At 48.0% G+C, this 64,680-nt stretch overlaps 3 protein-coding genes across 4 annotated transcripts; 1 reads left to right on the top strand and 2 right to left on the bottom strand.

Annotated features, from left to right (window-relative positions):
• Positions 1-4,015: 4,015 nt before the first annotated feature.
• On the top strand, positions 4,016-5,316 carry LOC131211013 (uncharacterized). Its single transcript, XM_058204348.1, has 4 exons — positions 4,016-4,159; positions 4,222-4,895; positions 4,958-5,068; positions 5,127-5,316. Exons 1-4 carry the CDS (start codon positions 4,016-4,018, stop codon positions 5,263-5,265), a joined length of 1,068 nt encoding a protein of 355 aa, XP_058060331.1. The 3' UTR covers positions 5,266-5,316.
• A 44-nt stretch (positions 5,317-5,360) lies between these two features.
• On the bottom strand, positions 5,361-6,182 carry LOC131207244 (uncharacterized). Its single transcript, XM_058199854.1, has 3 exons — positions 5,973-6,182; positions 5,716-5,912; positions 5,361-5,643 (listed from the first exon to the last, which is right to left on the bottom strand). Exons 1-3 carry the CDS (start codon positions 6,180-6,182, stop codon positions 5,361-5,363), a joined length of 690 nt encoding a protein of 229 aa, XP_058055837.1.
• Positions 6,183-20,673: 14,491 nt separating this feature from the next.
• Positions 20,674-31,790, bottom strand: LOC131212691 (acetylcholine receptor subunit alpha-like 1). 2 transcript variants are annotated; one of them, XM_058206654.1, is made up of 8 exons: positions 31,602-31,790; positions 26,625-26,669; positions 22,745-22,854; positions 22,299-22,479; positions 21,748-22,208; positions 21,442-21,665; positions 21,102-21,365; positions 20,674-20,971 (listed from the first exon to the last, which is right to left on the bottom strand). In XM_058206654.1, the coding sequence occupies exons 1-8, from the start codon at positions 31,788-31,790 to the stop codon at positions 20,772-20,774; spliced, it is 1,674 nt and encodes a 557-aa protein (XP_058062637.1). In that variant the 3' UTR covers positions 20,674-20,771. The 2 variants fall into 2 exon arrangements, with proteins under 2 accessions (XP_058062637.1, XP_058062636.1); XM_058206653.1 differs by having other exon boundaries at positions 20,674-20,975; positions 21,106-21,365.
• Positions 31,791-64,680: the final 32,890 nt, after the last annotated feature.

The raw sequence follows: 64,680 nt of genomic DNA, 5'->3' as shown, positions 1-64,680 counted from the left end.
TACCGGCGTGGTCCACAAATCTCAAATGGAAACATCCTGTGAAGCGATAAAATCGATTCAGTCGCCACAACCGAGAACCGAGGGACCTTCGTAGTCTTTCTCAAACGGGCTTCGACAAGTGTTTCTTATAAACAAATATTCGGTTTTCTTATGCTTATGCGATCGGTAGGAGAGCGTGAGGAATCGAAGGGTACAGTAGCGCCAGAACACACTCCTGTCAACTAGGAGCAGTGTGGAAAAAAGGGACACCAGCGCCGGATAAAGAGTCTGCGAAGCGAAGCGAGGCACGTTCGATGGCGGCCGATACGCCGGCTATACTCACCAGGACCCGGTCAAGTCGTGTATGGTAATGGCAGTGAAAAGTTTAAACTCCACCATTATCAACGTACAGGGAGCAGCAGCAGCAACATATGTGGACCACGTGGTATCGAACCGAACTTTTGTACACGTAAAATGGCGTAACGGCGGCATCGATCGCACATCATCACCATAGCTTTTTCTATCTAACTCAGCGCTCACTCACTTCAACCCGAATCGTTGGATCGCCAATGGATCGTTAGATCATCATCTGTTGGATGTATTGGAGCGGATGAAACCTACAATCCAACCCGCTTTGTTTGAGGATATCACGCGATCTCCCGGAGAACCACACGAACCACGTTTAACGAACCGCCAGGACTATAGCGGCGAGCTGCCACTAATACCAATAAAATTTTGTTGCGAAATCCGGTTGCGTCGGTCATCTACCTTAGCTGGCCTGGACCCGAATGTATCCACCGAAGCAATTATGGGGATACTGATGAGGTTTCCTCGGGACAGAACGAAGCACTCTTTCTCTTTCGGTTCTTACACGTTCGGAGCATCACCGTCGCTCGCCTCCGCAACACGGGGTCCGGTCTAGATTGTGTGCGAGCAGATGTGGATTCGGGTGCTATTAGGTCCCTGTTTACTTTTTACTTTAAATTGTGTTTAACTGTTATTTTTACTGTACGAGCACACGGCAGTTCTCACTGTATGAGTCGCTGAGTTGAACTCAGTTTCTTTTCAAAAATAAGGTGTCATCCCATCGTGACCGTCGTTCGCCCATTATTTTATACTCGCAAAATGGCGATGCACTAGCAGCAGCAACTGGTGTACTTTATGGCTAGAGCAGGCCCCAACAGCACAGCGGGTCAAACTAAATTGACCGCAGTACCGACCGCTAGTCAAACTTTGGCTTCCGCTTCACACAGAAGGGTTAACGACCGCAGAGAGGGACTGAAGAACGATGAGAACGTTTTCGAAAGAATTTGCAGCAACCCGGACACTATCTACCGGGTTGATGAACAGGTTGAGCGACACTCGACATCAACATGATCGTGATCAAACGGACCTGAACTCTCTGCTTTGAAGCGAGGATACGACTAACCGGTACTTGCTGCGATCCTACATTTGGTACACTTTGAGACCATGCACACCGGCCGAAGTGAAACCGTCTATCGTGCCAAGTAGTATGATGGCCATCGTGTTTGTCGCTGTGGGCACATTGCTGCCTGCCATTTTTGGAAGCAATTTCTTTAAATTTTTCCTTTATCACGACCCCAATAAAAAAGGACTTCGATGAAACGTCGAATGTGACATTCGAGCTAGTCTCATGATCATGCTCGCGAGGCCTCTTCGAGTCATGCATCAATTTTCGGCAGAGATTTAATAAACCGGAAAAAAGAGACAAAAGACACACGTGCTTTTCGCTATCGATGCTGATGCCTGGCCGTACGTAGAGGCTTTGAAAACCGCCGCGGCCAGGATCATCAGCCACGGCCTCATGTCCATGGCCGATCTCTTTATAAAGGAGATCGATAAGTGCACCGACCAGGTCGCGCAAGGATTGTGCACGGTCGCGGGCGAGGTAGTGCAAAAAAGTCATCATCCTCCGACGAATGATGGATGTACTGCAGATGGCTCCCATTAAGGATACGTTACGTTAAGAATACATTACATTAGATTCAGGATACATAAAATTATTTGTAAAATAAAGTGCTATGAACGATCACTATCTTGCCGCCGCGGCCAGACCACACACATCAGCTGAAGTGAGTGAGTGCGTTGCGCGAGACCGTCTTTAATCTTTGCACCCAGAAGTTAATAATAAACTTAGGCCTTTAATTTACAAAATTAAACAAGGTTTATTGTACATACCTTTGACGAGCTGTTCCGAAACGAGGTTTATGTCCTCCTTGGGGATCTTGCCCATATGTCGTGAAGTATCGAGCGTGACATCCGATCAGCCACACACAGCATCCGGACGCACCTCGAACGAGTAGAACTTTTAACAATAACATTAAACATTTAATAAAAAAGAAAAGAAAGTAAAACAAAGGTTTATTGTACATACCGTTGCATTAGTTGGCATCCAGCGAGCCCTGAAGTGCCTTACTTTTCCAACAGGCGAACCGGTTCCTTCGTAGCTTCACTGCGCGTGTTCACTTGGGTATGTGGTTATAAAATGGCCCCACTTCATACGACACGCTAAAATTTGCGTTAAGCGTTACGCAACGTTATGTCCGTTTGACGGTTTGTGAGTGTTACCCGCGCCACGACTGAGCTACGCTGTTATAAATGGTATAATTAATCAATTGATTAATACTAATATTTGTTAAATTTATTCACTCTTGTGTTAATTACAAGTTCTTTTTTCCTCCACTGTCTGTCGCCACCGGCTTTTTTTTCGACTTCTCTATTCGTTTCTACATCTACTCTGGGGGCTACTAAATGTGCGTGCGATATATCGCTCTAGCAACAGTTCCTGGTAAGTCCACCAGGTGCGCTGGTTCCGGCGGCTAGGACGTACCAATATTAACAAAAATATTAATTATAACAATATTAATTATAATTATTATAATATTGGGCGGTCGAAAAAATCTTATCGTATTTTGTTTGATAAATGTAAATAGAAAATTTTTGTTTATTTTGTTGTATCATCGTATTGTATCGTTGTATTGTAAGCGCAACGTAACGTTTTTGGCATTTCAGATTAATGCCAAACTGCTGCGCTGCTGTGAAAACGTTTATGTGTCGGCCGACCGCAAAACCCGTTAGGAAACGCTTTGTTTACAAACAAAGGATAATGTAAGTTCTTATTTGCTCTTACAAACTAAAACAACTGAAAAAAATAGTCAGAAATCAATTTATTTCTCTTCTATTTCTGTTTTTTTCAGACCAAAAACACTAACGTAAACACGTTTGACATTTCGGTTTTATATTTTTGGTGCCACACGAAGCGTAAACAATTTGACATTATAAATTAATTTTACGCTAGTGTTCACGCCTCATGTAGCCCCCCAGTAACAGTTTGGCGCAAACGTTTATTTGCGCATTGTGGAGCGTTGGCATTTACTGCGAATGCATTTAAGCTTAGTACAGAGTTTACATTAATTACATTCTGCTCCGAGGTTCTCTTAGAAAACCCGTTTCCACCACAATCTGCAAGTTTGTGTTTATATTACAAAGTTCTATTCATGAATCATAGAATATTTCTTTGAAAACATATTAAGCTTAAGCTTTCCAAGGACAAATATAGTATGTTTGAAAAAAAATTGAAAATGATGTTGGATTTGGCGCAACTACTTCACATTTCATCAAACATCTTTCCTGCCACATTTACTCTTGAAGTTTGAAAACAATGTGAAATCATGAAAACCAACCAACCAAATCTAATCTCAATAAAGAGTTTCTTCGAACTAAAATAATTGCTGTCTCAACGATCGGTTGTTTTGGTCAACAATTTGGCGTTAAATGGAACACGTTTTTAAACGATTTGTTTCATGCTCTGAATCCCAAATGACTTCCACGCTTCATCGGCAGGCTTTAAATGCTTAGCATGAGGGTGCTACTTGGTAGCCGTATCAGACCGGTTCCGATCGATCAGATAGTGACGAACCACAGTAAATCGAAGATCACTGATATCCAGCTGTGGCAGCAGTTGATCTTCAAATTTCGGTTGTCTGCGGTGCATTTCTGTCCAATCCACAGTGCAATGGAGTTTTGTAGGCTTTTCATTCTTCTAGTGCTCATCAGTGAATTGTTTTGTGATGCGCACAATGATACGAAAGTCTCCGAATCGACGGTGCTTCGAAGAAAGAAACGTTTCCTTCTATTCACGCCCGGCTCAATGATTTTGGCAAGTGAAACGCAATTACAATTTGAAGCCAGACAACTCTGACCCGCCCAATCGCTTCACAGCTGACTTCGTCCTTCGGCAAAGCATTGGTGTTTCAGGGCCCAACCGGTCTGAATCTGATCGGTGAGATGGATCTGTACCTGCCACTTCCGGACTTTAAGTATCAGGCATCGAAGCTGAAGCTGGGCAAGATAGCGATGTATCCTCCGGAGCCACCAAAAAAACCTCCACCGCCGCCACCACCACCGCCTCCAGCTCCGGCTTCGGGTCCACCCCATGATCACCATCACGATGGTGGCGAACTAACGTCGGACGAGGTGGCACAATATCTGAAGGATCATCCTGAAACGTGGGTACCGCCCGGATGGGGTAAAGAACGAGCCGATTGGAATGTGGACCACCTCCAGTACTCTTCGCCGTACTGGGCACCACCCCCGACGGTAAGTCGACCAATGTCTCCCGTTCTCGATCGGTACCTGGGTAGCTATGAAGGTGGGACGGGCTCGAGATATTACGGATGGAGTGGCGCACAACCGGGGGCCATGTATCGTCGTTCGATACCAGAGTCCACGGTGCTCCACGGTGTGGAGGATCGCGAGGAGGAGGATCGTGAACGGATCCGGTGGCTGAGTGGAGAAGCGTTCAACATCAGTCAGCACAGCGACTGGGAGCACTTCCATCACTACCGCGATCGACGGGCCCTTTTCAGCCAGCTTGAGGACACCATCGGACCGTTGTACGTAAGCAGCTTTTAATGGTACGGATTCGTTGCTCAGCTGTGTGCTTCTTGCTCCACAGAACTGGGTTCCACATGAAAGAGTGCATTCTGCGGAGCATCTGCGAGGCGAAGCACATGCTCCCACCTCCGGGACGCTCGATGACGCTGGACATCTTCAGGGTGCTCTTTAGGTTAGACATTGAACTACTTCCAAAGCGACGAGACTTTCGAATGGTTTCTGCATTTCAGTTACCCTCTGAAGGAGGTCCTCGACGATGACTACAGCAATGCGATGCGCGACGAGAACGCCAATTGCCGCGACAAGTACGGTACGGGATGTCCGATGAGTTTACTCGATTTGATCATGTTTGGTCGGTTCGAACCATAACGCTTGAAACAACATCGGTTAGCGGAGGAGTGGTAATTTATTTGTATTTTAATTTAAAAACACTTAATTGACAATAAATGCACTTGAAGTGCGAATCACATAAACCCGTACGGTGTCGAATACTTTCCGAGGGCGAGCTCAAGCAACGAGAACCGACAGTTGGCGTACAGAGACTGACAGGCGCCCATGTTTTTACCCTTCCGGTGCGCCTCGTCGTACAGCTTATGGTCACTGTGCTCGTGCGAAAGCACCTTCGACTTTGGATAGCTGAACAGCGTGCGCAGCATTTCGGCAATCATATTATTGCCCTTTCGCCCAAAGTACTGCGAGCTCTCGCACAGTGCCCTCAAAATGCAATCCCGGCCATCGTAGCCCATACTGAAAGCGAGAGCGATTAGGAACGCTAGGAAAACTCCTGGCAGTCAAGGCACTGGAACCGAAGACACTCACTTGTTCATGATCACCTCCAGCTTCTGGTAGAGATCGCGACGATTTCGTCGCTGGACCATCGGCTTCGGCTCGGCCATTTCCTGCACGAAGCTAATTGTCTGGTTGGGCAAGTTGTACGCGATGCCCCAGTTCAGGGCCCAACTCACCATCTGATAGTTCGGGTTACCGTATATACCGATCGTCATGCAGACCGCAACCTGTGGTGGTCCGGAGTAGCGTAAGTATCTGGCTCTAGGGTGGGCCACGCTGGGACTTACCGAAAAGCTTGACCCTTCCGGAAACACGACGAAGCGTTTCCTTCTCGACAACACCTTCTCCCGTTCCGTGCCCTTCCACACGTCGTTCAGTGGCGCTGCTGCGCTGGCCGTTCCGTTCACCTCCAAATCCAGTGAATCCAATCCCGCCAAGATTGTCGCTTCGGCCGAGAAGACCGTCACGACCACGGCTACTAACGGCGAGTACCTCATCTGGTTCGGAGAATTGGCTTTAAGAATTCACGCACCACGGGACGCTGAACCGTTTACGATGCAAATATGATTACCCTCGTGCCGGGTTGATGGGCTGCTAATGCCTTGCGGGCACAACTGTGTCTTCGTAGCTGCCACCAACTGCTGACCACTGGCGTAGCGCCGCAAAAAGACTGATGAAATATTCAAGCAACCACCCTGAGATGGTACGTTCTTTCACTGCCTCGAACGGGACAGTGCTACCGACTGTGAGCCACTGAGTGGTCTGCGATCTTGGCCCGGCGAGAGACGTCTTGTGGTTCAATGGTTTTACTTTTCCACGCGTCTTGCGTTCACAGCACCTCGCCGTGAACGATACGAAGCAATTGCACAGACCTCCGGTCCGAGCCCTGGTTCTGCTGTGTGCGGTACGAACCGACCACGAAAGCTACAGCCAGAACAGGTGCTAATTGCAGTTCTAGCATCTTTAGCTGGGCCAGGTTCACAGAAAAAATGGTTCTCCGCACGTGAAATAGGTTCTCGCACCATTTTACCACTTTTATGACAAGCAATTAGCATGTCGCGAGCGATTGGAAGCTACGGCTTTCTTCGGCACCGGTAGAAACGGGTGAAAGAATTACTTCTAACGACTTCTTCCACACCGAAGCCCCCTTCGCACAGCCAGGAGGGGGGCAGCTTTCACAAGCTCATGACTACCCGACTGGCCGCGACCGGAATCGGCGGGACGCCACCGTGCATCAAAAATTCAAACACCAATCAACGCGCTGGCGGGTTGCGGAAATTACCGGAAACTGTTCCACATTCATCACGTCGACACCTTCGCCCGTCCTGCCGTCAGCGAGTCGCGGTTCGTGTTTCGTGTTGAAAGTGATGGCGTTAATTATTATGCGCGTTGGCCGACGGCAGTCTCATTCAATTTAGTGCGCGATAGAATGAAGTGCATCCCCATTAAGCTGTCAGTGGTTTTTTTTCTCGACGGACCAATCGAAAATAGAAGTTGTACGGCAAAAGGATGGAAAAATTCAATTATACTCACTGTTAAAAGGGCGATCATTTTAGTTTAAATGGACAACGTTAGGCAATTGAAACGAAGCATAAGAGATTTTGCAACGAAATGTATTGTTAGGAGGGTAAGGAAAGCGGACATGCTCGAGTGTTTTCTCTGTTAGGAAGCGTAAGAAGTGAAGGAACAAATATGAAGACAGTTTTAGACAGTTTGTTATACAGAAACAATAAATCATTGCACTTTAGTGGAATCAACAACATAGAGAAAGAAACCAAATTCTAAATTCTTATAATATTGTAGCATCAAAGTTCTGTCGATGATGCCAGTGCCCAACTATAGGCAGCTATAGGTCAGATATTTAAAAGGAGATTACAGTGCATTTTCCGAACTTACCCCTAACAAACCCGTGATGCTCCGCAATTACATTGCACACCCCGCAGCGATCGGCCGCAGATCCAAACACCGTGTTCATATTTTTTTATAATTTATTAATAACGCGTAACATTTATTTATATATGTATATATTAATAAATTTCTATAATATACAATCTAATACCTTCTTATCATGGTTTATCTTTATCCTCCGTTTGACTTCATTTCGTAAGACTTCTCGTGCTCAATTCGTTCGTGTTTACCAAAATCGGAAATGTTACATTTCCCTTCTCCGTTCACCCCTTGTATCCGGTTCCGTCGGATCCGTTCCCCTTCCGCAATCCGTGGCATAATTTGGCATATCCTGTTTGGCGTGCTACCCACAGTATCGGTATCTTTAGTAGTATCTCTCGCAGCAACAGCACCACCGGTCTTCGTGATGAATATTACCGCCGCTCGCTGTGCCACGTCCACACGAGGGACCCCACCATCGGAACGAGTTCCTTCAATTCTTTTGCGGTAGCTGTTTTTGTGTGTTTCGGACTCTCCTAGGACGCCCGGTGCCCGGTGGACCGGTGTTTCGTTTTGTTTCAGAGTTTCTGCCCCTGGCATTGATGCAGATTTGTCACCATTTGTTTTGCCTGAACCCACTTTAATGATACTCTCACTCGTTCGCGCCTATTATTTCTGTGAATGTGTCTGTGTGGGGGGAGGTGGTTTTAATGAGATTATAATGACATACGCTGTGCGCTGCAGTGTAACGACCGTCGGCAGGTCCACTGTCCGCTCTATCATGTGTGTATTTGCGCGTGCACGCGAGGCGCACGTTGCATTTGCATCGAAATTATGATCCTGCCGCCAAACCGCCCAAGAGGCTGCTGTTGCCAAGTTGTCACCGTGTGCACCGTGTGTTTCTCGCTCCTTCCAGCGTCGAGCACGGCCTTCGTATGGCAGTTTGTTCGAATCCCCATCGCAAAGATTCTGGCCAGCGCCAGGCCCGGGGTGTGCGGGCGCGACAGTAAGAGCGGTTAATGCTGTCGGGTGATGGGTGACCCCGTTTTGCCCCGGTGCAGGTGAGTTAGGGCTTAGTTATGCGGCCACCGCGCCGAACGGTAGCCGCTTCATTATTTTCATGTTTAGCGATACTACTTACTCACTTTCACTACCTTACGGTTATGGTGTTTGTCTCCAGTGACTTCAGTTGTTTTTCTTTGTTTGGGTTTTGCTTGCCCTTTGGGTTGAATCATTTTGCATCATACAGTGACGGTAACATTAAGATTGAGTGTTTGATCACAACGTGTTTTGGTTTGCCACACGTATCACCAACAGAAAAACCGCTCGCTTCGTTGGCTGTTCTGGTGTAACGCTGTTCAGATTGTTCGACGGTGCACTAAACTAGTGGCCATTGCAGTGTGGAAAGTTTGCCACTTTCGTTCTCCTTTACTAGTCTTTCCCGGTTGTGGTTTCCCGTGTTTCGCTCGTGCGCTTTCGCCCACGACCACCCTTTAATGTTTTCATGATTGTTTTTCGACTTCTTTCGCGACGCGACTCGTTCGTTTTCAATTCCCTCAACATGCTTTGTTTGGTTTTTGGTTTTTTACTAAACTAGTCGTTCACTCGCTCACAGTATTTGATTCGTTCCATGTTCCATTCGCCGCTCGACCCGGACACGGCGACGGCCGGGTGTCAGTGTGTTAGTGTGGCTCTTACAATACTACAATCAATTCTCCCAATACTTTGTAGCGTAATTTCGATTACGGTTGAGTACGGCAATAAGTACTGCGCATAGTAATAAATGTTGGCTTTTGTTTATTATTATTTGTGTTTTTTTTAATGGTTTTCATTTCCACCTTGCTTGCTGGCCTTATCTGGCTTTCGCCCCGCCCGACCCGCGACCCCGCTACACGTTCCGATGGATTTTAGTAAAAACGGTTTGGCTTACAGTAATATTTATATACTTGCTTTATTCATTCCTCTCGCGTTCCCCGTTCGCCCACTGTGCGATTTACTTGTCTATAAATAATTAACTGTTTGTTTGGCTCATTAGCACTTAGTCTGTACACGCGCGTGCGCCGGGCCGGGACGAAGGACCAACTACCCTCCCCCGGTTCCGGCCACTTGCAAACGCAGCTAATCGGGTGTACGCGTCCCGCTTTACGCATGGTTTAGTTTTAAAGTATGGGTGTGTGTAAACCTGTTTTATTTATTATTCTTATTTGACGTCGTGTAACTCCCGGTGCCGGTCCACGGATTTTTGTGCTCCCTTCCTTTGCTATCGTTCTCATGTGTTAGTTTATCTTATATCATAAATCAGTTACACGTTCAGGGGAAACAATTACAAAAATTTACTTACGCCTGTTTCGTTAAAAAATATATTTACATTACTCTCTATGTTCAAGAATCCAATGCGATGCTATGTTGGCCCTCGGGCTTGGTGCCGCTCTCGCGGCCAGCCGCCCTCGGGTGGCGTTCCGCCAGCAACACCGTCGATTAAGATTCACAGCTCTGGTTTATGTTTTGTTTCCACTTTCAATTAATTTCATTTGATCAATTTAATTGAAAAGTACGAAATATTTTCACAAAACAAAATCATCACAATCGAACGAAAACTTGCTTACACGCTAGGATGATCTGTGGGTGACACACGGGCGTCGGATGGCGGATGATGGTCGATCGATTCGGTGATTGTGCGTGAGTATGGTGTCCTGGCCGATGGTACAGTGCTATGTTCACTTATGAGGGCGCGCCAACACGGGCGCGTATGTACAGTGTATTATTTAGTTTATGCTGTTTCATCTGTGACGCTTGCCTTCATTCATTTATAGCTACACTTTAACTATCGCTACGCTATGAAGTTGCTGTTGTTTCAAAGAGAAAAGTGTTTTCCGCCCAATTATTAGCTGTATTTGGTTTCGTTTTTAGTGTGGTGGTTTTGGATCGCTGTCTCCTCTTCCAATTTTCCCACCCGCGTCCATTTGTCCGCGTGTTTCGGTAGTCGGTAGTGATTTTTTGGTAGTTCATTTCATTAACTTTTCTTACAAAATATTACCCACGCGTATAAAAAAGGGTTCCGGTCGCCCGTTCCGTGTTCTGTAGTGTGGCTGTTAGCGCCCACCAATGTTTCAGCCTTGCAAAGTGTGGGAGTTGTGTGTGTGGGTGTGTGTATGTGTGATGTTGTTGCTGGTAACCACATACTGGGTGTTGACGGAGACAGTGAACGAGAGACAGCATTGAGTGCGGTGTGTCCAGGGTACAAACGTTAACACTCGCCATTTGCTAGTATTTGCTAGTGGTGTGGCCAATGCACCGCGACGCGGCTTTGCCTATTTTGCCTATTTTCATACAAAAGTAGTAGAAGGACCATTACATAGAATGCGTTTGAAATCGTGGCACACGGACGCTTGCGTGATAACCGATTTTAGCACTAACGAATGACTAACATTTCATGATCTCTGATCCTGCTGGCTGCTCGATGGGGCTGCTAACTTTTGCTGTGTGAAGAAGTGAGCTCTGTCTTGCGGTGTATGTTATCGTATTATCGGTTGATGAATCAGTTTCTGGTGATAGTTTCTTACGCACCGCAGTTGCTGTGTGAAGTTTTCTCACGTTTTTGCTTCGCTTCACATTCACACACCGGTTTTGCTCAGGATTAAAGACTCGTTTTCGTTTGTCAGTTTTTTTTCTCAATTTGTACAACATTTTTCCTCGCGCGAATGCTACGTATGTTTTGTTACGGTAACGGTACGGTTCAATTCAAAGGCGGGCAAATCAAAACTGAACCACCCGGAACGGCCGAGCTGGGAGCAAATGAAGAATGTGTGCGCCGTGTAAATCTGCCCTCCTTGCGTGAGCGCCAAATTGTAGCGGTTGGCTGACCTGACGTGCCGATCCTCGGTGCTGATTTATTAGCTATTAGCGATTGTCTATCCAACAGGCTCAACCGAACAAGCAGCAAAATAGATGGACCGAACATGATGGACAACCGAACGTGGAACGGGGCAACTCCTAACACCTATCGTTGTTAGCGAAAATTAGCGAAACACTTGGGCTAAATGGCTTATGATTATTTGTCACGAATTGATTGTTGATGCAGTGAGTGCGTTTCCGCGGTCATCTTTTTCTCCTATCTGCCATCCACGCTAGTGGTGGCGCAGATACTGCCGCGTAGGAAGTGGTGTCCTTCAAAACACTCCACTCCGGGATTTTTACAGCTAACGGGTAAGTAGTATGTACAGTTTCCTCCAATGATGTACGGGCGTCACCCTTGGTATCGATTTACAAATACTGCACTGGATTGGCTAGGGTTTTTTTTATAACAGTAATTCGTATTTCATAATCTAACCGAATGCTCGAATATTGCTGCGTATTTTGGTTTTGCCAAACAACCTTCCGTTTTGGGTGCAACGTGTTGCTGCGTATAGTCGTGGGGCTCCTTTTCCTTCCGGGACGAGGAGCGCAACTCGAAGCGAAACTCAATGCTGGGCGTGTGCTATGATTTTGGGGGTTGTTTCTTATTAATTGGCGCCATAGGCCACGTTGCGCCACGCTGTGCCTGTGCATCGTTCCATCGAAAGTGAAGCTCTCCTCGGACTAATGGGGCACGTGCTTCAGGAGCAGCAAAACGAAGAGCAACCCCACAAACTAACAGATCCTTCAACACGAAGGATTCGAGTCCTCAAAAAATCGTGTAATTCCCATTCGCAACGCCGGGCCAAGGGGGGGCACACGGGGACGATTGATGCACTTGTCTCGTTTCAATTCAATTTCCATTTTATGAATGGACAAACCTGCCGTAAGTAATGCTTACTTCCTGCTTAATTAACCTCAATTTTGACACGGTACACCGGTTCGCCTCGAAAAACCGGGCCGGACACCTCATATCCGGTGCCCAGCTCTCGGGCGGGCGGCGACAACGATGAATACGATCCCATTCACTGTGGCCGAGTGGTTCCACTTCCGTCGACTGGAAAATCGACTGGAAAGGAACCCCAAACGACGACGACGATGACCCGACCCGGGACGACGGACGGGAGTTTGAGCATAAAATTGAGCACTCCACTGACCGTTTTCAGTGTACGGGTGCCGGAACCGCGCCAGGAAACGGTCGAATTGAATCGGCAAAGTGGACGGCAAAGGCGGCAGAAGGACGCTTCAGTGCCGTTCCACGCTGTTGAGCGTTTATAAAGGGGGTGTGTGTTTATGAGATTTTAACTCTGGAAGTTGGCAGTTTTGCCCGCGAAGCCAGGTTACATAATCCTTTCACGCACACAGCAATGTGCTGTGCTTTTTCCCATTTCTTTAAGATTCTTAAGGACGTGGCAAAAGTTTCTATAGCCGCTCTCGTGCCATCGTAAGGGAAGTAAGCTCGATCCCGAGTGGCGGCAAGCTCCGGAGCGAAAGCGCAGACCTCCGCCCGGAAGGTGAATTTGAAGCAATTCGTCTCCCGGTTTTGTGGCGACTAAACGGTTCACTGTGACCAGCACCCGGGAACCCGCACCCACAGTCGAAATGGAAGTCGTAAAAGTTAATAAAACATGCCATTTATTTCGTCAACGCAACCCACCACTTGTCGGTGCGCTTCCTTTCGCCGTTCTGCATCCGGCGGCCCAGAGTGGGGACTTCGAAACCACAAGAAACCGTCAACCGTGGCGAAGGATTCTTTTCAACCCGACCTGGGGGCACATCGATTGAACCCACCGCTGGTGCCAGTCAATTTTCGGGCGGGCCGCGAAATCGAAAGATGGATTGGCAACGCTCAACTCCAATCCGTTGGAACTTGGGAAAGGCTCCAAACGAGGGCGTCGAATCAGCGAACATCGTCCTCGGGCGGCCTATCGCCGGATAGGCAGGCTGGGGGAAGGTGCAGCTGACAGAGAAGCCGTTCCATCCTAGACAAATAGGACAGCGCGGCAAGTTTTCGTTGGCACCCAGCAGAGAACGGACCAAGGACACCGCAGTCCGAGTCTGTCCTCCGTCGGAAAGGTTGATGATGCGACAGATTCAGATCCACCATTGCGGTGTGCGGAAGGTGTGTATGTGTGGCTGTCATCGACTACTCAACACCCGTTCTTGGCCTTCCCGGGGTATCCTTGTCGAAGGAACCCAAAAGCGATTCCTTTGAGGGGCCAGACCCAAAGCATGGATGGCCAAGTCAACCATTCCGTTTGGTGGGTCTCCTTCAGCGTCCGTTGTCTGCTTCGAGGGTTGGCTTCGGGTGGAGAGAACATTCAATTGAATTCGTGTCACTAAGTGAAATTATTTGACGTTGTTCTTGCACCGTTGTATAATGCTACAAAACGGAATAGACCGATCCGCAGGCAAAAGTTGGATTGTTGCTAAACAAAATCAAATCGAATCGAATAAAGTTAGCAAGTCACACTTATCACTGAATATTCGTTGAAACTTCAGTCCAGCGTTAAATTACTATTGTTTTCAACGTTTACATAATGCGATTCTGATTTGCCACCTTTTTAATCTGATTCGGACAAAACAAGTGGAAGAATTTTGTGAATCAGCAAAGGGAAGATTGTGGAATCGACTAAGGAAAAGATGAGAAAAATGGAAAAGGGTAGCAACATTGAACACTGCTGTCCCGTAGTTCTTTTTGCTTAAAAATGGCCCCGAATGAGCTTATCGTAAATGTTTTGCGGTAACCGGGCACTGTGATGCTGGAAAAACAGCAACCTTAATCACGACCCGCAATTCAACGTCTGGCTCGTTCATGGGTGAAGACCATAGCAAGAAGAGACGAAAAAAACGCATCGTAATCCACCCAGGAAGTATGCCATCCGGTTGCCGCGCACCGGAAACGGCCCCGGCACTGATCGCGTGTCGGAAATTAAAATTGACGACGATTCGCTTCGTTTTCCAATTTCCTTCCCACGGCCACGGTGACCCTCGGGACGGAGGGCCCTTTGAAAAATCTCGTTCGAAACAAATTTGCCCAAAGCCTCCAATCGGTGTTTCAGCGCTAATCGGCCAGCGCTCTCTGATGCGGGTCCGGTCCGCCGGCAGAAGGTTCCGCGACAATCCGTAGCCACAGACCGCTGGCTGATACGTTCCGGAATGTCGGGATCGTGGGATCTTCGATTGCCCAAAATCCAATCATCGAATCCGAACCCTTCGGAGCAGAGCAGATTGTTTCTCGTAACTATTTTCGAAAGAAAGCGGCGCACCGATTATCCGGGTGGCTCGTAATATTTTAATCGATATGAAGAAGTCGGGCGGCCGGCAAGCCCTGCTGGCGGCTGGTTGTGTTGAGATGCAAACTTTTAGTGCTACCGCCCAGCAAAGCTCCCAAGGCTTCGGGGGGAGCCGCTCGCTGTTTGGATATGATTATGGCATGCTTTCGACTGCGGAGCTCGTTTGTATATTTGTCATTACGCCTGGCCGTCGTACGTCGACCGGTGGAAGGAACCAGTACCGGTGTCTGGCCGGCAGAGGGGTTGTTTTGTTTGCTTTTGGCTGTTTGTTGTTTGCGGCACTCCGCGCAAGAGTCCGGAGAGAGTCAGCTCGAATGGAACGATCGCTACTGGCCCGGCGCGGCATCATTTTACTTTTCCGAATCGCCCCACACAGTCCTACGGAGCCGGTGTTTTTGCTTTTTACATTACTTTCCTTGCCCCAACTTTTTTGGGGCCTCGTTCTCTGCACGTTGCACGTTGCGTCCAGCTGCCCCTTTCGCGCACTCAGTTCCCTCTCAGTACCCTTCGCCCGACCAACCTCTGGATAAAAGCCAAAATGCACGACATGTGACTGGAAGACACTCGATTTGAAATCAGGGTCATGCCATAATGTTCAAAAGTTTTCATCTTTTTTTTTGCTATATGTACTACACACGATGCGCGTTAAGGTTTGCTTTTATCATTGTGGTTGTTTTTGCTTTGTAACGTACGTTTGTAGATTTGCTTGAGAGATGATTCACTAAACATTTTTGTTTTATTTCTATTTCCCCACTTTTTTGAGCTTTTCACTGTTGGCGCTGTATCGGTCTAATTAGTGGTGTATGGAGCCGCCATTACATGGCGCCATACTGGGATTAGTGTAATACCGACAATCATAATCACTCATTACTTTCTGGTGACACCATGTGAAGGATTATAAACATTAATGGTGCGTATATGTAGATGTGTTTTCGATCTCCAAAATGCTCCGGTGTGCGTATGCGGTTGGGCACTACAGTGGTTCAAAATTAACGTTTCCAACAAACTCCTTACGCTAATTTTGCACAAGTCCACAGATTGTTGGTATGAACGGTAATTAATTGAAAATCTGGTTACCAAAAAAGGGGGAACCTATTATGGTGGGGATGCCTATTAAATTTAACTCTGCAGGGCGCGACCGCGGCCGGTGGCGATACTTGTCATGCGGTAGACGACGGACCTTGTCCTGCGACGTGTGACACGAAAATTCATTTCAAACATGACGCCATGCTAAAAATGCCACTATTTGTTTTCACCCAATTTGTGGTTTCGCGTTTTGACAGGGCCCAGCGAAGCAGGAATTGTGTGCACTGCTGCTGTCCATCGATTACATGCATTCCAGGGGCTCCCGCTTTTACCGTGGCACCGGTGCGGTTGCTTTTCATGTAAGCGTCTGCCGGCTTATGTTGTGTGTTAGGTTATGATGTCCCAACATAATCACATTAATTAGGGCTAAAAGAGAGGAGCAAGGATGACTTCATTCGCTACCGGTTAATGTTAATTAGCAAACTAGTGTCCCAACCACATGCGCACACATTCGTCTGTCAAAGTAACAGTTAAGTCCACAATTTTCGCTGGATTCCGGTCAGCAGGGGCTGAGCGGTACCGATTCGCTTTGACGCAATTAAAACCAATCGGTTAAGTTGACCACATCGAAGGTTAAATATACATTGACCTAGGTTTTAGCACTAGCGGAGCAGTGGGCAGTAGTTTGGCTGCCTTAAATCTTCATTACCAAAGGATTTCCTAAAACTTCAGCCCAAGGAGCCGCTTTCTTGTAGATAGTGTCAAAACAATTGCGCTAACTGCCAACAGAGTTGTAAAACTTCGCAGTAAACAAGAAAAAATGTGTGAACAACTGCAGCGGTGCACTGTAACAATGAAGCAGCACCGCCGGTCACTCAATAAACATAGAATAAACACACCAACACACTGTTTCGATTACCCGCCTCCGGGACGGGATGAAGTGCGCATAACTGTAACAATGATGTACTTTTTTTACGGATTCAATTCACGCTCTATGTTAGCTGCTAGGTTAATCTCGTACCACCTTCATTTATTATCCTACTCCGTGGCGCGCGTTCCGATTAGAAAACTAAATAGTACCTCGTCATCCGCGCTAGGTTCACTTTACTCAATTCTATCTATATGGGTTAGGGGTTGGCCTTCCTTTCCAACTCAATCCACGCCGCGCAACGTTAGTGTTTGGTTAGCTTTATGTATCGTTAGTTTTAATACGTTTACTTTTTACGTTTTGTTTAATATACATGTTAACTTTGAGCACATTTTTCGTGTTTCGAGTTTAGCTTTGTCTGAGGCGGCCATGGGCTGCATGTACGTGTATTTGTGTGTTGCTATGTGATGCTGTTCGTGTAACGGGTATGCGGTTGCTGTGAGTTATGTGATGATGGTGTGCAGCGTTGTTCTTGGCTTTGTTTTACTTCAATTCTTTTCGCTCATTTTATAGATAGGGTTAGTGAGTTTCTTTAGAGTAGGTTTTACGATAAATAGTGCCATAGGTAAGCCCTCCTGCAATAAGTTTAGCTTGTTTTGTCTCCTTCCTTCTCCCTCACTTTCAGTTGCCTTACCAGCGTTAAAATTTTCACTTCCTTGCCGCACACTGTTAACAAAGAGCGTAGACTAGAAGCGGCGTGTTGCTCGAATTCATTCTTGCACTCCATTGTGGCTAGCGTGTGAAATGGTGTTTCGACGTGGTGTGTACTGTAAAATACAACGAAACAAAAGTGGTGATAAAATTGACAAAGCAACATAAGAGGTTGATAACGATTCAAACAACAAGCGGTTGAAATACGGGGTTAGTTTAGCGGCTCACAAATTATCGAGTCTTTCTTCAGACCAGCTACAAAGTGTACTGCGATTAAGTCCGCCCCAAAGCGAGTGTTCTGTCCGTGAAGTGAAGCGTGAATGATATCGAACTGAAAACTGCTGGCAAGTAAGTACAGGAACCGTACTCGTACCTTTGGTCTCGTACTGTAAATCGCGGTTCCAAATCATGTGTCGTGTCGTCGTCGGTTGGTTTTGTTAAGTTGCTGTTGTTTATCGTTTATAGTTACTTTTGGGCCGCATTCGGGCCGTTTACATGTTTCTCGCCGCGCTCTCGTTCTATCGTTCGGCGACATAACTTGCTTACATTGGCTATTTAGTTTGGCTGTACACTCCGTGTTTGATTAGTATCCGTTCCAAATGGGCGCTGCCCTCGCTGCTTTCCACCTATGGACTAACTTGCTTGTTTTCTGTTAACTATGAGAAGAGTTGCTGTTTCTTTTTTATACGTTTTGTTTCCTTGTAACTAATAAGCGCACCATGTGCTGGGGTATGTAGAGTTGTCAGAGTTGTAGTGATGAGATAGCATATACGTCGCCCGTCGCCCGGAGCGGGACAGAACACAAGCGAGCCGGCCAGGCCAGCCGCAGGACACCCGTGGGGTCGGTCGGTCGTGAGGTTTGCACTTTGTATGTGTTAGTAAAGTTAGTGTTTGTTTTGCCCGTTTGCTTTCTATCTTACGAACCGTCCACAGGTTGTTTCGTATGCGTCCCTCACTCGCACAAGGGACCTCCTGATAGCCCTAGTGGTTTGGCTCAGTTGCGCTGATACCCGGGCCTACGATTCGTCGTGGGGTTTAAGCTAAACTCCGTTCGGTGAGATTTGCTCTCGAACGCCCGCCGTTCACCAACCTTTTTTTGATGAGTTTTTGTTCAGCGTTTCCGCTGCGCACTCCGCGATGTAGCGCGACTAAGATACAAATTCTAACTACAGATACATATTAATGCTTCGTAGGAAAGTTACCCCTCTCTCGTGCCACACGCTTTGCAGTGTTGTGTCTCTATTATATGTATACGGCTACAATGGTTGCAACAAAACCGTCCGCTGTCCCTCTCTCTCTCTCTCTCTCCCTCTGTCTCTGGCTCGCTTGCTCGCTTCCTATTTGCTCGAGCGAGAGTACACAGCGAGAGTGTGTCAATATAAAATACATGTACACATTTCCTATGGCATACCTATAAGTACACTACGCGCCTCGTCCTTAGCTAGAGTTCTGCAGAGTAAAAAAATTGTTATCTAACCATACATTAGGATGTAATAGTAATCTGTTGGTTTATGTTTTGTGTTGCCGCAGCTTGACAGTTTCACACGCTAGTTAGTTCCCCACCTGAACGTGATTCATTTGTGTTTGCCCACCATTTTGATTTTGATCTTCAGCTTAAAAGGACCAAGCGCATTTGGGACCAAGCGCCGTCGGTCCGGGCTTTTGATTATTATCGGGTTTTCACTCACCTCTCTTGCGGGGCAGGCGGGTCAACGGGTCGCAACATCGTATGCTGGGAGCTGCGCTATGCTACGACTGCCGTCCGTCTGCGCCGCGTTTTAAAATGCTTACCCATGTATACCCCACCGGTGAGCGAGCGATCCACAGTGCCCGGCCCCGACCAGTTGCTTAGCTTACTAGTATTATGTGCAGTATCGTGTTCTAGTGTGTGGATTCCGCGTGTGTGTATGTACGTGTCTTGCACACCTGCCCAGGGTCATGTTTTGCGTGCCGTGCGGCTCCTGCGGGCTTCCGCTTCCCGTCACGCCCGTCCGCAGCGCGGGCGCAGGCGCCTTTTTTACATTATTTCGGGAATTTTGGTAGAATTTCCTGTAGTTAAGACACTTCATTATCAGACCAATGCATGCTGATTGTTTTCTTTTATTCTTATATACCCGATCTCGCGTTGACTCGAAACTCGCTCCGCGGCCATTCTCCTAAGTTACTCTAGATTGCGCGATCGAGCGTCGAGAAGGGCTGTTCGTTTGACGATTCGTTAACTAACACAAAAATAAAGCTTTTCCGTTTGAATCATAATTCCTTCGGCGTGCGTGTAGTTGTACGTAGTAATGTTCGGTGTGTCGATGGTAAATCGCGAACCACCACCAATCGCGTACCCAAAACTCAAAACGTTGCAGCCTGCGGCTTGCCATTGCGAAGCTCCACCTGACTAGATCCCCTTCGAGCGCCAGCGGCACCGGCCGAAGGTCGCCGTTGAAAGGGAATGTGGCCTCCGCAGTAGCCTACCTGGTAACCTCAGCAGAGGGAGCCCAGGAACCAGAACTCGTGTGCCGGTGGGGAACTTGCAAGAGTCTAACGAAGTAAAGTGGCGAAAGAAACTACTACTTAAGGGAGCCGCCCCACTTGGAGGGTTACCCTCTTCATCAATTCAACAACCGAAAAGATGGTGGATTGTGCGCGGTGTTTGTGTGTATGAGTATTTCCCGTCGACAGCAAATCGACCGCACTGCAGGCGCTTATTTTGTAGTAACTTTTACCACCAAGCCGCCGGACCTAGTTGACCGACCGAGGTGCAGAGTCTGGTGGTCCAGTGAGCTAGGATTACCTATCGCTCACCGCCAACAGCTGTCCGTGCGACGTGCGAAGTAAGTGTGTTCCTATTAGTTGAGTTTACTTAGCTGTGAGGGAGTTTGCTGTGCAGCTGTTGATCAACGGTGCTCCGAGAGGCTATTAATTTGACTTCCCACGGACGGTTACTCCGACTCAGCATTACGGCCAACATTGCCGGCACGCCTTCGACGACGACTCCCGTGGCGATACTTTAGAGCGCACGGTTCGCTGCTTGTGGCGCACTTTTTCATTAACCTTAATTTGATTGTTATTGACATATGCTTGCAAGACGGGTGTCCGATGAGCACCGGCCGGCGCTCAGGAGCCGTGTGCCGTTGATGCTGATGAGTAAGACCCCACTCGTCTTCCGATCATTCCGCAGAACCGACGCAAATGACTCACGTGGACACGCGGAACTGACAGATGGTGGGGGTGGTGGTGGACTCCGTGAAAATGTCTGTCTCCAGGTGTGTGTATGTGTGTGTTGAGCAGCGGTTGAGTCCGTTGCCCCGTTGACGCGACTTGATTGGCGTTTAGTGGTCATCCTCGTTGACCAGGGTTCGCATCCAGTTCAGAATGTACTTCCAAACGGCGGATGCGAACCCGGGCGGATGCTATACGTTCTCGCTGCCCATCTTGAGCAGCTCCATCTTCTTCTTGGCGATCTTCGAGTACATTGCGTCGATCGGTTGCGTGTTGTCGTAGAGGCTCGGGGCCTGCAGAATGATGAGCGCCGTGCCGAGGATACACGCTATCGTGAAGATCCACAGAAACAGTCGATCCAGCACGAGCGCCACATACTTCCAGTCTTCTTCTATCTGCAGGTTGGAAGAACAACACGGTCACGAAGCGCACGCGGCGCGTAAGTTGATCGGCCACTCACGTACGGCTTACTAGCCCCGAATGGAGCAGCGAGGATGAGGATCGGTTTGCAACGGTGCTACTTACACTTTCGAACTTGTCCTTATTTCTAACGTGCTGAGCGACGAACCGGGACGCCTCGATGGTTTTCTCCATCTCGCGCAGCAACGGCTTCTCGAAGGTCGGACTCAGGTCCCCGCAGCAGGTCGGGCTCATGTCCCCGTTGCCGGTCGGGCTGAAAAGATCATCGTCCCCGCCCGGCAGTGGCAGTGCTGGCAGTGGGGGCTCACCGAAGCAGGGCCCCACGCCGCCCGAGGCGGCCACGTCGAACCGCGAAGGTGGCAGTGCTGTGGAAGAGAGCGTAACGCATACGTTAACGTCAGCGATGGTAGGTTCCCCAGGCGAGAATTCATCCCGACCTACCGGGTATGTCGAAGTCGGTGCCGTACTCCTTCCCGCAGAAGCCGACGTACTTCTCCACATCGGGCGGCACCTGGAACACGTCCGTCAGCACGTCGGTCGGCGTCTGGTCTTCGGTTTCGGATGGATCGTCGTCCTTCTTCGGTCGCTCTATGCATAAAACCTTAGGCAGTAGTTCTATAAAAACCCGGTGCACCCACGGCGCCATCTTGTGCGTGACGGGCGATCTAAGCGAGGGGAGGGGGGGAGGACAAGTAGAGGGCGGCATTAGAGTAGGGCACGTTGCCTGGGGCGATAAACGAGACGCACCGAAAGTTGACGTTCAGCACCGCGATCGTGACGACGACGGAGAGCGTGACGAGCATCATGGTGAACAGCAGATACTTGCCGAGCAGCGGCACCGTGAGCGACGTCGGCGGAATGATTTCGGCGAGCAGCAGGAAAAACACGGTCAGCGACAGCAGTATACTTATACATAATGATATCTTCTCGCCGGAGTCACTCGGCAAATAAAACACTAGCACGGAGAGAAACGATATCCCAACGCAAGGTATGATCAAGTTCACGGTGTAGAAAAGTGTCTTTCGCCTTAACGTTATGTTAAATATAATATCCGGATATGGTTCTTCACAACAACTATAAAATTTTTCATTCCTAACGGCAGGCACCTTCATAATGTCCCATTCAACTGATATATAGTAATCTTGCAGATCGATGCCGATGTCGATGTTGTCCGAGTCCGGTGTCTGCTGCAGATGCCGAAGATCGACCTGTGCGTGCGGGAAGGGAAGGCAAAACGGGTGCGTTAGCACTGCTGCAGGGTGCAGGCGCACGGGTGTAGGCACCCAACCACCACTTACCATGTAACCATCGTACGTCCAGGATCCGAATTTCATAAAACATGTTTGCTCATCAAATGGAAAATACTCAACATCGATTTCACAAAATGATTTATAAATGGCAGGTGGTTTCCAAACTACTTTACCCGTATGATGTAAAATTGCTTTTGTCATTATTGTCACCTCGTAGTTACCGTCCGCACTGGCAGGGAAAGCGGCAGCAAGAGAGAGAGAGAGAGAGACAAGAGCACGTTAGTCGAACGATTGCCATCAAACCAATCCATTTTCCACTCCACTCCACGCTGTCACGAATCACTTGAGCTTCAGGCCCTGCTTCGTGCAGTGCATGCTGCACCGGGCATGCAGCGATTAGTGACAACCGATGGACCCCTGACGACCACCGTACTCATCAATCATCGCCAGAGGTCCTTGAAGCCTCCACACACCGTTCGGCAGTCAACACTTACTTATTATACAACACTATATCTGGCAGCCAAATGTGTTCGGATGGGACGTGCAGGGTGTCCACTCCGCCGTAGTCATCTGGGTTCCATTTTAGCTTGTAATCGTTCCATTCCTAAGGTCAGAGAGTGAAAAACAGAAATTGATTTAATTTGCCCCAAAATGGTCATGCACTGCAAGCCTTTTGGGCACACACAGATTCATAGAGCACCTTGCGTTCATTGCATTGTATACTGCTGCGTCTTTTATTGCTTGGCAATTAATGGTCCTTAGTTTTCGTTCGCTAGCAACAACTTCCGTTCCATTCGACGTAAATCGTGCGAAAAACATCTGTCTATTGGTCAAGCCCTAAAACCCATCGCTACCGTCACTGGCACTGTTTGAAATCTTTTGACTGTGGTAACCACACCTTAGCGCCCTGAGAGATCCGCCGGGAGCAGCCCGGTAAGCTGGCGTAACTACGGCCACCGTCGGCAAGTCAACCGGCCCGAGGTGCCTTTTATGTGGCGGTTGCTGCTAGTGACAGCTCAATTATGGCCCTGCTCAACCAGATGGCTTACTTCACTCAACGCGACCGTCTAGGCCGCAAAAGTTTCCAAAGTCTTGAAGTACGATTGCCTCAGAGCATCCAAGAAGAACAAGAAGTTGATGGGTTTCAGGAAACGCCAAGACGGTGAGATTGGCAGCCAGTTGAGCCACAGGATGACCACAAAGCCGATCAGGCTGACGCACTGCTCGCTTGGTTGGCCAGCACACCGAAGCAGTTGTGGTTACGTCCGTCCATCGGTCAAAGATCGACAGATAGATTGAGTTGAGGGCACTGCAAAATGGCACAAGAGTCGCAGTTATTCTCTTCTCCCCCGGATTGATTGTCCGTTTGTAAATATCTGTAACTGTGCAACGATCGGAAGGAGAAACGTTTGTTTCTCCGCGTTCCCCCGAAGAGGGTTGACAAACTGCAACGGATCTGAATGGCATGAAAACCACAGCCTGTGAAACGGCCACCAGGACCAGACCGTCGGATCGTCCGGGCCATATTTTGCGCATTTATGACGGCAGCTGCTTTGGCTCCCCATTACGCATCAACAACAAATTCCCGCGCTGCCGTTGGTTGACTCGTAAATTTACGCGCTGTTTACCGTACCAACTGATGGCCAACAGCGAGAAGTCGCCCATTGGCTGACCATTAGCGCGATGGGCGCGCGTCACAACCGGTGCGGAGTGGCCAGCCCACCGACCGGAAGGGCTCCGTTTACTGCATTTTAATGGCCTCGGGTTGCACTGTTTATGCTACGGTTTTATTTGCGCTGCAGTCCCATGTCCCACGGTCGGTGTCCCATGGCGACCATTCGCGGGGGTCGACCAGCTTGTCTTCGCTATCGCAAAGCCTCGTTAGCCACCGATGCCCCACTGTCGGTCAATTCGGACGGTCGCTTCACGCCACACTGAACCCGATTCGCGGAAGCGGCCCGTGAGCCTTTAAATAGCGCAAACATCACAGCGACCAGGCGGGGTCAGTTTTCGGCAAGCTTTTAAGCCCGGGTTTCCCGGCTCGGCGGGGGTTGGTCCGCGTTTTTCGGCATCCCCTTCCCCGTTTTCCGATCGCCGTTACCGTTTGTTTAAGTTTCAATGTTGTCCATTAATTTTAATTGCTTATATTCTTTACAATCCTCGGCCGGCGGGGCCGATATTTGCATCGGAATGGAATGGATGTTTGCTGTGCGCTGTAACTGGGTGGCTTTGTTTGTAACCGAGGTAGTTATTGATATTTGTTATTCTAATTTTTACACATTCGCCGGCTTGTATGTTGGGGCCTTAGTCGGGACATTTATTCATATTTGTGCAATTGTTTTTCTTTTTTGTATACTGAACCACGGAAACGGGATTGGGGCCCATCGCTACTCAGAATGTTTCACGTTTGGGACTTTTGTGGAATATTCGCACAATAACTTACAAAACAATAGAGATGCCTGGCTAACAGAAATCGAATAAATATTTGAACAAATATTTAAATATTTGATGTAGTTAAAACTGTTTAATTTTAAAACCGTCAAAAAGTTACCACAGTTTTACTTTATGATCGATTGAAGTTTATCGGCTTATTCGAAAGACAAATGAATATTAATTCTTACAGCCTTTTATGGTGATTTTATTGCCATCACAATATATACACATTTTTTTGGGTGGATAATTACACAAAACAGTTCACCAAGATCAACTGTAGAAACTCAAGATAGAGATAGAAACTCAACTAACTTTGTTACAACCTTTCACGCAAACAGTTGACGTTTACACAGCGCGCATTGTGTCCGCGTTTACATGCTACGGCACTTGGAAACAAGTTGGTCAACCAAAAGAGAAAGCTCCCATTGACGGGTCGAAAGCGCCCCCGCCATTTGTTTGAAAGTTTTCGTTAATTTCTTCCACAAACAGTCGGTGTTTTGTGGGTTTAAGAACATTGCTCGCCCTGCTACAAGTATTGAGAGCAGTAGCCTCCAAGCAGTCGCTGTAGGTACTCCGTACGGTACTGATTCCGCTTCTGTGGTGGCCATGAGGACGAGTTACGGCTTCACCATTTACTTGCTGGTGGTGTTTCTTGGAGGAGAGTTCGAGTGTCACCACAACGCAACAGATTCACTCACTTCATCCGGCCGGCAGCGGATACTATCGCGAAAGAGGAGATTTCTGCTGTTTCCTCCGGGAGCTGCTTTCATCGTGAGTATCGGGTCAGGGTTCGCAGCCGTGCGCCCAACTAATTACGCCCTCGGTAGGTCACCATATCCGGTGCGAAGGGATCCATGTTCGAGACGCCCAAAGGCTACAACATGGTGATCGAGTACGACATGTACCATCCCTTGCCGGATTACCTATACCACGCGTCAACCTTGCGACTGGGCGAAGTTGCCATGTATCCTGACGAAACAACGTCGAAACCTGCCGTCGTCGAGCAAGATGCGTCCACCGACCGTGTACCTTCGCCTGTAGAAGTCGAACAGTATCTTAGCCAATATCCGGACACCTGGGTGCCATCCGGCTGGAGTAACGATCGCACTGATTGGGCCAATGCCAGACCCTCCAATGGGAGTGCTACTCGCCCACCGACATACCAGTCGTGGAAGAGCAAACTGTGGCAGACAACCGGTAACGATCGGTTGTACTATCCCAATCCATCTATCAAGCGGATGCGAACCCGCGGCACCGCCACCGACGACGAAGGCGGACCTTCGCTCTGGGCGGAAGGTAACCATCTCAACATTAGCCAGCACCTGGGCTGGGAACACTACCATCATTACCGTGACCGGCGAAGTTTGTACGATCATCTGGAGAGCACGATACCGAGTCTGTAAGTGCCGTAGTTGCGTAGCGTTCTCTAAAGCTCAAGGTGTGCTAGAAGCAAGACTCTCCGATTCCAGCTTTGGCTTCCACATGAAGGAGTGTCTCCTGCGCTCGATCTGCGAAGCACGCAATCTGCTACCTCCGAAGGGCCGGTCAATGACCGTCGACATACTGCGGGTCATTTTCACGTGAGTTTGAGGCTCCGAGCGACATCAATTCTAGGTCTGATCGAACCTATGCCTTTGCAGCTATCCGCTACGGGAAGAGCTTTCGGACGAATACAGTCGCATGATGCGAGCGGAGAAGGCAAACTGCCGGACGCTGTTTGCCAACCGCTGTCCACTGAGTATCCTGCAGCTGATACTGTTCGGGAAGTTTGAGCTCTGAAAGAGGATAACCATCAGCCGGGACCTGAATGATCAGAATTTTTATAGCGTAGACACATGTAATACAATCAACGCAAGGTGATTCTGGCTTGGTGTTCTGGTTCCTGTCGCTTGCGGATCGCGCAAGGGACCGGTGCATTGGTGTGATGATCGCTGTACGTACCTGTTCTACCCACACGTTCGTCGTCATAATTTGATTTTTCAGATTCTGAAAAGAGAAGCAAAGAAAGAAACGGTTCAGAATGAATATTTGTGTCGCTCCGAACAAACCCTGGGGGTTTACGATTACGGATCACCATCGAGAGCCTGGGCGCCACCATGTTGTGAAGTTGAATAAAATGCCGAAACGTGAGCGGTGTTCTCGATACTCTTTTGCCGAGGGCACCCGAGTGGAACCAGAAAGGGCAGAACGGTGGGTGTGTTGTGTTGGTGGTATGATAGAAAATTTCTTTACACTTCACTTTCCAATCATTAGCATACAAATTGACGAAGTCCAACCGAAAGCAAAGAATGCTCCGAATGCCCCATACCTGGCCCGGGCCAGTAAATCAATCTGTAAACTGCTACTGGCGCCGGCCAAAAGTGCCACCCTTCGGCCGTTGCGCCCCGCACCGGACGTCCGGAGACGCAGCAGAAGAAGATGGATGCCACAGCAATCGGAATGGAAAGGCTTAATTTATTCGGACATCCGATCGACCCGGGGCGCTGGGTTCGGGTTCTCCGAAATTGAAGAAAAATCGTCTTTCGTTCCGATGGGGTGGACGATGAAGTTGGACATTCGCAAAGTCGACCGAAGAATGAATCGACTGAACTCGTGTTCCGGACCAGAGACTTGCATCGAGCCGAGCGCAATGACGCAGCGGAAAACAATGGTTTGGAAGTAATGCTGAAGAAACTAGTTTGTTAGCATAGTATCGTGTGCTGCAGCGGTTCACCACAGCCCCACACTGTTTGTCCGCTTAGTGTGCAACTTGATTTCCACATTGTTTTCCCGATTAAGTTACTTGGAAGATGGTCGCCACAATCTTGCCGCAACGCCTTTGTCTTCTTTTCGTCAAGTTTTTCGACAAGTTTTCCATAAGCAATTTGCAAGTTTCAGGGGAAAGGCTTTCGAGTATCCCGATGCCCAAACTTCCCGAACTCACACTGAGAGCGCTTCACTTTCGTAGAACAAATTGCACTTTTCTTCAATCGAACACTCCCAATGGCCAATTACAATTCCACTTTCCATCGACCAACGGCAGCTGATGTTGTACTTTCTGGGGAGCATAAAAGAGAAATGTAACGTGGCAGAGTTCGCACAGGGTTCGCGCTTCGTTTGCATCGCATGGAAAGGGGGAAAAAAAACTCAAAAGGATATACATCACCGGGCCGGACAACCCCTTTCGGTTCGGCCCGAAAAAGGCAGCCTTCAGAGCCCGCCCTAAATTCCGACGGCGGCAGTCATCCCCGGGGCAGTGCTCGTAAATTACTTTTATGCAGGCCACAACACGGCGGTGCAAACACATCGTTGCACGGGGCCGGGAAAGTTGTTGCCAGAGGTTGCGACCGGACCATCAAACCGGAGAAGATTCTCGAATTTTATGGAACACTTTGTCCCGTCCCGTCCCGTTTGCGTTCGCGCGGGAAAATGGCAATCTGTTGACCGCCCGTAACAGCAGCAGCTCGTCCGGCGGTTCCGGCTACGAAGTTGTGAATCGATCGAAAATGGTTGATGTTGCCCTACCACCCGGGGGGCGGCCCCTCGAGGGGACACATTATGACCGAAATGAGCTTGTGGTTCCGGGTCCAACCACCACCCAGCAAGATGGCGGCTATCGGGAGGGGTGGCAGTAAAACAGGGTAGGGAAAAAAGAGCATCGGAAAGCGAAACAAATCCTCCTCCGGCTCGGCAAACGGTTCGTGGCCGTCGACGTCGACGGCGGAAATGCTGGCGAATCGATTTGCAAATCAAATCATCCAACGATGGTTTTAAAAATTTACACGATATTGAACTGCCACCAGAGCCGGGTCGGGTCGTTCGATGTCTTGTCGATGCCGCATCCGTTGGCCTCGGAAAGGGCGAACCGAGTCAAGGGACCGTGCCATAATAAACCACGCGATCCGGAGGGCGCGGGCATGACAATGATGGCCAACGTTATGGCGCAACCCGGACCCCGGCCGACCGACCGACCGACGATGCTCCCTTGTGGCTCGCTAACAATTTATTCTCCTGCCAGATGTTGACCGGCTGCCTTCCGGGAGTGAGGCTTCCCGGTCTCGGTCACGTGAAGGCAACATCGCCGTCGCCGTCTTCCAGCCAGCGCCGTCCACCCAGCCCAACGTGAGAACTCGTTAACCGTCGCATAATAAATCGACGCCCGTCCGATAGCGAGACGGCAGCACTTTTATTATCAATCAGCACCCTTCCGTGGTTGGCGTACGATTCCACTTTCATTTCGTCGGCTGAACGAACGGGTGTGAAGTTTTGAGAAAATGCTGCAACATTTCCGAGCCATTGTGTGGTTGCGATGAAGGTTTAGGGATGCCCGGGAACCAGTCGGGTTAATTAATTTTAAATTTTTTTAAAACATTCCACTCCGAATATTGTTTGTGCACGTCTTTTTACAGTGTCCCTGATTTCTGTGTCTGTTACTAACTCGCTTCGGAATACGGATTGGAACTAGGTTTGCATTCTGTCCCAGTCGACCCAGTCTCTGTCGACCTCACCACCATTTCTACTTGGTACGCTGCACACCCGTACCAACTCCTCTGTTATCACTTTCGCTGCTATCACTGATCCGATAACCACGCACTCCGTTCATCTGGAATTCTAATTGCTCACCGGTCTCTGATTCAAGATGGCTTCTGCTGTTCGCAAACCCTATCTTGATGATGAAAAAAAAAACTTTTCGCTTCGCCGGTGATTGCATCAAGGTCACCACGTGGCGAATGGTGTTCTGTTCCGACAGTCTGTCGATTCCCGTGCTTACCATCCCTCCCATCGATGTTGCATCCATGGGCTCCGAAAGATCCAGACCCAGAAGCGCTGAGCAAACTCTAGAGATCGCCACTTTCACCCACGAACCACGTTTTACAGCATCACCACTACAGTCAATACCCCGGAATGCACCAACCTTTGCAACCTGCGGACATCGCGAACGACGTGTTCAATGATCGAGGTCTCACACTCTACTACCAATATGTGAGAGGCCTACGTACCAAAGATCGCTGACCTCAGAATGGTACTGGTCGTTCGACAGATACATGGATCTACGGAGATATTGCGGAATAGGCACGTTGGAATGTCTCCATCGTTGTGGCCGTAATCTGCTGACGAGCACGCACAGTCGAGGCGGTGAAGTGTTTGTTGCCATCAAGCCATCGGTTGAGCCTGCTTTGAACAGCTTTGGATAGGTGTGGGTAAGAGTTAAACTTTTATCCAATATTCTGTGGATCTGAGCCATCTTGCTGAGCCACAGCACCCTGCTCTGTAAATTGTCGAAGCTTCCTTTGGCCACTTTTTGGTGTTAATGATTGTCCACATATTTATTTGCACGCAGTTACAGCGTAAGAATTTTTTCGCATGTTTCATCATCTTTGAGCATCAGTCCAGGAATACGGCGAAATACGGCAGCATTCTTAGCTCGTCCGTACTGCTGTCAGTTTCAAAATTCGTGCTATATGATGATGATACAAAACTGTTCTATGTCAAAGTAAGTTCCATCCCGCATCTGAGCTAGTCTAAGCCCTATCGCACCCCAATACTTTGATGACATTATCATAAGTCATCGATCAATTAGACGCCACAATTTGTTACATCCAAAAATGGTACTCAATGAAGAAGTTGGTGCATTTTAAAAGACAGTTTCCACAAGTCGGATATAGTTTCGTCTTCATTAATCATTGTTTTGTAGTGCAAACAAATTCAAGCACAATTTAACCAATTCAACCACATCACAGCAAAACGTCGTGATGTTATGGCTATTTTAAAGACAAAACCTCTTGAGAAAGAAAACATGTTATGAGATTTAAGATAACGCCAACATTTCAACTAAGGCTGTTCATTCACACCCAAATTATTGTCTCTCTTTAAGCGTTCCACCGTTTAAACTCTTGGCGTTCGCCTGTTAGCTTCAAAGCCGACTTGCTTTATTCAAATTCCATTTTCCTGATTCGTATCAATCCATCTTAAGTGCGGGATTGAGAAGCTTCATTCTTCCAGGGCTCTGGTGCACTCGTCGAGTGGCGCAAAGATAGCTCCTATCTGGGGGACTTTCAGCCACTGACACTAGCGCAAAGTTGCTCCGTTGCCGTATCGGTTTCACCTGTCAAATCGACCGACCGAAGGCTTCCCGAAGGCGTGTCCGATCGTCGTCGCACGGACGCGGACGCTTCCGCAGAGGAGATGCTGGCGCTCGCTCGAGAGTAGCGTAATTATTTTTAATGTCCGTACTTAAAAACGAAACTTTTCAGTCCTTTAATTAATTACTCGTTCCACTTAATGAGCGAAGCGTCCGCATTTCGTGCCGTTTGCGTGAAACCATGACGCACAGGGTACGGCCCTTCGGACATCGGACTGACCAGCGTTGCTAACGGCGGTACCGTTCCGCGGGGGTCTCAGTCTCTTTTGAAGCACTTTAAGCTTCCCGGAACCGGGTAACATTTGGCCGTCGGCAAACCGCACGACACGACCTGTCATCGTCGGTTTGTTACGCATTCCGTTGCTGCTGTGGACGGCGCATTGTGACGCGCACTACTTTTGGGGAAAAATTCTGAAAGTATTCGACTCCTCTTTTATTTTGTCACGGCGTCAAAGCGAAATACTCGGTCTCGGTAAGAATCGTGCCCCGCGGGTTGGTGGAGCATGAACTTCTTCGGCGGATGGAACTTTTCTCTGAGCCCCCGAGGCGCATATCCGGAGATCCGGAGTTCCGGTAGGGTAAGTTACGCTAATGATGATGAATCGCTGGACGCTGTGGCGGACGATAGCGGCCGGTATCTTGAGTAATGAAACGTCCACCCAGCGTAGCCACCACTGCCTTTATCGCCGCATTAGTTCCGAGATGTTTAGCAATGTATTTGTGACCGCACGGAACGAAGTTTCCCAGCAAAACAGAACTTATTGGAAAGCATCAACGGTGGAGGCAGCAAAACTTACCACATCAATCAACTGCGAGAGTCGTAGACCCATTTTGACTGTCAGACGATCGGAGTTGTTGCCCACGGGCCGTATCAGTCGGTTGTAGTTGCTCAGCAGGTCGTCATATAAACGCTTGGAGTCAGGGTTGGCCAGGCCGGTAGCAAATTGTAACGCTATGAACACAGCCGTGAGTAGCACGCTCCCCATCTTAGGCCAGGTCCACCCCTGAAATGGCAAGAGAAGGGATAATTGAATTGGTTGCGAATTCGACAAGCTGTTGCCAGCGCGAAACACGGGCGCCCGCCGCGGCCGGTGAGTGGACTTTAGCGGATTACTGTAAAGCTGGATTAGTAATTCATCGGAAAACTAATATTGATCCGAGTAGATAAGGTTCTTATTGAGATTAAGGCATTCATTGGTTAGCGCCAGCTGACTCAAAGAAGCTGTTCGGAGATGCTCATTCAAATATGTTACCAATAGAAACCGATGGCGGTGCGAGTAGTTAATTAGTGGAACAACAAAAGACAGGCAAAAGCAAATGTTTCGATAAATTGTGAAATACGTGACACGATCGTACAATTTCTCCGTATACCATTACGAGATAGATTTTGGTAGTAGAAGATTGTATATTGTTAAATGTTTTGATTAGGGTGTATCAATTTCTTATTCATTACGAACCATGACACATTTAACAACGTTTTCGAAAAAGAGAATTTATTTTTTTTATGAGAAAAGTTCAATAATGTATGGTAAAAGTAAAACTTTTTATCTCTTCATAAAAGTTTTTTTGTTGCGATCCAACTGGCGATTCCGAACTGGCTAAATTTCATCCAAATAAACTAATCTATGAGTCGTCCAACTAAACCTTTTTATGGTTTAAAAACCTTCTATATTCTCCAAAATCCTTCCATTCGAACGACCACTTTAATTATCATTTTACAGCCTCATTTTCGATAGTTTGATTGACAGAGCAATATTTCCTCGATTTATTTGGAATATAAAACTAAAGTACAGCATTTCACTCCCAAGCGGTTTGCTCCACACAAAAACACGGAAACGAACCGAAATTGGAACGAATAAATTTACCCATCGCGCTGCTGTAACGGCATTTAAAAACACTTCCATTGTGTAACGTGGGTAGAGCACATAAAAATGCGCGCATTAAACTGCAAACCACCAATCATTAGCACCCAATTGAGCATTGGCCCGGCGCTCGGGCGATCGACCGTGGGATGGCCGAAAGAAATAAAACTTAACCACACCATATTGTAATTCATGCGCGATGCATTTATGGGATGACCACAGCGCCCAGGTCAACGATCGCCCGTAAACACACACTCCGGACGGTGCCGGCGAGCCTGGCCACTCTGGGTGAAGGTAATTAAATCAAATTGCTAAAGTGTATTTTGCACACGGTTTGCCGAAAATGCAGCTCTCGCTTTTGCTTACACTACACGCGGCCATGAAACACCACAACATGGCCCGTACCGCAACACGGAGGGACACGGAGGAATTTATTCCTGCACCACTAATTTACCCGCAAACTGTACGATCTCATATTATTTTTGAAGCGCGGTCCTGGCGGCATGGGTGGCCGCACCGCCCGGTGGGCCCTCGTGCAGTGCGAGGGAAAAAGTACCCCTCCAAAAACCCGGGCACGGTACCGCAACAGATAATTATTTATTCCATGCATAATCCACCAATTTATGCATCAACGTTGCGATGCCAGAAAATGCGCCCTGGGAACCGGGGCAACATCATGGAGGGCCGTTAATTTCGCCATTGCCGGATTTGCATGTTCGATGCATGGGTGGAGCGAAGGTAGTAAAGGTCCGCGGCGTTGAGACGCACGCTGTAGATGACACACTGGGCTGGGCTGGGGTGTGGCTTTCCTGGCAGATACCACTTCGTTTCAACGGAGGCGCCTGGTGGCTGGTGCGAAATCTATGCGCCACACACCAGCACGCCAGCCGTTTGCATACGGCCCATCTCTCTCTCTCTCTCTCTCTCTCTCGACACTCCGGAAGACACGACAATTTGGCGCACAAAGAACGAGTAGATTTTTGCAACTGTCGGCTGCGCTCGTGCTGCTACCCTTGGATAGTTATCCTTTCGGCGGTGGTGGTGAATCGAAAGTAGAAGCAGTTCCGCGTACGCCGCCCTGTAATTGCTAGGCAAATTTATTCCCATTAGAAATGGATCCGAAATGCCTGGAAGAGCGGCCGGGCGTCACACGTCTAACGACGCATTTAAGGTTCCGTTTCCAGCGCAGGACCACCGGGCACGTTGCACGCGACGTGTTTCGTATAATGTTACATTCGGCGGGATCCAATTCACTCGGTTTTTATCAATTAGTTGCGCCATCACAGCGGAGCTCGAATGCGGATGCGATTAGAAAACTGGAACGACTTCTGCAGATGTAGAGGCTAAGGTGACATCGAAATATCAGCGCATCCCAAGAAGCCAAGGCCGCAAGAAAACGCCTAGCTCGTACTGAGAACGTTCGAGTGAAAGCTATTAGTGCACATGGCATTTAATTAAGCACGTTCAGGCAATGTTCTCTTTTCTGCATTATTGCGTCAATATAATTTGAGATCCCAAAATCATGAGATCTATTTAATTCGAATGCTTGACGAGTTCACGAGATTTCCGGTTCCTCCAACGTTTGTAGTTCTACAATGTTTCTCGCGCTCGTGTGATATGTCACTGTCACTAGCGACAGTGTTACACGGTTACTGCTTGTGATGAGCCAACAGAGAGAAAGAAGAGCCATGTCGACTGTTGGCCACTAGAAAAACGATCCGAAGATCCCACCCCAGCCAGGACACAGCAGCTCGTGCCGATTGTTTTCAATCGTCGATGGCGATGGCAGGTCATGTTTGGTGATTGAAACCGTCGTCGCCGGTGGAGTGTTCAACAAGTGTTAATCCAAAAAATGCCGCAAATTCACACCCGTCACGTTGACGGGCGTTGGTGATTGAGTGAAAATTCATACCCTGCCCCGGCCACATGTTGTTCCTGGGTTGCGTCACCTAGCTCACCACCGTGCTCAGCACCTAAACCAAAAAACCCACGGTTCCTCCCCGGGAGCCTGTCGCTCCATTCGCTCTATTGTGTGCCATGCCCGGCCGCGGTCCAACATTCCGCCCTATGGGCTACTTGTTGCAGGTTGCCGAGAGGGGCGGCGGAAGGACAGGGGTGACGAGTAGGGGTTTGATGATTTTCAACATCCTACCTAGGGCCGCACCAGCCCATGGTTCCGCCGCCGCCGCTCCAGTGTGGGGCCTCTGTTTGCGGGCAGGAAGTTTTCGGAACCGAGCACCTTAATGGTGTGAAAAATTTATTGGATGATGGATAATATTGATTCCGGCCCGTTTCACCTAATCCTCGACCGTGCGCGAGAGCCGAATAAAACTGGGCTTTGCACCTAGTTAGGGAAACATTTTCACGCCGGGGCGTTACGAACTGTGCAGGGATACTTTATTTCACTTGCCACGGCTTACATCGGTATTTTCCACAAATCTGTTGAAATTAGAATTTATTTGTGACAATTCAACCGGGTCCTGGTCGGAGTCTATGTTTGCAAGATTTATAATTCGCAGTGCGTACAAATAATATGAAACTAAGCAATTTGAAAGACCTTTATCACGTTGCGATGCACATGAAAGCAAAACCTGTTCTCAATGTGCCAAACAACAGCAATCAAACAGTTCAATAATTGATTAACCGGTTTCGTAAAAAACATATTTTATACAAAACAAACCGTCTTTTACGATATGATTAGCTAATTTTTTAGAATATTTGAGTTTTCCCAAGCTTTACTTCCAAATAAACCTTTATCCAGCCTAGTTGCTGTTATCTGCCTCACAAAGGAGTCTCGTTCTACTTTGTTGTCCGTTTTGCTCTCCTCTCCCTCTCCTATTTCCTCTCCTCTCCTTAGTGTCTTAAGCCTCGCCTGTATAGCTTTAAGCAACCGGGTTTATAAATAAATAAATAAATAAATAAATAAATAAATAAATAAATAAATAATGATCTTCGCTTTCTGCCTTAAAACTCCAAACATTAACAGCAACATTGCAGACTTAGTTATCCGCGCACCAAGAAACTTAATCTAGCCAACCACAATAAAAGTCAACCGACACGGCATGTTCCAAGGTTGAAGACGATGTGTCACTTTCGATAGCTTACAGCGAGCCGAAGGTCACGCCATGGTAGTAAGCGTCCGCCACCGAGGACACGCCAGGATTATGTTACATGTCGCCTCAAATTAGGCGGCCGCGCGACTACATAATGCCTGTCAAATATTGTGTACCATTCAACGGGTCCTAATATCATCAGGTAGCGGGTAGCTCGGCCTGCCCCCTCCGTCACCTCGGCGATTGGGTCCGCGAGCATAATCACATATTCATAATTAATAATGGCAGCCAGCCGGGAGGGAGACAGCAAAAATGAGCGCCCAAATGCCCGAAACTAGTGCCCGCTAGAAACGGAACGCTGCACGTCAAACGAAATACACGTCACGGTTGGTTAGGCCCCGTACGCAGCCGCTGGGAATCGAGGCAGACAACCGATGCTTGTCGAAGGGATGTACCCCCGGACACACGATAGACGCCAAACATGGTGGCACCGAGGCGTCGTTCGGCCCTGTCAGTTGGCAACGGTATTACCGGTTCGCATCGTTTCCGACAGCCACCGGGGCGTTGTAACTCCATCCCGGAACGGCCCATCGGTTTGGCCCGGGCCCGGGTGGGGGGTGAAATATGATGAATCATCATTTTTCCTACGATTAATCGCCGTGCAAACATGACGCTAACGCAAATGGAAACACATCCACTACCGCTACGCCCTTCGGCCGTGCCGCGTTCGTGCAATTTGCCGGAACCGACCGGAAACGGTTGGTATGCTGGTGATGTTGAAGAGGGCGGAGGAGTGGAAACATTTGTTGGCCATTTTTGGTGTACGCGTCCCGTGCATCTAAACGGTTTGATTCAATCCAACGACGTATCGATTTCGCGAGATCAGCAAACTTTGTGTGGAATGCTTGGACGAAGCTACTTGGCCTGGATGAAGCTATGGGAGAAGCTTTATGGGAGAAGCTTTAACCAAAACCCAACATAATATAGATGCTCAGAGCTTGTTGACGATCCGATATTAAACACCTGTTCGAACAAAGCTTAAACGGCGACTAATTATTGTTTTGTAATGTACTAACACTCGGTACACGTTTTGCATTACGGTTATTGTTCACTTGTCTTTATTAATACGGTGCGGTATGCGCAGAGAACAACCAATCGATCGTCGCCCGCGTAGCGTGATCGTGTTTATGCTGAGTCCAATGTTTATATCGACCACAAGATGCGTTTCGGTGGTTCCTCTGGGTATTTGATTATTGTTTACCCAAACGCGATTCTTTGCTGAGAGCAGCGTTTGCTCTGTTACATTGTTGCACGGGTCTGCCTTCTCCACATCATATATATTTAATCTATTGTGCACATATTGTTACACATACTGTTACTCTTAACTTAAGCTGGGGCTGCATCCACCACAATTTCTTTGAAAAGACGGCGCTTTGCGTTAAAACAGTAAAATTAGGATGAGCTACGACCCCAACCAGTAAAGAGGTTAGATATAGTTAAAAATATAAATAAATATATAAGCCAGCGCATACATCTTTGAAAATATCATGTAAAAAATTACATAAATAAACATACGATTTGGGTGAAAGTTGAAACGACCGAAATAATTATACTCTTAATTGCAGCACCAACAAAAAAAACTAGCCTTAGATAATAATAAAAAATGAAATAAAAAGAAAAAAAACAAGTTAAAGTGTCGAACTAGTCAAAGCTAAACGAGTGCCCAGAATACCAAACAGGAGCGCCGAAAGTACAAAGCGACCCTCCTGTCTAACGAATAATGACAACAATAAATTCCTGTGAAGCCCTGCTCTCTACCGCTCGGCGCAGTTGGGATCGCTGGGCAACAAGGCACCTGTGTGTTTCTCGACCAACTGTGGTCGAACCGTGCAATCCGTCGAATATGTCGCACAGGCGAAGAAATTCAAGTCCATCGACAGCAGCCAGCAGTTCCGGGGCGAGACCCGGACCAAGCAACTGACCACGAGTTACACGTGTTTGGGGATTAGTTCCTTGTGCTCCAAGGACGTAGGAGCCGCTTCGGACGGAGAACAAATAAAACTTTCCGAATAGATTTTCGAAGCACAGCTTGCTGCCCAAGACAATTTCGGGGATGACCGTCTTGCGCTTGGCCGCAGCACCCACCACCACCAATGGTGATACTCCATAAGGCTCTGAACGTCCGAGAGCAGACAAAGTTCTTCCCGCAAGGCTCCCGGATGGCCGCGAAAAGTCGTAACGGCGAGCCAAACGACCGAACGGGCACGTCTGCTGCTCTGTCCTCGGCCCCGGTTGGCTTGGGGATGGGGTTGCTGAGCGGTGCAAGAAATATTGCACCATCGAGAATAACAACACAACCCCGCCGCGGTGGTCGGGTGCCGTGTTGTTCCCGGAAATGGGAAAATGGTTCTGCCACCAAGTCACGAGCCAATGTCGGTTTATATGAGTTTGGTCCCGACCCCGAAAGGACGACGACGCCTGGCCGCATGGCCACCACGGCCATGGGCTGGGTTCACGTCCGAGAAAGAAACGTCATCCGAAACGTCATCCCCGTGCGATGCGGCACCCGATGACCCGTTCGTGCGTGATACTCGTTAAGCGATCATAAATCATCGACTGTGAGTGACTGGAATTGGGTCGTGCACAGCGCCGCCGGGTGCTGCAGCGTGCCCTCGAAGGTTCAAAAGCTGACGAACCGAGCCCGGATGGCGGAAATGTTTTCGCATCCATCTACCACTTTCTTCGGCGGCATCCGGTGGCCAACGTGGCCATTAGAGGCAAGGTCCGACCCATGGCCCCGGGATTGCCGGGTGAGCCGTGCACGACGTTTGTTTGACAATTTTCACTTTACGACGAACGAACGAACGAACGAACTTTCTGCTCGGTTCGGGGCGAAAAGGGATGAACGAGCACCGGGGAAAATATTCGCCCTCGTCAGAACACGATTTTCCAATCTACGGGAGCGTATGCGGTGCGGTCCCATTCGCTTCGATGGCTTTGCTGACAGTGTTTCGCTCAAATAACTTTTGCACCTTTGCCGCCGAACACCTGAAAGGGGGCTGCACTTAATATTCGATAAACGAACAGAAATTTTGAACCGAACTTCGGGCACCTAACCTCATCGGGGAGCATAAACAAGTTGCATAACTGATATGCCTTTCGGACTTTTCGGTGCCATTTATCAAGGCAATGGCAATTACTAAACTTCCGAACGGCCACAAAATTAGCCATATTCAGATTGCCTAAACACATGTTCAGATTCTTATCCAGGCACAAACTAGAATTTTAATCGACTTCTGTTGATAAAACAATCTACAAATTATCACTCTCTTCGACCAAAGTATAACAAAAAATCATTTCATTCTTTCAAAGATTCCTACACACATGTATGAAAAGGTATCTTAAGTAGTCAGTTTTTAGGTTTAAATAAAAAATCTCATTGAATATGCTTTTAAAAGTTCGTGATGGTTAACGAAATTACAAAACATGGACCGCAGCTAGAGAAACGGATATGGCCATCACTGTACCAATTAGGAAAGCATCACAAACGCTGCCTGTTCCAAGGAAACCTTAAAGAGTGTATACATCACCCGTAAGAGTGGCGCCTGTTTGAGTATAAATTAAAAATTAATTATTAACATGTGATGAGTCGAAAGTTTTCACACGTGCCGTAAGCTGCCAGAACTTTACACGAGACTGAAAGCGAATACCACGGCATCCCATGCAGAAGAAGAAGCTTTAAAGAAAGAATAAAAACGGATAGTTGCGGGCTGCGTAGTTAATGGACAATGCTTCTGTTCTCAAAACTGAGAGGATTACATCCGCTACAAATGCTTTTGCGGTCTATCGCGATGCAAAATCTTTCCATGCCTTTTTCTACTTTCAGACTTTTACTTACTTTTGCAAGAGTTGACGGTTGAAGCACCTAAAGTCATTAAAAATTCAATTTCATCAGCTTGAAGAAAATCATTTTTGCTTGACTGTACCGAGTGTAAACACGCCCAAGATGTCGCCCAACAATATCGCTTTTATTTTCTAGAGAATGATTGTTTTATTTGGAAAAATCACAAGTCAAGCTCATTGAGAGAAGAGCCTATTACAACAAACCCCACAAAAATCTGCAACGGCGGTGTAAAGTTCATCCAAATAGCCCTGAACCTCTGAACTGGTTGGTGGATTAATTATATTTGTCGCGATTGGGGAGTTGGTAAATTGATTTGCTTTTAATGGCTCACCGGAGTTAGCAAATCAGTTCGGGAAATTTGATACAAAATGAACGCCAAATCTTAACGTCGCCTGAGCCGAACACAAATTAATAATTCAAGCCGTCAAGGCGAACACAGCCCTAAAAGCTCGCCCGACGACAGGAAAAAATCAATGAACTGAAACTGAACCCAACAAACTGTTTGTCGTTAGAGAGAAAAAGAAAACATACCTCACTCGCAACTTACGGAAAGTGTTGCTTTTCGCAGCACTTTAGCAAACGAAAGGGATTATTTCATCGTTTGCTGGAGAAACTTTTAATACTCCGCACCATAATTTTGACAGTTACACAATAAAACGGAACCGAGCGGAGTGGGGACGGAGCTTAAAGACGAAGGCATAGTCGTGAGCTGAGCTGAAAAATTGGGAAAACAAAGTGCTATTCAAGTGGAAACCGGAAAATGTTACTTTTCTGGTGGAAGCACCGACAGGAAATTGTAAGGAACTGAGAAAAGTTACCGAGCACAATAGAACAATTTCAGGGCTCAATTTTAAGAATTTCTTTCCAACCGAAGGCAGCACACCATTGTTGCGACGGTTTTGAGAAGGTTTTTAATTTAATTTGTTTGCCGTGTACCAGCACTTACGCTGACGTATGCTTATGGTCCCAATTGCTGTGTGTAGTTCAGCGTTACTGTATGAAATCTGAAATCTAACGAGGAACAAGGAATGTTGAACAACGTGTTCAGTTCAAGGTACCCAAAGTTACATGCTTTCTTGCCCATAGATGGTTGTGCCTCAACAGCACCCTACTGTGTAACAACAGACCGTGCTGTCTAATTATATCATACCGTAGATGGTTAGGCGGTTAGGAGTTAAACAAGTTAAAAACTGTACGACTTTCGGCAAATGGTGCTGCTGAATTCATTTTGCTGTTTGTTATGGGAATAACTAACTCTCTGCATTCTCAGACAGACTTCCATCTCTTTGCCATAGCTTCAACGAGAGTTTTCCTACACAAAAAACCTGCTTTGCATTGCATCGATCTTCCAGAATCCTAATCTTAACGATCCCCGGTGGTCTGTCTACCGTATCGCGCATTGCGAGCGTGACGGAAAAATCAAAACACACCGCACCGGATCGGAAAGCGTTTCCTAGAAGTAGCAATTCAGCCGCAAAGTATGATAAATCGGTTCTGCTTGACTTCACCCAGCGATGGCGTTTCACAGTAACGCGCGGAGATCCTTGCTTTCCCTAGTGAACAGGGTAAAATAAATTTCTTTCTAACTACCATTTTAACTATTCCCTTTCGTGGCCACTTTTCACGGCCCTACTTGTGGACCCCGTAATCGGTAAGCGTAAAACGAATCAATCTTCCTGTAGGTTGCATGTTCCAAAACGAGAAAATATTGAAGTGAGCAAACCACTGAGTTATCTTATGTCACCAAAAATTTACGTATTTATCCTGGGTTCTTGCACCAACTTCATGCATCCAGTGACGGGTACGTGGACAGGTTTTCTGAGAGGCACCAGGTGCCGGCACCGAGTGCGGGATTTATAGCGAACATTAAACCACGCCAAACGCAACAGCTTGGCTATCTCTCTGAGGTTACAGCTCATTTATGGCACGTCAAAGGTCGGAACGTCGCTCACAGTGGCTGTGATGGGTTTGTGAGTGCCAGTTGGTGGCCATAAATCATTGGTTCTACATTCAGATTGCCAAGCCAACTGCGAGGTGTTTCGCGCTGCTAATCGGCAAAGTTGATGTTACGAACCGCATCAATATTCCAAACCATGCCCGGCGCACCACAATGCAGCAGGACATTCGAGTACATTCTCATTCTCTCTTAATTTAAGTCTGTACAAATGTGAGTTAAGTTAAGTGTTGTTTAAAGAATGGTACCTTGTTGGGGGAGTTATGATCTTGGATTTCAATATGTTCAACTCTTTGTCCCCCGTACGGCATGACTAACTCCTCAATGGCCGGGCATATGTGTCTTTTGAAACATGCTTCTGTCTTGACCTGGATTTAAACTCTTGGATTAAAGTGTTCAATTACACTTGTGTGGTGGTTGGGCAGGTGTACGTACTCGAGTCGCTTCTCGCCGGACATTGTTGAGCCCTTTGCCCGATAAACAATCGCCTTCGGTAGCCCAAACACAGCCGATGTTGGGCTAATACAACAAAGATACCGAGAAAAAGAAACGCCTCTCTGTACATAAAGCTCTCGAGCTGCAAGTGAATGCCGTGCCGTGAGCCCCTCACCGTCGTCGGTATGCAACTGGCTGGCTGTAGAGAAATCAACACCGTGTTGCGGTTTCCGGAACGCGCCTGGTTAGTGTTGAGCCCAAACTACTAGTCAAAAAAGTACACCAGCCAGCCCTTGAGGCTCCGCTGGGGGGAAAGGACTCGTCCCGGAGCACAAAACCCGCAGAAACCGTCTCAAGAGACCATTGCCGCGCACCACTTCGTAACGCTCCGCTGCCCGAGTCAGGTCCGCCCAAACCATTTTTCTCCGCTTTCACGGAGAGCCAGCGGCGTGGCCGTAAAAGTGGTTCCACCTTGGGTTCAGCCCTCGGTTAGGCGGAGGACCACAATGCTCCTGACCGTGACACCAGTCGAATAATAAACTGACATAAGAAGATTATGAGATATTGTCACTGACATAATAAAGCGAGCGCAAGCATCAAAAGCATCGCCATGAAACTGCATTCAAAATGGTTGGCCGTTCCGTCCAACCACGCCAAACCCCACCCACTGACCCTGGATCAACGGTCCTTCCTCCTGCCCGGCCCCCAATCGGGGACTCCAATTTTCGGGGACGGTGTTCCACAGTCATCATGGGCTCCTTGCGTCCACGGCCACGGTATTACGTTCGCTTTGTGCTCGCGGGCATTACGTGACGCCAGAGTGCGCCAGAAGTTCGGTTACTTTCCGCTTCCGGCTAATCTCCGAGCCGTAACTTCCGCGCGAATTGCCCCAGAAATCTCTGGCGAATTATTTTCTGTACGGTCGAAATATCTGCCGAATTAATCTTGCTTTCCTCTCGCCGCTTTAGCTCGGCTTTTTGCTTTGAAAAGAAAAATGGTTCCTGGTTCAGTGGCGCGGCCCTTTAATCAGAGGCTGCGCTGCTCCTCAGAGGGACATCGTTCGGAAAAGATCGGAATCGGCACAGAAAAACAAGCCCAAAACGTACGAGTCAAAACGTTCGAAAAGGAATGGCAGGCACGTGGAGTATCGTAATTCAAATTAATTGCGGAGCACAAAACGAGTACCTATTGCTACCGGGCAAACCACTTGCCATCGATTTTGTTCGCGGAACGGAATCGTGATTAGTCGTCCATACACGCCAGCCCCATCCTGTTCGCCGCACATGCTTTTTTTTCTCAAATCCCATCGAAAGCACTACAACTTTGGTGAAACGATGGAAACCATTAAAAACAAAAAAAAACCTCTTTGGTCGATGGGTTTTCGTAGGTTTCTCTTCTTGCCACCTTGCCAAGGGGCGACCATAAAAGTCATACGGATAAAATTGGAACAGACTGTTATCATCACCTGTGCTGTTATGGCCCACACTCAATGCCCAAAGCCTTCCATACCCTCACACAGCCACACAGACACCGGAAATCTCCAAGAGAAGACAATGGAGCTTAAAGTTGCTACTTTATAGTAATTGAAAACCCCAACGCCATTGTGCTAAGTGTACCTTTTTTCGCTTAATGAGCTCGGATGGTTCACTCTTTCCGGAAGCTGCTTCGCAGACGACCAGCGGAGCAAGCGGACGACCGGATACGAAAATGATGCGTTCATTCCGAGGTGCCAGTGGTGCCGGTGTGGCTGACCCAATTCAAGAATGTTCTGCTTTAAATTCTACGAAAAAATGTCATTGTCGTTCTTTAAAGAAGAACGGAGAGTTTTGAAATAAACGAAGCTCGGAATCTATGGCCTGGTGAATGTAACGCGTTGAACAAATTGTTGCAGAATCCAACAGCAACACGGCTTATATTAAGTTTTTGATTTTAAATATTTGTAGCTTATTGTTCCAACATTAACTGTGGAGTACAAATCATGTCGCAACATAGGACACCCTCGAAACCGTAATTTAGCATGACAAATCCTTCGCTGTTTAATTGATCTCGTCCCGTTTGCGTTTAAACTTCGTCCCTAGGGCAAGGCCAAACAAGCGCACCGTCGGTACTAATTAAAATTCGTGCCATGCGGGAGTAATAGTTTCCATACCGGCGGACGTTTGCGCTACCACCAGCACACCAGCGTTTCTGGTGAAATATTTGTTTTCCACCTGACTGAAATCTTTCCCTGCTCCTCAGCCTATCCGGCCGCTCCTTCGGGGATGTGTAACATTGAACTGTTACACTAATAAAGTGCACCTGTGCCTTCCGAAAGGCACTGGTTTAATTAAACGACCATCACTTGTCTGCCCCAAGCTGCCACTGTGCACACCCCGATGCTTCATTGAACGACGATGTCCGACGAATCTCTTGGGGTTCAACTCCTGCGTGCGAGCTGCTGCTGCTGTGCGGTCGATGAATCACTCCCCTGTCAATGGTACGGTCAGCAGTAGGAACCTACTACGACACTACCTAAAGTACGATTTTAAAATATTCAAATTCATCAAACTTGGTGCCCAGCCCCTCGGAGAAGTAGCTTACGTTTTATGGTACCTGCCTATGGTGATGTTTCGGAGTCGACTGCGCGAACCGTGTGTTGGTGCACGGACATAACCCGGAAAGTATCCCCGGGAAAACTCAATTTACTCGGGCGGGTACAAGATTTATGTTATGCCAATTAAAACTTCAACACCACGCAAAACGCACCCCTCAGCCGACGACGACAACGACGGAAAACTAATCTGACAAACCTCCACAGAGCTCGCAATACCCAGCGGAGTAACGGCGGGCTCCGGGATGGAAACTTTCGACAGGCCGCACCATCGCTCAATAAGGATCCGGCGTCCTCCTTCGCCTTGCCGAGCGAACGAATGGATTACGGTTTCGGAGCGAAAGTTTATTATATTTTCCTTTTTTTGGCCAAAATTGGTTTCTGTCGAAGTGTAGAGGTGTCTCTTCCCAGGGCGCACAGAGAACGCGCGCCGGAGTGTTAGCGGTGAAATCATGTTTTTCACTCTCTCTCTCTCTTTCTCTCTCTCTCTCTCTCTCTCTCTCTCTCTCTCTCTTTTCACAATTTCTTTGACGTTGTTTTCAAAGTTCCGGCTACCTTCGCAAGGAGCTGGACGGAATTCATCTGGTTCGGGTGCCAGGATCTTCTTAAAGCTGGGCCGCCGTGGATTGCGTAAAAAACACCTCCATTACCAAGGATATGCTAAGAATAAAAATAGAAAAGCCCACACAGATTACACCTGCAGGAGGCGGTCGGCGTCTTTTATGCCTTTTGAAGGTCTTCAACCGGAGTAATGTTTGGAGCGCAACGTTGGCCGTCTGCTTCTGGTGATGAGTTACGGACATATTTTTTCCTTCCTGCTCAAGACTGACCCAGAGCTGCTTACCATCAGAAGAAGCACAATAGTGCCCTGTAGCCCCCCGACTTGGCTAGCATTCCCTAGCCCCGAGTGCCGACAGCTTTGAACTTTTGTTTGAAGCAATCCCTTGCCACGGTCGTCGAATAGCCTACGAGCGTGGTCCAGCAGTTCGTAAGATGCCAACGGCGAGGCGCCTTGCGCCCACAAATATTGCAACCCAAAGAAGGGTCCGGGCCGCATCCAACGAAATGTTTCCATCTTCGTACCTCCTTTGCACTGGATGTTGCGGGCGTTAAACTTGGGTCAGGCTTCTTCTGACGAGCCCATGCAATTCGCGTCCACAGCATAAGAAAAGCACGAAACTGTGGCCACCAACACCAGATGGATCATTCGCACGCACCCGAAAGCGTGACCGGTCGGGAGGTTAGAGCATCACAGCACCAAAAGAACACCCTTAACATCACTCTCCCGCAGTTTGATCAAGACATTGGGTTTTAATATTACTCTGTCTCTTTCTCTCTCTCTCTCTCTCTCTCTCTCTCCCTCTGTTTCTCTATTTCTTTTTCTTTCGAACGTTAGTCTGGAGCTCACAGTCAAAGAAATCTATGTCCGGAGGAACAAAGCTTTCCACATCGTCACTCCCAATCATGCACAGTAAGAAGGGCCACCATAGACGGTTTTGCTCAGACAAACTATCCACCACCTTGCCGTATTGTTTTCCGAGTCCACTTTGTAGTCCTGGCTACTGGCCTCGTATGATTGTGTGAGCCCAGACCGTCATCGCCATGCCGTGTGTTGCGCCGTGTTGTTGCGGCACGAGGTCCATTCAGTTAAAGTCCGTCGATCCGATATAGGTCAGAAGACGCACGCACTCCGCACTGGTTTGTCCTCTGTCAAGGGCTGGTCACATGCAATCAGGCTCCAAGTGCCTTTCCAGGAAAGGGGCCTTTGAAGGGGAAATTTATATGAATCCCATAACCGAGAACAAACCTCCAAGCAAATATTGTAATGAGATACGTTCAGGGACCAACGCAACGCGCGACTTCAGAGAGCGAGGGCATCTTCTTGGAAAACAGAACTCCAGCCACTCCGAACGGAGTTCCAGTTGGTAATTATTCATCCGTTTCTCGGTTTCGCGCCAATCAAGTGAACGAATCCTGCGTGGCATCGACCCGAACGTGAATCAATAAACGACGGTTGGAAATATTTTGTCAATTTCCGGAACCTTCCCATCTGCCGGCTGCTATCTGTCTCTGTCTCTCTCTCTCTCTCTCCCCAGAATAATCTCTCGTGATCGCGATGATGATGATGATGTTGGTGCTGATAGTGGCGGAATCCCGTCCCGTGCTGGCGACTGTCTGCCAGTGCGTTTCGAACAACGCCGCACAGTAGGTTCCGGTGCCGGAGACGTCATGGGCCGAAAATCCAATCAGAACAATATTGATCCTTATGAAAAAAATATTGCTCATGAATTATTTACGCGCTTTGGTGCCTAAGCGTACTGGCCTGCGTCGGAAATTCTCCCCTACTAGGTATCCTTGTTGGCCATTTCTCTGCAGGGTGCTTTGGTTTTTTTCTGCTCTTTTGCATCGGCTCGCTCCTGTCAAATTATTTCCGCTTTTCTACGTTTGGATGACCAAGCCACAAATCCACTGTCGCACCGAGGTTCCGGAGGTCTCGCAGAGATTTCCATACGCATTTCTGGATGTATTTTTTTGTACGTCTCTCCGCCTGGTCACTGGACAATGTTCGTCCAGAGGGCACAGTCACAGGACTCCAAAACTATTGTGACCCAGCATAAGGGGCCAGTGTGGTGTTTGCAGTGCTACGATAGCGAAACGGTTCACCAAACTCCGACCCCATGAAGTGGAACAAATGGTTCCAATGGTTTGCTGGCCACCGGTTGTCGTCATGCTTTTTGTTGTTGCGCAAGGTTTATGCTTTTGGCTTCTACCAACGTTTGCTAAACTGTCAATCCGACGATGATCGGAACCGCTTGGCGATGCGAAATTTTTACTTTGTTCCTCCTCCAAACTCCGATTCCGGGCTCGGTCGATCTCGGTGCTCGGTTTTACGTAGAAACAAACCGAAAGCAAGCAATAGACAGAATAGACAAAAAAAACGGCAAACACAGAGCCATTTCGTTATTGAATCAACCGCTCATGTGAGCGATGCAATCGACCGGATGAAATGTGTTGTGCTTTCGACGAAATCAAGCACACCGGAAAATAGAGAGACAGAGCGATAGAAAGGGAGAGATGGATCCGCTTTCCGCCCGGAGTGGTGCGCACCGAAAACAAAGTGCGGAAAAGCCCCGTGTTTTGATTGCAGATCAAAGCGAAACAACGGCCCACCGCATTGTTGTCGCTAATTCGGCATGCACCCGAAACTTCAAAACATGCTCATGGTCGCTCTTGTGCCGGGGCGCAAAGAAACAATGAAACTCTGGTGGCCCTTCCTTCCTTCGTCGGTGCTGTGCTGCGTGCTTCGCCAACAATCTTGAGTGTTTTCTTTTTCGCCGGTGCGATGCAGTAAAGAATTTGCTTAGTAACGTTCTTGTGCTGGCTGAACGCCAAAATATTTTGTTTTACGATGGCGAACAGCGCCTTTTCATGCGCTTGCTTGCGTTGCGGGCAGGAGGGCTTTTAGTTCTGGATAGCAAATGGCTGCGGGAAAAAAATGGTAACCTATTTACACAATTTATTTTGTTGTTTACGTTACATCAAGCGAGCGTTACTAGCATTACTTAGTGCTGGAAACCATTGTTCACTACCTAAACATGTTTATTCCGCTCAGATTTATTCATAAACCTCCAGATGAAATATTTCATTGGATAAGTGTTTAAGATAATGTAAGTTAGCAGAGCAAGCAATGATTTTGTATTCGTGAACTGCAACTTGACAATAATCTGCTAAGTATTCACTACAACGTTAGTTTTGTTCAATTTAAAGATATTGGGACGATACAATTCTTGTGCTTAAATTAGTTTCAAAGGACAAGCTAAATAAAATATACAACCCAAAACTTCCGAACAAAAACCTGGAATTCAAAATGCATGAATATTTGAGCTAAATAAAATTACACAATTAGAGTGAGTCTTAAAATAAAAAAAATACTGATAAGCTCAAGCATGTGCTACTCTAACTCAACTGCTTATTGACCCACCGACCTCGGACCTAATTATGAAAGTCAAAGTTTCCCAACCAAGGGCCCTCCTGTAAAATTTATCTAGATTTTATCATGCCGTTCTATTTCAATCGATGCATAAAAAACACTCCTTTGCCAAGTGATGCTTGTGCTAATCTCGCTCACCGAATAAAGGAGTCTGCGTACCCACATGCCAATGATAGATAAGCTTCCCTTCGTCATCGTCATCATCATCACCCATCATCCGGCGACTTTTTGCTGCAACTCAGCACTTTTTCGCTCTACTCGTCTAGCCTTACGGCCAGGCAACCCAGATCAGGATACTCTTGCCACCTCGCAATGAGTGTCGCAAGACGGCAGTAATCAATAACGATAGTAAGCCAACCCCAAGCGGGCCCCAACATCAAACTGTTATGCTAATGTGGAGATCATCAATATCTCCCTTAAGCCGGGCTGCTGCCGGATCGATTCGGCAGCGATTCCAGCCGTTAGCATCGACGGCCTGACGAGCTTCTTCCGCCGACGACAACGACGCCGCAGAAGGTCGAAGAAATCGGTTAGTTTACGTTCTCTCGGTTTTCCCTTGCTTGCCACTCGAGAAGCGTAATTTTCAATTTCATCCAGACACTTTCACATCCTCGATGGCACTCCAGAGAGTGTGCTCGTGAGGGCAATAACCATGGTGTGGAGGTTACGGGAAATAGACAGTGGTCCTCGGCTCAAGGGCTCCATATTTATGCTTCGTTCGCGGCGCAATTAGAACGGCTGAATTAGTCAAGTTAATGCGATGGTCCGCGATCCGTGGAGAATGAAATCGTTAAAGATTAGAAGCATAAGTGACAGGAAATTATGAAGACATAAAGCAAGAAATGATGAGGAGCAATGATAACCCTTCGCGCGGCAAGCGCAGGCCACATTCTCTGGCTGGCCCGGCTGAATCTCATCAGCATGACAGATATATTCTACTTAATTCACCGTTTGCCAGGATGCTGCTTTTAATCATCGCGGCCAATTTAAGCGCCCGACGATGCAGTCCGTGCCACGGCACAGTGAAGGAGGGAAGGCACAAAGAAGAAAAACGCTCAACGTAACGTCACTTGACGGCAGCACGTCAAGTGCCTTGGCTGTGCCGTCACTCGTTAAATTCCGTTATTTGCTACAAGTTACAAAGACAATTTGTCATTTCGTCACCGCCGGGGGCTGGGCTTTGTTTTGGTCGGTTCTCGTGTCTTTTCGGCACTCATTGCCACTACTTAAGACAACCCTTTCCTCCCCGCGACACCCACCGAGCACCATCCGGGACACACCCATCCGAGCGCAGGTTGGTGTTGGCCGGAAGACACCAGGGAACCCGTTGGCGGCTTAACGATCACCATTACGCACTGGAAAAAATCCTTCCCATCCCGCCACCCAGCATATCCTCGGCACAAGGACCTTCGGTCGCCCGTGGCGCGAGGGAACCGGAAATCTCTTCCAACTTTTTTCTCGTTGTGAGATGAAGGTCTAACGGTGAGCGAGATCATCTTTCCGCGCGTGAAGCATCACTCAAACCCTCGGGATGATTTATGAAGCCACAAAAACGAGGCCTTCCGCATCGTGACTAGGGTGGCGTGGTGGAGATGAGCCCTGCACGGAAGGAGATCGGGTAGATTTCCCAGCGTTGGTTTTTTTGTTCGCTCTCCACCAACGTTACAAACCTCTAAACCTTCACATTGTGTGGTTTGGCACCTTCTTTTTTTACCCTCCCAATGCCCGAGACCGGAACAAGCAAAACACTGGGAGGGGGCGCAAGCCAAAGCGACCGACCATCGGGGCCGACGCGAGTATCGTGGCACTTTCAGTTGACGTTCGGTTAGGATATGTCAAGGCAGAACGGCGAAGCGAAAGTTCAAAGGCGGTTTCATTAATTTCGGTCATAAAATTCAATTAAACGTATGATTAATGCCTATCCCTCGTCACCTTTTGCGGCACTCGAACCCAACTCGGCACATAGGCACATACACAGGCACACTTACACGCACGCGCCACGAGAGCATTTCCTTTTTGAATTCGCATCACTAACCTTGCCGTTGTCGTTCTGAACCGGAGCAAGCGGGTTCGCTGGGACCGCTCTAGGCGGTGTCGGTCACTGGTTGACCTTCATTAAAATGAACCTTCCTCCCCGAAGGATGCGCGTTACCGGAAACTCCAATTAAAGTTTATTGAAATGATGATGAAATCGCCGATTATTAGGTTGCGACTTTTTGAGCATCAATCTTTCAACATCGTGAGTCTTAAAGTTGATCCATTCTCAGAAAGAAAGTTGTCCGCGTGAACCATACTTTGGGTAAACACATCAAACATTAATAATGCGATCGATGTGTTTGTGTGTTTACCAAACTTTCACCAACGTGCATTGGCTTAAGACTTTTTGTAAATTTTGTTTTCACAAATCTATATTCATAAGATGCAAATGAATATGTCAAATTACCGAGTCCAACGTCGGGCCCGGGAACGGCGACCGCAGCTTTGTGCTGCGTAAACAACATGCCATATGCAAATATATGCCATCGCTACGCCCTACTTAAACGATAATAAATCACAAAATTCGTTTATGACAACTTTTTGGGCCCATAAAACAAAGCCGACCGGCAAACGGCTCTCTGCACGGTGGCTCCTTAAGCATACATAGGCTTGATCCACGGAAGTCAATCCTTTTTTTATGATCCTGGCCTGGCCTGGACCAGACTGGCTGAAAAACACTTTCACAGCACGCAGCATCGTACACGGCATTTGACGGATGGCAACTGTGACAAGTTAGTCCAGCGCGCCTGTGCCCGGACAAGACACTGCAAACAGAGTCGTAAAGGAAGCGAGCAGTTTCTTCAAGTGGATCCGGCGAGCGGTGTGAACCGTCCCTCAAGGACAAACAAGATGTACCCATCCGCCAGCCCTCAAAAGCTAGGACCACAAGGAATGGGCCCTGCCCTACCCTGCCCAGGAGCAGGCCCTCGGTGTCTTGACCGATTCACTTCCGGAATCCATCCCCTTTCGGGGCGGATGACGGATGGGTTGGTGACTTTGTGCCATCTTCAGCGCTTCCCGCTTCGGGAGTGGCTCGGTTCCCTAGATCCTGGATTGTTCTTTTTGACCATATTCTTGGGCTACAAAAATATTTGATCTCTCCTTCCCGGCCCGGAACCGGTCTCACATGTGTCGGCGGATTTCGTGCACATGATTCGCCCGTCCACGTGAGTGGCCATCCTTTACGCCTCAACGGGACGCAACGAACGGGACGGTGCTTGTGATTCATAAATCTTGACATTTTTTGTTCCACTGCAGCCAGCCGGCTGTAGCTCGCCCGTTCACCGTCGGCAGCACCGGGGCAGCTGTGTTTTGTGTAACTTTTTTTACCTGTCGTTTACCCTTTTTCCATTTTCTTTTTGGTTTTGATTAAATTAAACCCTCGCGACCAGCGAGTTGGCAGAAGACTTACCTGAAACGAAAAAGATAAATGATTGTGTTAGATAAAATTTCGTTTGTTAAACCGAGCGGACATTTCATAATAAAAACGTTTATTTATTTTTTGACTCACAACCTGATTCGTCTAATCTCAAGCAAGGCAACGGTTGAACGTCAATTCCTAGAGTAAACAATTTACTCGTATGTTTGGAAAAAACAGTCTCTTCGTCAAAAGTGCTACGTTTTTATGCTTTCATAATTCCGTACAGGGAATGACAAAGCGAGACTTTGTTTAACAAAAACACTATTAAAACAATTTTACTCATTGTTCCGAAGGTTCAAATACAGCATCAACATTTTGCTTGAAGTGCTGTTCAGTTCAGTGCTGCTTTTCGCCCCGAAAACATAGGCAAAATAAATTCGGACCCTTCCGAGTTGATTCCGAATAAAAACAGAATCAAAAATTATGCTCTCTGGTGCTTCCTGCCTAACAGCAATAGCGCGCCGATGGCAGAGGCTCCGTCAACAAACAACACTCCACAATGGCAAGACAACCGCCTAAACACAAAGGGAGCGTGCTTCGATTTTCTGGCTGACCTCAACCAACGATTGGCCTACGTTTAGCGGCAACTATGTCGTGCACATGAGCGTGCCACAAAGGCGAAACACATTTTATATTCCATCGAACAATGCCACGACAACGGACGGCTATGGAACCGACGAGGCTGAAACTGGAAGCTGAGACCAGCGAAAAGCACAGAAAACCATAACCTAGAGCACTCCCCAATCGCGTCTTCAACTCAGACATATTGGCGTTTCCACTGTCGCCATGTCGGTCGGCTCCAGGGTAGCCCCGGCCCCGGCACCGCTCGTCCTAGTCATTTCGTATTTGCAGTTTGAGAAGAGCTCGCTCGATGCTAGTTTATTGGACCCCGTAACAGATTAGTTGGTTGGCTGGTCCCGGCGGTTTTTGTCGGGACAGAAGATCTTCGTTCACTCCGTTTACTTATGACGCCGTTTTGTATCTGCGAACGCACACACATGCTGCCGATGCGATTTACTTTTTATGCTCGACTTTTCGTAACACTCCCAGCACTGTTTTTTGTCCCCCAGTTTTTCCTCTGGTTGGAGAAGACTTTGGCGACAGTTTTCCTGCCTCACTCGGGCGCGATACAATCTTCGTCTTGCACGGTCCGTTGGGTTAAATTACAATAAAAATCTTACAATCACAACACATCCTTTCGAGGACGCTCAGCGTCCTTGGGCGGGTGACGAAATCAATCAAACCGGATTAATCTAGATGAGCCACGTGTCGTGGGCACTCCGCGGGCAAAGTTTGTCACTCTAATAGACCGCGTTAACAGAATTCTTCAGGAGTTCATCACTGTCGTTATGATTGCGTCATCGCTTGGTAAAGAAATAGAATAAATTATTGGACAACCAAATGAAGGATGACAAAAGTTCAAGCACTCTTCAAGCGCTTCGGTGGCGCTTTTGTTGCGGGCACTGTGCATTTGAACAGCAGTATTTCATTGAAATCGAAACAGACAGATTTTGGTAGAACGGTAGGAGAAATTAGTCTCACCACCATCTTCGCTACGTCAGCCGCTTTCAAGCGAGCATAATGACGGTGATACCATATTTCTGTAATCGTTTTCCCGCGAATCGGTCCCGTTTTTTGTGGTCTGCTTTTGTTCCCTTCGCTCGCAATAACGAAGCACTATTTTCAACTTTCGCTAGCAACGCGCTTCGACCAATGGTGCCAAGTTTAGAGCTACATTTCTGAGACCAGTGTCTCCCGAAAGCGCCCCGTTATTGTCAGAGGTAGTTTGGCAAACTTTTGAACCTACAGTTCTTTCAGTTAACCTTGTTTTTCTAGAAAAAGATAACGAACCAGGCGCTTCCGCCCACCCTAGGGCCTTTTTCGTTGGTGAAAATGTGGTGAAAATTTGCCCGTAATCCTGCATTGATCAACCCAGCGAAACCGAGCGAAGAGAGCATCCGACAGGCACCGTCAGTTTTAACGGTGCCGGGCAGAACTTACCCAACAGGCAAACAGTTTAGTTGCAGCCGGCAAAATATCGCCCACCTAGCGCCAGCGGTGGGTGAGCAATATGAAAGAAAACCCGTGCAAAAGCGTGGCCAATGTAACACGAATGCAATTGCTCGCAAATGGTTATCCATTTGTGCGGTTTGGATGCATGATGCTGAGAGATGGCTGCGATATGCTAATTTGCTGTGCCCTCACCACGGGCAGCCAAGAAAAGTGCGCTCAGGAGTATGGAGCGGAAGGTCACAGCGGTACTGCTTTCCGAGATGCAGCTGCAGCAATTAGAGGCTCGGCATCGTTTCACCGACAGCCGGAAGGCACCCGGCTACTAGTAGCGAGAAGATGGAATAATTGCCCCTGTCGCTGCAATTAATGTTGCCTTGCATTTGATTTCCCAAACGGAATGCGGCAATTAGAGGGCTGCAGCGGCGATGCAAGGGCGATGCCAGGTCTCTACCTCTGGTCCGAGTTCCAGCGAATGTTGTCGTAATGATTCTCTGTTACAATTAACCCACTGCTGCGCGCACGCTCTATGTCAGTTTATCATCAAGAACACAGGGTTTTTACATAAGCTACGTAGTAGCTTCTCATTAGGTTCCCTGCCAAACGTCAGACGGCTGCCGGCTGCACCTTTTGGCTTCCAGCCCGATCGACCCGAGGTCAGCTTTCTTCTTCGAATCACGCTATAATTAAACCGTTCACTGTTCGGCGAGTGAACCGAAGCCGCTCACTTTCAGCCGGCAATTCAGCTCGCTCTCATCTAACGCTGGCTGGCCGCACCGACCGATGCTGTGGCTATCATCATTATCATCATCATTTTTATTAGCATCCTTCGACCAGCCCTAGTTAAGCTCCGGAGACCGTCCCTGGCCCCAAGGGGTGAACCGAGCGAACGAAAGTCGAGCCCGGGAAAGCGTCGAACATAACGCATCGATAACAATAAAGAAGTTATAATAATAATCCTTCTCATAAAAATTCTTTGTTTACAAGTTACGATATTCGGCCGCTCGGCCGTCGGCACCGCCGTGCGTGATGTTGCCGTACGAAAGCCTTTTTGGGTTAAACGGTGGTGGCGAAAGCCAACAGACGGACGCCACTCTCGCCACATTCGGCAACGGCCGGCCACACCTCAACAAACCACAGCTGCTCGGGACGCACGGGAGAACGGGATTGCCTTCGCCATCTTAAGAAAGTGTTGTTGCTACTCCGGTGGGGATGGCGGCTAATCGGGCAACACGAAAGTTTAGCCGTTATCGTTCATCGGGAAATTAATTATTTTATTGAATTACAACCTTCTTTATGTCGGCCCGAATGTTGGTTTACGTTTACGCGGAGTCGCTGCGGAGGCCATTACCATAGCGAGACACCGAGGGCCATTTTCGATATACGGAACCGATAAGCACGCCAGGACGTTTAGTTGGACAGGAAGCTGGGCCGTTTGCTGATAATGGTTCAAACAACAACTTAAGTACTGAGGCAGTGGCATAAGCCAGGGGTGAACGACGAGCGGAGCAATTACTTAATCACGAAATTGAAACCAATATTGTTAACGTTTTCGGGAATGCCAGTCAGCAGACGTCGAGCCCTAATTTGAATAAAAGTTTTGATGGGTAAAATGCAAATCCAACTTTCACTCTATCTGATACGACCTGACAGGGCAATGGTGACAGAAATTTCGAACCCGTTACTGTTTAGCTGGTAAATAAAGTAGCAGCACAAAGTGCCAGTAAACCGAGTGCCCACCGGTGCTGGAGATCGAATCGAAAATCACGGATCAATGATCAACGTCTATCTTTGCACTTATTATTCATATTCTACTGCTGCCCAAAGCATCCATCTCGGTTCGGAAGAAAACTTTACTTCCATTGTCAGCCGTAAGCGAAGTTATTTTTTCTACCTTCTGGAGTAGATAGGTCACTCAAAATACGTCCGTTGTTAAACTTGATCTGACAAGTACGCGAAGGCGACGGAAATCCAAATAAAATGTATCTCAAATATTTGATTTAATTTAAATCTTTAGATTTACTAGGAAATTTACTTTCCTGGAAGCATTCTCATTTGTCAAGCTTACGCGTTCATATTCGGTTTACACTTTTGATCCTTGCGCATCTTTTTCTGTAAACAGAACACTTTAAACAACAAAAAGAACAGTCGGCTCCCCTTTTATGCTCGCTCCGCTGCGCGGTTCCAGTGTGTAAACGAATAACACATCCGCCAAATGTAATGGAGGCAACAAACCGCACTCTTTCGCCTCCGGTTCGTTGAGTGCTCTACTTGACCATCCATTCCGCATGTTTTCCCACTGTTGGTGTCGTCCATTTACCGGCAGGTAAATAAAGCTCACCTTCGTGTTGTCATTTAAATTCTACGTTCACAACAAAATGAGAGAAGCGAATTCATCGAACATCGAACACGGAAACACTTTCTACTGCACTCTCATCGGCAGTGAGATCGGCGGGCATGCCGCCTTTTCCACCGAACACCCAATCCCGCTGGGCGGTCGGTTGCGCAGTGTGCGGAGGGCAGAAAAAAATCGATAAATATAAATATTAAATGAACGGTTTATTATTTTGCATGAGCACACCAGCACTTCCCACCACCACCCACACACGTGCGATTGGCAATACGGGTACCGAGGTCGTTACAGGTGGCGAGCAGCGGCCTCGAAAAGGGGGTCTTTGAAACGAAGCAGCAACAGCCAGCAGTGGATCGTTGATTTACTCTCCCAAAACCCAACGGGCGTTGCAAGAAGGCGGAAGATTTTGATGTCGGTGCGCAGCGATGCTCTTTTACATCGAGACTCCCGCATTGGATTCAGAGGTGCTCGCTGCTCGTGTCGAGCCTGCCGCTGGCGATAGTGGAAACCATGGGCCAGAAAAGTGTACCAAACGAGACAGCAAGAAAAAGCAAGAGAGAAACAGAGCATGCAAACGAAAAACATATCCACCGAGGCCGAGGCCTCACGCAACGGTTGGCACAGCAAATAAACACACCGCAGGTGAGTCGGCCCACACGGGCTGGGATAGGCCACTGCTCTTCGGCTGGCTGGATGTGGATCTTGTTTTATGCTCGCAAGAATTCACGCGACTGTTTCTACGATTTGCATAATAAATTATTCCACTCTCTGCGAGTTTGGTTTTTTGCCGTGGCCGTTGGCTCGTAAAAATATACCTTCAAGTGTTGCCACTTCCTGATCGCCGCCCTCCAGCACACGAGTTGATACTCTCTATCGGTGGCAAGGGTAGTCGATTGGAACTGGTAGGCGCTCGTGGCGCTCGGGCAAACCCCCAGCACGTGGCAAAAGAACTAGGGTTGCTAGAAACGCTGTTATTGTTGTTGTTGATACCCCCACATGGCACACAATGCTGGGCCACACCTGGGCGTATCTGCCGTTGGGCACGGGCTCGTGGCTCGTGCTTCTGATTATGCCCTTTATTTATAGTTATCCCTCGGTGCCATCGAGGTGGCCACCAACTATAGCGCCTCTCATATCCCAACAAGGCCGTCGGCATGTGTTTTAGCAATTTGCATTGCATTTGCTGTGGGAGATAAAAGAAAAAAAAATACATCTATCCGCCAACATAATGAGAACCGCCTCGAAGTGGTACGCCAGGAAGTGGGACCGTTTTTGTGCCCACAAGAGGCGTCTATTATTTCATCGGTCTATTATCACCGTAACCGCCGTTGATTTCATTTGTTTTATTGTTAAAGAGCCCATTCTCTGGGGACGATAATGAGTACTAGAAAATAGAACGGGCCGTTTCTTTGAAACGCTCACGTGCGACAAGCATTCGTACTGGGCTCCAGCATGTTTCATTTTCACAAAAAAAGAAATTCCTACCGAAGTGTATTTTTGAAATATTGTCAATATTGTTTTAAAATTAAAATTAAACGGAGTTTCAAATGTGTCAAGTTTACATATTAAACTAGAAATATTTTAACCATTTTGTATGCATTTTAATAACAAACAAGTCTGTGCAAATGATGATTACATTTTCGGTTGAATATCTTGTGATGTTCTCCTCATTAAAAACCAAAATCGCAATTCTATGGGTATATCATCAGGAAATAAAATTAGCTTTTCATCTGCTGTAAACTTTTTTGGTTGGGAGACATTGCAAGAGACGGGCGCAAAGTGACATAACATGACCAGTCATCTTCCGACAAACATTTGTTACCAATTCCAGAAAGGATATCCTGCGCAACGCATATCATAATTCCATCTGTAGCTTACTGATCCAAACTGAAACTTGAGCCAACGTACCACTCACACACAGATGCCTGATTGAACAATGTATTCATATTTATTCGTTCGGCATATGGCACGGATTGAAGATGGTGACCACGTGTTTGGTGCACTTCGTTTCTTTTCCCTCAACTTCGCTTGCTCTTGAGCCCTGCTACCGGAACTGCGTCACCGAAGGGAGGCGAAGCTTCAAAGAAGAGCAACTTTTGCCGCAGACCGTTGACCAGCACAGCACAGCCAACGGCAGCATGGGTGCATGCCATGTTCCGTGCTGCCGGACGTGCTGCACCAGCACGAGGCCGCCGCTGGTATTCATTTCCGACTCCGAACAAACTTTTGCACAGAACTTTGGTTTGGCAAAATCAGCAACATTTGCATAACTAACTGGCGGGGAACAAGGAATGGACATGAAAGGAGATCTGAGGCCAGTACTTCTTAGTCCCTTTCCGGAAGCGTCTAAGAGGATTGGTTGTGGCTGTACGAGTCGCAAAAGGTGCCACTGTTTGTAATCATACGATTACGAGCAATTGAAACGTCCCAAACCGAAAGCATAGCAAACGAAAGACTAGACTCTTCCGTGCAGCTGACTTTCGGGCTACAAACTGGCCCGCCGTAGACCGAACTTTGTAGCCCAGCCTCCAAACTGTCTCATCTGGCAGCAAATGGTTGTTTGCTTACTCATCGTCAACGACGTGGATAAAACCCTGTCTGGACCGGACCGAACGGGGGATCGTTGCGACTGTCACTTTCTCCAGCCGCCAGCATAATCCTTGCCAGCGCAGCGTACGAGCTAACTTAATGATTAATGATGATTCCTTGGCCAAAACCACGTCACGTCTGTGGCTGTGGGCTATACTCTGCTCCCACCGGCTCTCGTGCTGTTCCCGTAAAGCCAAAAATCTTCGAGGTAATCCCGGCTAGCCCGGCCGACGCGACGATGTCCACCGGTTATTTATGTGGAACAACACCTACCGGAGGGCCAGTGGCTGCCAGCGCCAGTGTTGGCTGCGAGTAGCTTCTTCTGCGTGGTGCGTGGCTCGGCGTGCGTTTGGCGCAGGCAAATTCATTAATTTTGGCCCCCGGTCGGTTGTCATTTGCTGCGGTCCGTTGGATAGATTTATGCTTTCGGTCGAAAAGTTCCTCGCCCAGTGGACAGGGAAAAGGAAAGCGAAAGGGAGAGAGAGAAAGAAGGAGAAAGTGCGCAGGATATGGGACAAACATTAAACGGTAGACTACTCGGGACAGAAAAGGACGTAAAACTGACCGTTGGGGGGGTTTTGTGCACCACAAAGGACTTAATTAAAGTTATCCCACAGCCCAGCGTGAAAGCTACGGAATGGACGGAGCTTAAAAAATGGTTGTTTGCGACAAAATGACTAGCATATTTCTTAAATGTTTCCCCAGTGACTAGTCAGAGCGTCGAGACGGTTAAATAATGATCTCTAGTGCCGGTGCGACACTCTCTGGCTTTGTTTTGAACTTTTGATAATTCGTTTCGATTTTTGTAAAACTTTGTCCACCACATAAATCCCAGCTCACCATCGGCATCGAGCGAGATGCTCCGTGAAGCTGTTCCGGGGCAGCACAGCACGACGCCAAAGCCCATAAAGCCCGACCGGAAGCAACGATCTGGTGCTGATTTATGAAACAATCTATCGCACTTCCGCTCGGTTCAACGCTGGCTGATAAGGGTGTGATAAACTTCACACTCGTACATCTCAATTTGTTCCATCTCGTGCGTGCGTGCTAATATACGCGCTTAACGGCACTCTTAGCCGTCGTTTGGCCTTTGGGAGCAGGGCATTCAGCGAGACTCAGCCATGCGCCCTGCCAACCACCGACCAACCGAGCCGGAAGTTGGTGCTCGCATTTAGAACGATTTTCGGCCCGGTATGGTGAGATTGTGCGTAAATTAAATATGTATGATGCGGCGATAAATTTATCGATGGCCCGTGTATGTGCGCCCATCCATGGCGCGCATTAAGTGGAGTCTGCAGTAGTAACGCGTGGCGTAATTTCGTTGAGCATCTCACACCAATCTCCCGCTGAGCCGGATTCCTTCACAACAAAGGCGCCCGATCGGTAGAAAATATTACCGACTGGTGTGTGCTATGGCTCACTGCTTATTGTGGGGACAAAAATTTGCTCGATTTATTAGGATACTTTACGCTGTTTCCGCCGGAGCAGTATTGACAAAGTACACGCTTCAACTTTGTACATTTAATAATAATGTGATAAATTCAGTTACCGAAAGAAATGCTCCTTGTTACGCCAAGTGAAACATGCAGTATAATCAATATTTCAATCAAATGATGTTTCAAAACGTCTATTAGTTGAAAAACTATGCCTTGAACCAATTTCTGCAAACGATTTGGTGGATAAAAGCGTTTCTGCGTGTTGGATGTCATGAGGCACCATGCGCCTCCATCTGTTTCTACAATCCTACTAAACGAACGAAAAGGTATAATATTACATCGGTAGTTTGTTCATAAAATTACACACATGTGAAGCTGTGTGAGTTTTAAAGTCTGTTTAAGCTTTCCACTGTTTGTGTCGTGTCACGGGTTACCATCCACTTGAGCTACCAAGCGCCTCCATCGAACATATAATTTTACATTTGCATTTCATCCGAATTTGACATCACTTACTATGAAAAAATACATCCATAATGGAACCACTAAAAAATATGAAAAGTAAAATCTAAATAAATCAATAATTAGACTTTGATTTTGGTGATATTAATTCTTGTGAAGAAATCTTGTGAAGAAAATAAAACACAAACCTTGCAAAGTGAAGTAGTTACAAGATTCCAAGTTTAATGTTTGGACGTTTCAATGTCTGACGTTGATGAGAATGCTTATGAAAATCTCATTGTAACATCAGCGCTATTGGATTTATTTTCGCTATTGTTGTTCCGCTTCAACACGCAAGGATACCATTCGAAACGCAGAGCTTACAGCAACGCAAGTCTCATTAAATCAGACTGTAAAGCAGCTTGACACCAAATGTAGCTAGAGCCGAAGCCAATCAATTAGCTCGATGCCAAGATCACGTCAATTTATTCATAGATTAGCCAAACCCGACACGCATTCGGTATGCTTTGCGTTAATCATCTTGCTGAGTCGCCCCGGAAGTCAGCCGACACCGGACGTCGAGAGGACGGTTAACCATCACTGCGTGCGTTCGCCTGTCGCCAAAGATGGATTTTTCAAGGCCCACGAGCTTGCCCCGTGTCCAGAGGACGATGCTCTCGAAGTTTTTCTTTCCCCTATTTGACTGTTTCCCTTCGGTTCCGTTCCGTTCTCGCAGCAGCACTGCCATCAGAGCCAGCGAGAAATGGCGATTGAAAATAAGGAGCAAGGAGATAAGGCGAGCGAAAGAGCTTGAGAGCACATCGAGCGAGCCCATCGAATCCGCATTCAAACGAAGCGCCCCAAAATCACGGCATAAGAGAAAGCGAGCGATGATGGAGTCGGTCGGTCGCAGGATCGCCCGTACGCCCGTGCCCTTTGGCTGTGGCCGGTGTCGCGAGCAGCGCGAGAGAAAAGGTTGCGTTGCTGCTCTTCGCGGAGAATCCTAAAATTCACGGCAACGCACACCCCGGTCCGGACTGAGTTGGTGCCCGTGGTGCGCGATTTGCAGGCGCGATTAATCCACCGTCGTCGCGGAACTAAGGCGCCTCTCGAAAGGACTCGTGCTCGCGTGGGGTACTCCCTCCCAGTGCTCCCTCGACCACAACCTTTCGCCGTTATGGAGCGTCTGGAGAGAGCGCCCTGCCGTGTTGGTATGTGTGTTCCGGTGTTGCGAACGCAGAACGATCCTGCCCAACCGTCGGTGAACAACCACACCCTTCGACGGGAAATCTCTAGCTCTGAGGAGCACGTGAGCAACCGGCCGGCGTCAGTGGTGGCGATGGCTCTAAAATGGATTCCTTTCATTTGCAGGCACTCGGCACACGGAGCCATCGATAATTAACGGTAGCTAGTGGAAGGTATAATCACCCAAAGGGGCGCACAGCCAGCCATCGGCTTGTTTACCGTCTTCTCGAGAACAACCATCAAGAAGCTAACGTAATTAAGCGTGCTTGACTCCTCAATTTCGATGTAGCGCCACACGTGTAACGCTGCCGTTACCATCAATTAGCAGGCAGATGGCCGTTGCATGTTTAAGGTAACGTAGCAGTTGGGAAGCAACATACTTCTTTTGCTAAAAAAAAGCGTTCAGTACTGGTGAAACGTTCGTAAAAACGCTCAACACGTGACTCGCAATTTCGTCCCAATTGTATCACATATTTTCTCTCTTCGACCACCACTTATTTTATGCGGCCGATCTACAAGGACAACAAATGACAGGCTTGGTCCATAGAGAAGACACTGAGCCGAGCCTGCCACGGAAAAAGGCGTGACGGTGAGACGACAGACCCAACAAACGTACGGCAAAGATTGAGCGCCAAGCATTTTCGCTTTCTCGAAATTCGTCGGAAAAACGCCGTCTGAAAAGGAAGTAAAAAAGAACTGAGCACACAAATAAAACAATAGAAAGAGCCTGCTGTCCTGGTCGTGCTTGGCACCCGACACGTGCGCCATTTCGCACGCGCCGCACACCGTGGAAAGCGGGCGTAATAAAATCAATTCCATAAGAAGCTTTTCCCCGAAGCGGCTCGCATTAATTCGATACGAAGCGAACGTGTGTGGCGATCAGTGAGGCTGGATCGCCACGAAGAAACATCGGCTTGCGGGCCCAAAAGTGGTGGTTTGATGAACGCTGGCCAGGCCCGAACAACAGGACACGAGTCCCAACACCAACACTCGCATGTCCACAAGGGCATAAGGGCACCAGGCGTGCGTGAAGAAGGAAAAAGAAAACCGCGACGCTTAGTGCCGACGATCTTCTGGACAGATTTCACTGTCAAGCGGTTGGAGTATGAGGCCTACGCGCTCTGCCTGCGTGTGGCTGTCTGCGAATAGATTCTTGAGCCACCGTCTTATTGTGTGAGAAGAACCCGAGGCCGAAGGGAAGTTGCTGAAAAGAGCCCACCGGCGGCCGGAGGCTTCAGAATGGTGGTCGTCGATGAACGAAATCCAACGCACACCAGAAACGGGAAAGCTCTCGAGAACGGCAACACTGGAGAGAATTATGTTGTTGCTCTACGATTCAACCACCCCCGGTCCCCGGGGGTCGGGACCTAGGGAGTGGCCGCGCTTCTTCTTCCCATCGACTGGTAGGCCGTCGAATTAGTGGTCCCGCTTTCTTGTGGTTCCTTCCCCTTGGGTGGGGTTTTTGTTTGCCCGAACGAAGCGGGCGAACCGTTAAGACGCCAAGACGCCATGCACATGTCCGTTTTGTAGGGAATCTCCACGCCACGTTTGTATCTCGGGATCGGAGGCGGTAAAGAAACAAAGACCGGTGCTATGAAGAAACAAAAACGTGCGGAAGATGCCAGCACTCGGGGACGCAGGGACTCCTCCAGCACTGCTGCCTCTCAACTAGCGCTATCTGCATCCGAGGCGCTCCACTTCCTTCTGAGTTGCGATCAGTTAATGACCTAAAGCCGGTTCGCCATGTTGGATAACAATGGTCACAGCGGGAGACAAAATACGGGCGAGAGGATTACGTTGTTTTATTATTTTGTCGTACGCATCTTCATCCAGCGAGTGCGAGCGGCCAAGGGGAAGCCAATGGGGTGCCTAATGGGGCGGGGTCTGCTCCCGGGGTACTCTCTCCACTCCGTTCGGTGCCGCCCCTCCCGACCGTCCTGCCAGATTTTCGTTTTATTAATGATGCCCAAGATTTGATCTGGAGAATTGAATTGTAAGACGAATTACAACCTAACGAGATGCTTTTCGGGGCTGTCCGGAAAGTCAGTAGTTTTGATTGCTTCCGCTGGGCGCAATTTGTAGGGGCGGTTTTTGGGCCTATGAAAAAGAAATGACTTTCCGTAATTCATGGAGCTTGAAGACTGTTCCCACAACGCCGGTGTTTAGTGGAAACCTTGTTCAAATTTTGAACATATTCCGAACCTGGTAATTAGTTCTGGTTTGTTTGGGATTCGAACAGTTTCGATGATTCTCGTTTCAAGTGAAGTCTCACGGCACGAAATTTTGGTTCAGACTTCAGACTCAGTCGCGTAGCTTCAATCCATTGAAATCTAATTGAAATCTCTACTTGTATCAACTTCTATAAATAAAGCTGCTCGAAAATGGTCACATCTGAGTGTCCCACATCCTTCTACTTGCTTTTCCCATTTTTTTTTTAATATTGGCCATAATTCAAGAGAACTGTTCATTCTCGAAGCGGGATAATGTGAATGAAACACGGCGATGGCTTTGAAAATAGTTAGCAAGGTATTCAGTGCCATCTGGCCATCTCTCCCGAGA

This window comes from Anopheles bellator, chromosome 2 (genome assembly GCF_943735745.2).
Source record: "Anopheles bellator chromosome 2, idAnoBellAS_SP24_06.2, whole genome shotgun sequence".
Taxonomy (NCBI): Eukaryota; Metazoa; Arthropoda; class Insecta; order Diptera; family Culicidae; genus Anopheles; species Anopheles bellator.
The sequence above is the reverse complement of the archived record's forward strand: the minus strand, read 5'-3'. Positions and strand labels throughout refer to the sequence as shown.

Bases quoted from the DNA above. Each gene is read 5' to 3' on its own strand.
- LOC131207244 (XM_058199854.1), bottom strand. From the start codon at position 6,182: ATGAGGTACTCGCCGTTAGTAGCCGTGGTCGTGACGGTCTTCTCGGCC. The intron at 5,913-5,972 runs GTAAGTCCCAGC...GGACCACCACAG, and splicing joins CGGAAGGGTCAAGCTTTTCG to GTTGCGGTCTGCATGACGAT. The intron at 5,644-5,715 runs GTGAGTGTCTTC...TCTCGCTTTCAG, and splicing joins CTGGAGGTGATCATGAACAA to TATGGGCTACGATGGCCGGG.
- LOC131212691 (XM_058206654.1), bottom strand. From the start codon at position 31,790: ATGGGGAGCGTGCTACTCACGGCTGTGTTCATAGCGTTACAATTTGCT. The intron at 22,480-22,744 runs GTAAGTGTTGAC...TTTCCCTGCCAG, and splicing joins GATATAGTGTTGTATAATAA to TGCGGACGGTAACTACGAGG. The intron at 20,972-21,101 runs GTAGCACCGTTG...ACCTGCAGATAG, and splicing joins GGACAAGTTCGAAAGTGTAA to AAGAAGACTGGAAGTATGTG.
- LOC131211013 (XM_058204348.1), top strand. From the start codon at position 4,016: ATGGAGTTTTGTAGGCTTTTCATTCTTCTAGTGCTCATCAGTGAATTG. The intron at 4,160-4,221 runs GCAAGTGAAACG...ATCGCTTCACAG, and splicing joins CGCCCGGCTCAATGATTTTG to CTGACTTCGTCCTTCGGCAA. The intron at 4,896-4,957 runs GTACGTAAGCAG...CTTGCTCCACAG, and splicing joins GAGGACACCATCGGACCGTT to AACTGGGTTCCACATGAAAG.